The sequence below is a fragment of the Ipomoea nil genome, unplaced genomic scaffold (assembly GCF_001879475.1).
Source record: "Ipomoea nil cultivar Tokyo-kokei standard unplaced genomic scaffold, Asagao_1.1 scaffold2422, whole genome shotgun sequence".
Lineage (NCBI taxonomy): Eukaryota > Viridiplantae > Streptophyta > Magnoliopsida > Solanales > Convolvulaceae > Ipomoea > Ipomoea nil.
Genome location: NW_017618850.1, coordinates 1,534,836 through 1,606,924, shown reverse-complemented (window position 1 = coordinate 1,606,924; position 72,089 = coordinate 1,534,836). Strand labels below are relative to the sequence as shown.

General features: G+C 38.4%; 4 protein-coding genes across 5 annotated transcripts; 1 reads left to right on the top strand and 3 right to left on the bottom strand.

Annotated features, from left to right (window-relative positions):
* Window positions 1-1,484: 1,484 nt before the first annotated feature.
* Window positions 1,485-1,934, top strand: LOC109152487. The gene has a single exon (XM_019300186.1). It carries the CDS (start codon window positions 1,485-1,487, stop codon window positions 1,932-1,934), a length of 450 nt encoding a protein of 149 aa, XP_019155731.1.
* Window positions 1,935-29,485: 27,551 nt separating this feature from the next.
* LOC109152486 lies at window positions 29,486-31,635 on the bottom strand. The gene is made up of 2 exons (XM_019300185.1): window positions 31,044-31,635; window positions 29,486-29,958 (listed from the first exon to the last, which is right to left on the bottom strand). Exons 1-2 carry the CDS (start codon window positions 31,633-31,635, stop codon window positions 29,486-29,488), a joined length of 1,065 nt encoding a protein of 354 aa, XP_019155730.1.
* A 3,876-nt stretch (window positions 31,636-35,511) lies between these two features.
* On the bottom strand, window positions 35,512-42,903 carry LOC109152508 (calmodulin-binding transcription activator 4). 2 transcript variants are annotated; one of them, XM_019300201.1, is made up of 13 exons: window positions 42,528-42,903; window positions 41,404-41,529; window positions 41,159-41,274; window positions 40,872-40,960; window positions 40,528-40,573; window positions 39,369-39,795; window positions 38,992-39,119; window positions 38,631-38,709; window positions 38,322-38,545; window positions 37,385-38,070; window positions 36,367-36,946; window positions 35,948-36,238; window positions 35,512-35,858 (listed from the first exon to the last, which is right to left on the bottom strand). In XM_019300201.1, exons 1-13 carry the CDS (start codon window positions 42,538-42,540, stop codon window positions 35,766-35,768), a joined length of 2,898 nt encoding a protein of 965 aa, XP_019155746.1. In that variant the 5' UTR covers window positions 42,541-42,903; the 3' UTR covers window positions 35,512-35,765. The 2 variants fall into 2 exon arrangements, with proteins under 2 accessions (XP_019155746.1, XP_019155745.1); XM_019300200.1 differs by having other exon boundaries at window positions 39,369-39,801; window positions 42,528-42,902.
* Window positions 42,904-51,619: 8,716 nt separating this feature from the next.
* LOC109152507 (histidine kinase 3) lies at window positions 51,620-58,648 on the bottom strand. Its single transcript, XM_019300199.1, has 11 exons — window positions 57,403-58,648; window positions 56,721-56,990; window positions 56,398-56,567; window positions 55,835-56,047; window positions 55,184-55,370; window positions 55,040-55,091; window positions 54,737-54,966; window positions 54,492-54,590; window positions 53,152-54,302; window positions 52,195-52,551; window positions 51,620-52,117 (listed from the first exon to the last, which is right to left on the bottom strand). The coding sequence occupies exons 1-10, from the start codon at window positions 57,880-57,882 to the stop codon at window positions 52,308-52,310; spliced, it is 3,096 nt and encodes a 1,031-aa protein (XP_019155744.1). The 5' UTR covers window positions 57,883-58,648; the 3' UTR covers window positions 51,620-52,117; window positions 52,195-52,307.
* Between the last annotated feature and the right edge of the window lie 13,441 nt (window positions 58,649-72,089).

The window sequence follows — 72,089 nt, the reverse complement described above, 5'->3', positions numbered from 1 at the left end:
GGAGCAGAAATTTTGGAGCTGGGAATCAATAGCATTTAGTTTAGCATTTAATCCACGATTTGTAACACCTGAAACAGCCACCATTATTGAGATTTAACTCAAAAATTCAAAAGGTGGAATTAATACAAGATTAATCCTGTAACAGTCCAGAACCAACAAATGGTCCGCGCTGTTTCAGCTCAGTTACATTCGGGATGCACGAAAATTCGTGCACAGCGCACGAGAGATCAAATCTTGATCTCAGGTGATCTCTCGTGGTGTGGCCATATAGTGTTGGCATATGGCCCGTGCGAGAGAGCCTCTATGCTATACAATTCTACAAGCTCTAAAAAAGCTCTTGTATAAAAGGGGGGTGAAATCCTCTTTCCAAATCAATGTGGGACAAAGCTCACTTTTCCCTTACATTTTTCCAACTCAATGGGTCTACTTTGAGAATCAATATCTCATTCACCCATTATCCGTTTTGAGCGTGCAATATATCAATCTCTTCGTCTCACTACGAAGAACCCGAATCCACTTTGACCCGACCCAAATCGGAAGTGGACCCCACTGATAATTGTACCACAAAATAGCCACTTAATATGTCATTTTATGCCATTTTAATGCTATTTTTCCAACAAAAGTGAGGGGGCTCCTTGTGCACAGTAAGCAAATGTCTAGCCTCTGTGTTTAACTGAGTATGAATCTTTATCTAATAGTAGCAATAATTTGTAGGATCACTCTTTATCTAATAGTAGCAATAATTTGTAGGATCACTAAACTTAAAAAAAAGTGCAATTACCCCACTCAACGGTTTAAATGCCTCCAATTTCACTTGTTAGCCGGTTTTCAACCCATCCTCCCGGTTACTTGCTGACTAGGCTGAAGACATGGCATTAATAATTGTTTTCATTTATTTTCCTTATTTTTTGTTGCATCCAGCATGTAAGAACAATAATCTTCATCAACTCCGACGACTTCTCTTAGTTCTCTTCGTCTTCTACTGCATGAAGATACATGCCAACACGATGAATTCCTCATCCCCATGCTACTCACTTTCGCCGCCGGAGTCATGCCAACGATGAATCCCTCATCCTCAAGCTCGCTCAACCTGGCGTCGTCAGTCAGTATGAGGAAGTCCATGCGCCAGAACGTGGACGACAAAAGTGCGTTCATATCTCAGGGAACGCAAAATCAATATTTTGAAATCGAAAAGCACTTCTTTTGCTGTTGTTCTGCTATTTTTCTGGACTTGATAGCTCTGGTAAAGCACTTCTTTTGCAACTGGACCATAACTCTGGTCTAATGATGAACAATGAAAATGGAAAGTGAAAGCGAGAAAGAGAGGAACAGAAATGGTTAACAATGTGAGGCGATGGATATCGACCTAAATGCATGCGGTGGTCGGAGGAGATCCACCATTTTCTCTACATCTTTCTCTCCATTCTCTCTGCATCTTTCTCCATTGATATCTTCTTCATCTCCTTCAATTATATCTTGCAAAAATGGACCCAACGACGAAAGGATTCATGGTGAAAATCTATGAAGTATCCCCATGGCCAAACCTCACCAAGTACCCATCAGCGGCGGTGGCAGCAGCGGGCTCCGTCTCTGACCTTCCACCGTCGCCGGGAGGCGGTCGGATTAAATGGGCGATGGCGAATGGAGTCCAAAAAAACGCTCTAAAAAACGTCTCTTCTTGCCAACTTCTTCCCACCGGAACTCTCCTCACCTTCGAAATGGTCCTCCCGAGCGTGTACGACAAGGGCGAATGCTCCGGCGTGAGTGCCGCCCTGATTTTGGTCCTCCTCGCCCTCTACAGCCTCTCATGCTTCTTCTTCCACTTCACCGACAGCTTTCGCGGCCCCGACGGGAAAGTGTTCTACGGCTTTGTCACCCTTGGTGGGCTCGCCATGTTCAAGAGCGACCCCGGCGTGGAGATCCCCAAGGACTAGCAGTACAAGGTTAACAAGCTGTTCTTACACGTTGGATGCAACAAAAAATAAGGAAAATAAATGAAAACAATTATTAATGCCATGTCATCAGCCCAGTCAGCAAGTAACCGGAAGGATGGGTTGAAAACCGGCTAACAAGTGAAATTGGAGGCATTTGAACCGTTGAGTGGGGTAATTGCACTTTTTTTTTTAAGTTCAGTGGTTTGATTACACTATTGCGTTACGTTCAGTGGCCAATTTGGCCCTTGTTCCTAATATATATATATATATATATATATATATATATATATATATATATATATATATATATATATATATATATATATATAATTAAAAGTAAAATCCTCCAATCCAAATCTCCCCCAATTTAGGGACATTTCTGTAATATCATCCATTATTTATATATGGATATTATATACAATTAATAATATTTAATATATATATGGGAAAAAGAATATTATTATACTAGGAAATTTGGAATTTATGCATAGTGCATATATAAATTACATGGAATTTATAAAACTAATCAAATATTAATGTTGACAAGCACCTTGTGCTCAGATGGCATGTAGTGACCTCTTTCATGTGAGAGGTCATAGGGTCAGTAGCATATAAAAGTAAAATCCTCCTATAGCCTTTTCCCGCCTAAATTCATTTTATTGGTCACATTAATAATGAATCTTATTTGGTAAGTAAATATTTAATGGAAATTAAGTAAATTATATTAATTGGTAATATTGTATAGTTATGGTAGAATAATAATATATTATGTATGCTATTGTATTTATATATACACATGCCACACGAATATGCTGAAGTAAATTGGATTTGAATAGAAGCAATATCAATGTTCAATATTTTAGGTTCATCCCATCGCCTAATAACATAAATAACAATGGAGATTTAACGTAAATTGGAAGCTTTTACCTTTCTTGAGATCTCTTACCATTTTATAATTTCAATATTAAGCCATTTTGATCTCATTCTTTGTGTATAAATACACCTTATATGACCATACACAACCATCAACTTCACAACTCCAACTAAGATTAATTATTTTATTGGCTTTTGCTAATCATTATGTGATCTTCCACAGTTGAGGCGGATACGTGATTTGCACGGGTGAGGTTCTCATTATCTTAGTTTTTTTTTTTTTTTTTTTTTTTTTTTTTTTTCGGTTTTGTTTTTTTGTTTTTTTTTTCTTTTGTTTTGTTTTTTTGTTTGTTTTTTTTTTTTTTCCGATATTTAAATAAGAAAAGTGATTTGTAATAAAAAATGTTGATATATTCTTCTTTTTTTTTTTGTTTATTTTTTTGTGAAGAAGCAATATAGTTTGTTGCTCATCAAGTGGTAAAGTTTGGAAATGGACAAATTTTGTGTATATGTAAAGAGATATACATGGAAGCATGATAAGAATACAGTAAAACCAAAATTAAATTCAAAGCATTTTTTAGTTGTCAATATATCAAAGCGTTGAGTTTTGTTTCGATTCAATCTCTTCGTCTTTAAAGTGTGCATTTTATGTAATAAGATTTGTCTCTCCCTTCAAGAGGTTTTTCTTGCCATTTAATCATTTTTTTATGGGACAAAACAATTATGAAGTACTATAACTTAGTTTGAATAAATTATTATTTTGATTTTATTCTTTAGCTGACTTCCCTTGATTAAAATGACTTTTCTTCGTCTTTAAAGTGTGCATTTTATGTAATAAGATTTGTCTCTCCCTTCAAGAGGTTTTTCTTGCCATTTAATCATTTTTTTATGGGACAAAACAATTATGAAGTACTATAACTTAGTTTGAATAAAGTATTATTTTGATTTTATTCTTTAGCTGACTTCCCTTGATTAAAATGACTTTTCTAATGTGAAATAATGTTATTGGCTTACCATGTTTGCTTCGATATGCTAAGTCATTTAAAATATAATAAAATTTATAATTGTAATACTTTCATAATAATATTGAATAAATATTAACCATATGTTTAGATTTAATAATATATTATATTAAAAGAATTATATATTAATCTAATATAGTGATGGTTAATACGGGTAAATCATATTTAAGCATAATCAAATATGAAAAAATATTCATTATTAACCGTATATAACTTAGGGAATAAATAAATTTATTGAAACTTAATTATTTATAACTTCAACTTTAATCTAAATATATGACTTTAAATATATAGTTTTAATATCCGAAATTAATAAGTTTTTTTTTTTTTTTTTTTTTTTTTTTTTTTTTTTTTTAATGTGGATGTGGATCTATATATTTTTAATAATTTCAGTGTAATAATATTATACCTTAATTATAAAAATTCTACCTAACAACTTTCGTATTACATGGCATGCAATAATTACCATAAATAATAGTTAATAACTGACAATTTGTATTAGGCAATAAAAATTAATAGTTAATTATTAAGTCAATTATAAAATATTTTGTACTGTGAACAAATTCTTTTTAATTATTTTGATTTAATAATATTATATCTTATTTATAAAAATTAAAAGTAATACTTTTAGTATTATAGATGTGACTAATAATTAACTTAATTATTAAGGCAGCTAATATGTATTTAACTTTAAAATCTTTAAATGTATGAATTATAGTAGCATGGAATTAATTAGTGGGACAATTATATTAGGCAGTCTAATTAATACGGAGTAATTGACTTTTTAAATTACGTTTCCTTTTTAATAATGAATATTTTTCTAAAGTATATATATACACAAATTATGCTTATATCAAATATAGAATTAGAAGTGTGTGTGTGGGGGGGGGGGGGGGGGGGTGTCAGGTTCCTGTGAGAACAGGTCTTTCCGTGTGGTCAGTGCGGCATACACCATTAGGTATGCATAATGCATCATACAGTGTTCGAGAATACACCATTATGTGTGGTATATTTTTTTTTTGTGTAGTGCATTTTTTGGCATTTCATTCTGGTGTATTCTCGAACACTGTATTGTGCATTTATGCAAACCAAATGGTGTATGCCGCACGGGAAGACATGTTCTCATAGGAACCAATATATATATAGGGTTGCATTCACATGCAAACCCCCTTAAAATACAAACGTGCGGATTAAATCTAGCCACACGTAAGAAATGGATCAATGGATTAGATTAACGATGACTAATGAAGCGTGGATTGATATTTAAAGCAGCCAAGGGCAATATTGGGATGCAGTCATAGCGTAAATATGGAATAAAATTAGTTTTTATAATATGCAATAATTAAGAAGTTTAAAACAAGTAGGATTTAAACACATCACTTGCACTGTAAATTTTTTAACGAAGGGATACTTGTTCCTGCCGTGCAACCATGGAAGCGAGCGCAGACCCCATTCACGACGCAAACCAACAAAATTACGACCCCATGGATGCTGCAAACTTAGGTAATTACACCGTATATCTCACCCTTATTATTGTATGTCATTTGAGTGTTAACAAACACTGTGCCGTGAGGGTATTTTTTAAATTTTTATGGGGTCAAAAGTATGGCAAATTTGAATGGGGTCGTGCTCACTGCGGAACTATTGGTGAAACTTCTATATACAAATTTGCAATATTAGCAAATATGGAGAATATATGTTGTGGGGGGGGGGGGGGGGTGGGGAGGGGGGGGGGGGTGGTTTTGCTTGTGACTGTGCACACGTTTATTGTCTCACATGCACACACTTGAGACTAGGTGCAGACTTTGCAATATTAGTTGAGGAAGTGCTCATTTACACATTCATTACTCTTAGTGAAAGCAATTGTAACAGTGCTGCCAGTGCCAAATTATGCCAAAAATATTAACGCAATAACACTGTTGATGTATAGGTGGGGTGGAGCAGAGAAGTAACGGATTGCGACATGGTCGTATTATCAGATGGAATGAAACAGTGGTTACCAACTTGCAAAAAGGAGACCAGCCCCAAAGTAGATAACGACATTTTAATACACACGGAGTAATTAATAGCATAAATTCGTTACTAATAAATAGACAATCAATTGTGCACAAATAGATGTTTTGGGACGGCATGAGACAACAACATTTTAATGCACACGGAATACGAATACTAACTTCATTTGAAGTTGAACTACATAGTCGTTGATCTCATGAAATTTATCAACGGTTGATATTTGTTTTGGCACCCCTGCATACTGTTTCTCTATACTATGCACATATGTACTTAGCTACTAATCCTATAGGACAGTAGTGAACAAGCCAGTCCTGAGAAACTTACAAACATATTATCCATGGGGGAAATTTTCGTAGCGGCGCATGCTCACAGTTAATGCAAATGTGCACAACTGTTGTTTTTTACTAAGTGTATTCGCTAACAACGACCTAGTCACATCTGTGAAATTTATGTGGTAATTAACCGTGCATGAAATTTATTTTGTTTTCCATACACACGGTTTAACCCCAACGTGCGCACATTGATTCATTCATTTACTACGCCTATCCACTTAAAGTGAACTAGCCACTACAGTGAACCTTTTTTAGGTAATGACCATGGTTGCAATTTCTTTAGTTAACCACGCACACAATTTAACGCAAGTATGCGTACGTGCTTTGATTCATTAACGCCACAAGCTTATGGTGAGCGAGTCATTTGGGTAAAATTTATTGAGTTATTAGCCGTGGTTTAAATTTATTTAGTTGTGCATGCACACATATTAACTCCAACATGCACACATGCGTTTATTTTACTTAACGTCCTAGGGAGTAGTGGTCTAAGCAGTGTTAAAAAATGTACATATGTGATCATGGTCACAGTTTGGGCCAAAGTGCACACATCTATCCATTTACTAACACAAGAGGAATTTATTTAGTAGTGCAGGACTGTGCACTCGGTATTATAATAGAATGCATTCGGCAAAACACACAGGTGACTAACCCCAAAGTAGACAACGACATTTTAATACACACGAAGTAATTAGTAGCATAAATTCGTTACTAATAAATAGACAACCAATTGTGGGCAAATAGATGTCTTGGAACCACATGAGGGTACACACATGCAGCCCTACTAAGCAAAAAATTTAGAACACGACCAACTAAAAAGTGACTTCATCACCCATCAACAGTAACAATGGTAGTTGCATTAAAAAAAATAATAAAAAAAAAATCCAAAAAGGAAGTCATAACACAGCAAAAATAGCGAACTAATATTCATTAAACGAAGCACACGAAACCCACTACGGAACCTCTGGGATCGATGACACGAACTGATACGCCCGAGTGATTACCACACTTACGAATAAAGAATCACCATTATCCCTACAAGAAAAAAAAATAAAGAATCACCATTAGCTAGAGAGAAAACCAAAATAAACAAAGCAAACAAGATGAAATCAAGCTCAACTCAGGATAAACCCACGTCAAAATTTACTGCAAAATGCAAGCAAAAATTCATCATATCACAAGAAAACAAAAAAAAAAAACAAAAAAAAAAAACAACAAACCAAAGATAAATTTCTGAGAATATCCACCAGCAAGCAGCCAATAGTCAGTAGCATTTCTAAACATCCAAAGACACATAAATGAAACGAATGTATCTAACTTTCATTAAGAAGATAGAGATATAATAGCTGTGATGCGCGAGAGCTTAGAGAACTCAACAGATAAAGAAGCAGAATAGCAGATAGTTAACACAATAATTAACGAAACAAGGAGATCAAAAAAAGGAAAAAAAAAACCCTAAATCAACAAAATTCCCCCCAAACCCGCCGTCGATCAAATGCAGCACCGTCCCAGGCCACCCCTCCCTCGCCACACACACGAACGCACAAAAATATCCCCCCAACAGACAACGACGATCAAACAGAGAAAGGAGGATACAAACAACAAAAATAATCGAAAACGACAAAAGGCACAAAATAATACCTCGATCAACCCTCCGATTTGATTGTCCCCGTCGCTTGGCTCCACCTCGGCCCCCACCGACGACCATCGTCCACCGCTGATGAAGAATCTGAATCTAACGGCGTGGGAGGCAAGTCTTCGAAAACCGTACGGCGAAGAGAGAGGGAGAGATCGTGTTACATAAACTTCCTAATGCTGATTGAGTCCCCAATAATTTAATGCAATTAAAACATTAGTTAAAACCCAAAACTACCCTCCCTAACATAAAAACAGCGCTTGGACAATTAAAATATGCAAAACTAATTAAATAAATCCTATCCATCCAATTACAAGATCTAACGATCATAATCAACCCGCACGTTTGTATTTTAAGGCCTGTTTGTATTAGAATATAATCCAATATATATATATATATATATATATATATATATATATATATATATATATATATATATATATATATATATATATATATATTTGACAGAAAATAAGAAAGAATAATTGGCTGAATATGAATATGATATTACTAATTGACTAAAAATATAAAAGAATCACTAATTGGGTGATATTCTACGATTATATATTTTCACCGAGTCACCCATCCTAATGGACTGAAGATGTTAACTATAGACGAGGATTGACAAGATTGTGTTGCTAATACCAATGTCGTATACAATGAGGTTTCAATAATGTGTAAATACAATTGGTGATATTATGTTTTTTTAAATGACAAAATTGTTATATATCTAGACAAATCCATACAAATGAATTAGAATAGCAATTCATTCCTATAATTGAGTTGCTAAAGAATGAGCATGTTTGCCTATTTTATAAAAATACTAAACAATGATAAATAAAATCTTCAAAGTTACAACACTGCATGCGTACATCTACACATTAGCTATTAATTTGAGCAATTATTTGCTCAAATTCAAACAATGATAACATCAAAACATATAAACGATCCAAACCATATTTTCAATTGCACTATATAATATTTGATATTCTAATTTAAATAATTATATATCAATCCAAATATTCTTAATATATTACAACAAATCTATGGGCGCAAATACTAGTTTGTATAATAATAATAATATAGTAAGTATTCTGATTTTATTTACTGGTTATTGGCAATTTATATCCAGGGGCAGACCTACAATGGGGGCAGCTGTCCCCACTCACCCCACCCCCACCCCCCCGCCCCATATATAGCCCTTGTATGTATATATATACATTTTTTATATAAATATTAATAAACAGATAAAGGTTAACAATAGGTGAGCTGGGCGAGATGGCAAGGCGTGTGCTTAATGCTATGATGAAGTGTCTGGGGTTCGAATCCCATGCTATTCAACAGAATAGTTTTTATTTTTAATCCATTCTGTTTGGATTTTTTGGATTTTTTAAGTCTTGTTTAAATATATATAACTTTTTTAAGTCTTTTTTAAATATATATAACTTCTTTTATATTAATAATGAAAGAAAGTATATGAACAGATACTACAACGTAATAGGGCCAGTAACATTCAAAAATAATGAAATGTGTAATTTATAATGTGTTTTCTATTTGAATTATTTTATCAAATTAATGTGTTTTATTTTTCGCCTACATTCAATAATATTTAATTATTTATGACTATATTAAGTGTTTCATTGTTTTTAAACTATAATGTTTCGCCCCCACTGGACAAAATTTTTGGGTCCGCCACTGTTTATATCCTACACCACGGTGCGCGTTGCATTGTGCGCCCAGATGCAAAACGACGTCGTTTCAATATTTTTTTTTTTTTTTAAATTTTCCGCCCCAGTGTTTGACAGTTAATTTTTCTTTAAATAAAACTCATGTTCAAAAATGTACATAATATTATACTAGAATACACATAATTGTATACATGAATGTACATAATTATATAACAAAATATACATACTCTTTTTTAAAAGACAATACGCATAATCTAACAAAATACATAATAAACATAAACTTTTAACATAATACACATCAACTCTTAACATAATATACAAAAATTTCCTGATTCGGATGTACATAATTATATAAAAAGAATGTACATAATTGTATAAAAAATGTACATAATTGTATGAACAAATATATATAATTATATGAACAAATATACATAATCACAACAACTTCCTACCGCGCCTCCCAAAACGACGTCGTTTTGGGAGGCGCGCGGCGCACAGTGCTACGCGCGCCGTGGTGTAGGGTATACGATTGCTGGTTATTAATGAGTTAAAATTAACATTTGTTGAATTGTTGGGCCCGAATAATTAAGATTAAATATAATGAGCTAGCAATGTAATTAAGGTTGGAATGCATCTCTTTTTGCGGCCATGCGTCCGGACGATCAATTACAACTGCGTATTGATTGAAGGCTTCGTCAATTGCATTTCCCGAGTCTAACGAGGAGAACAATAGTTATGCTGTGCAACCGAATGCACCATGCGCATGGTGCATACGATGCAAAATGATATTATTTTGACTAAAAATGCGCGTTCCACTTTAAAAAAAAAAATTAGGTTCAATTCTCGGTAATAGCATTATTGTGGATATATAGTTATGAATTTCTGGATATATAGTTATGAATTTATGGATATTTAGTTCATTCATTGTAGATATTTAGTTCATTCATTGTAGATATTTACTTCATTCATTCACTGCGGATATATAGTTATGAATTTCTGGATATATAGTTATGAATTTCTGAATATTTAGTTCATTCATTGTGGATATTTAGTTCATTCATTGTAAATATTTACTTCATTCATTCATTGTGGATATTTAGTTCATTCATTGTGGATTTTTACTTCATTCATTCACTGTGGATATATAGTCATGAATTTGTGGATATATAGTTATGAATTTATGGATATATAGTTATGAATGTATGAGTATATAAAAATGCTATTGCCGGGAATCGAACCAGATTTCTTCTTTAAGTGGGACGCGCGTTTTTTAACCAAAACGACGTCGTTTTGCATCGAATGCACCATGCGCATGGTGCATTCAGTTGCACAGCATAATTTGCGCGAGGATAAGGTATTCAGGTGCAGCGATGCAAAATATCTGTTATGAAAATTGGCGATTCTGAGCATACTTTGGCAAGAATTGTTGATTGGTTATGTTGATTTCAAATTGATTGTGAGTTGAGCGCTATAAATACAACTGTGGCAATCGAGGAAAAAGATAAATCTCTTCACCAATGTCGCCCCGGACCAATTCCGGTGGCGGTGAACAGAGGTTCTCGGTGGCTTCAGCGAATTCCGATCGGTACGACTAGGTGGGTGGCGGCGAGCTCTGGGCATCGGGCAGCAATTCTGGGTTACAGTTGGCGAATGCGTATTAATTCTACCAAACTTGTGTGCATCCAACCTAGAAGATTTGCAACAAAACTTTTTCCTCACTTCAACTAAAAGTAGTTGACTAGAGGGTTAATCACAAGCAAAATGTAAAGGCAAAACAAAAGAAAACAACGCAACTTACAATCACAAAAATTTCCTAATTCAACAATCACCTAGCAATATCCGTTTGACGTGAATGGGTTTTTCGGATTCCACCGCGGGTCAAAAGATTTGGGATGACTCCCGAGTTTTATTGTTCTTCACGGATGAAAAATTGGAAACACTAGATGGAAATAAAATTAAGGAAAGAGGCTCATGTGCATCGGGTAATAGTCACGCACCATGAAATGAGATGTAGTATGGGGAAAAAGAATGCTAAACATACACAAATGTTGAAAATCAATTGAAATGAAATAGAATTGAATTGCTTGTCTCTCTCATGATGCATGTAGGTTCTTTGGCATTAGTTTAGAGTGTTGCAATGAATAGAACCTCCGGAGGTTTGCTATGTCCTTTCGCCTCTCAACTACTAGGACTTGTTCTTTGGCACTAGAACACCTTAATTGCCTACACTACCTTCCAAGCCTAGGCCTCTCGGTTCATTAAGCTAGGAAATGCCAAGGATTGGAGCTTCAAGTGATCTTGCAATATCTTGCCTAGATCACTTGCTTAGCACAACTCTAGGAATTGGCCGGACTCCATAGAGTGCATACAAATCACCCAAAGGCAACAAGATTCATATACATTGCAATCATCCTACCCAAATTGAAAATTAAGTATCACATAAGCATCATGATCAAGACTTTATAATTCAAATCCTAGAAGGAACTCTAGCCACTCATAGCTACACAATTCAACATTGCAATCATGAATCAAACAATCAAATGAAGTATAAAGATCAAATGAAGTATAAAAGCAATAAAAGAGTACCAAATTGAATTGCAAATGTTGAAAGCTTCTACAATGATCCTTGAATGGAAGGTTGTCAATCTTCGTCTTCAAGAGTCTTCACAATGAGAGAGACTAGAGAGAACTAAGAACCCTAGAAAGAGAATCTAAGCTATCTAAAATGTAGTAAACTGAAAATGATGTAAAAGCTATTAGGACTCTACTAGTAGTATTAGACTAGATCTATATTATATTAGTAGTATTAGACTAGATCTCTATTTCATGTCTTTATATACTTTGTATCCGCTGTTCTTGATTAATATACAGAAAATATATTCTCATCTGGTATCAGCTAGGTTTTCTCCCATGGAAAACGTTGGTGTTAATGACGGCTCTGTTCTTGGTTCCTCTGAACGGACCGTTACCGAGATTCCTTCGGTGCCTGCGAGTGGTAGCCTTTCGTCGGCTCACCACTTCGTTTCCTTAAAGTTGACCTCCCAAAACTATCTGTTCTGGCGGACTCAGATGCTTTCGTTTCTTGAAGGCCAAGGGCTTCTAGGGTTTGTTGATGGTTCCACGCCCTTTCCAACAGAGTCACCGACGCTGGCGTCAACCGCGGACAGCGCTCCGGCGATGGCTTCCGATCTCCCGACGTGGCAGCTCGCATGGCATCGGCAAGACAAAGTCATCCTCTCCATGCTCATCTCTTTCTTGTCCGAGGAGACCCTTCGTTTCGCCGTTGGCAAGGGTACTTCTCGGCAGCTTTGGCAGGTGATCGAACAAACCCTAGGATCGTCCACTCGCTCTCGAGCTCTCCGGCTGCTCGGCAAACTACAAGGGCTCCGCCAAGGTGACTCCTCCATATTTGATTACCTTGGTCGCGCTCAGATGTTGATTGATGAACTGGCTCTCGCCGGTCGTCACGTTGAGTTGGATGATCAGAATCTGCATGTGTTTCGTGGTTTGCGCCCAGAGTTCCGACCGTTGGTGGCAACCCTAGCCCGTGGTGCTCCCGTTCCCCTCCCGGAGGTTGTGGATTTTCTTGTTTCGCAGAAGTGGATCTGTTCGGATGACGGCGCGGCTCTTGGCGCACCGGCGGCTTTGGCCGTAAGCCGTGGGGGTCACGGCGGCCGCGGTGGCAGTCTGCAAAACCGAGGTGGTGGCGGCCGCTGCAGGGGGCGCGGTGGTCATGGCCGGGGGCGGTCCAACTCGGGCCCTCGGTGTCAGATTTGCAACAAGCAAGGGCATATAGCTACGACGTGTTGGCGTCGTTTCACTCCTGATCCAGTTCCTCAAGCGAATGTTGTCATTTCTGGTGTTGATGGTTCTATGGACGACTCTCATCAGTGGTTCCCTGACACTGGTGCCACAAATCATACTACCCCTGATCCCACCTTATTGACGTCCTCTACTACGTATGATGGTCCGGAGACACTTCGGGTCGGCAATGGTACAAGTTTGCCTATTGTTACTGTTGGTTCTATTTCGTTAGCCACTAATTCTATGTCGTTTCATATGTCTGATGTCTTGCATGTTCCTGGTTTATCTTCTCCGTTATTATCTGTTCAACGTTTTGCTAAAGAAAATAATGTCTTTTTTGAGTTTCACCCTTCGTGTTTCTTTGTGAAGGACATTCAAACCAGGAACACTTTATTTAAGGGGCATGCGTCCAGGGGTTTAAATGTCTGGCCTACCTCGCGTCCGGCTCCCGCTTCTTTTGTTACTGCACGGTCCTCTTTCGTTTGGCATATGCGGCTTGGGCATCCACACTCTCGGGTCCTGCGTCAAGTTTTAGCCTCTTCTAGTCTTAGTTCGTTTAATTCCAGTAATCTACCCAATATTTGTTCCTCATGTCAATTAGGCAAGTCATTTTGTTTTCCTTTATCGCGTGTTGAATGTACTAGTTCGCATCTTTTAGAATTAATATATTCGGATATTTGGGGCCCTGCGCAGATACTTTCTGCAAATGGCTTTAAATATTTTGTATTATTTGTGGATGATTACACTCGTTACATGTGGTATTATCCTATGCGAGCTAAGTCCGATTTATATGCGATATTTGATAAGTTTCGTTCACTTGTTGAACGTTCCTTCTCTCGCAAAATTCTGTCTTTTCAGTCTGATTTAGGGGGAGAATACAAAAAGTTTGGTTCGACTCTCGCGTCATTCGGTATTCGTCACAGGCAGTCCTGTGCGTATACTCATGAACAAAACGGCAGAGTAGAACGCAAGCATCACCATGTTGTCGAAACGGGACTGGCGCTAATGGCCCAATCCTCTGTTCCGTCTCGTTTCTGGGATTGTGCCTTCAAAACTGCTGTGTATCTTATCAATAAAAGGCCCACTCATGTCTTGTCTGATAAGTCTCCTCACTACCTCTTGCATCGGTCTCCGCCCTCTTACTCATACTTACGGGTTTTTGGGTGTCTGTGTTTTCCTAATCTGCGGCCCTATAATCGCAACAAACTGCAGTTTTGGTCGTCTCCTTGTGTCTTTCTAGGATATCCTCCGTCTTTTCGTGGCTATCGTTGTTTAGACACTAACACTAACAAGGTTTTCATCTGTCGCCATGTGCGATTCGATGAGACTGTCTTTCCTTTTGTTGCTTCTGTTGATTCATAGGTACCCGCACCACGCCAGGAGCCATGGGTGTTGCGCCGGTTGTGCCTCCTGGTGAGTCGAGTGCTGTCTCGGCCTTTGACCCTCCTGCCGTGCCCATAACCAGACCCGAGCCACACCGCCAGCAGCCTACTTCTGCCGAGCCGTCCGTGACCGAGTCCGAGCGGACAGTCACGGACCAGCCACCTGCTCGGCCGAGGGGTCGACCCCGTGGTCGATCTCGTCCCACACCCTCGCCCGTTCGGTCTCATACGATGAATACGCGGAGCTCGGGACCGCATGACCATGTTGCTCTATCTACTGACGTCACCACTGAGCCTACATGTTTTACTCAAGCAGTCAAATTTCCCGAATGGCAGGATGCAATGGATTTGTAATTTAATGCCTTGGTGCACAACAATACATGGCGGCTTGTTCCTTTTAAATCAGGTATGAATGTGGTTGGATGTAAGTGGGTGTTTAGAACCAAGAGGAAAGCTGATGGTTCGATTGAGCGTTACAAGGCTCGTTTGGTTGCCAAGGGATTCAATCGGGTTGCTTGTGAGGATTTCTTTGAGACTTTTAGTCTCGTGGTTAAACCGACTACAGTACGTCTTCTTTTATCCTTAGCTATTTCTCGTGGATGGACTATTCGACAGTTGGACATACACAATGCTTTCCTAAATGGCAATCTCGCTAAGACGGTTTATATGCACCAGCCCCATAGCTTTGGAGACAAAACGATGCCCGGGCACGTTTGTCTCCTTCAACGTTCTTTATATGGGCTTAAGCAAAGCTCCCCTTGCCTGGTTCCCTCCTTTGCATGATTTTCTGGTTTCTGTTGGTTTCTCACCTTCTAAGACGGATGCCTCTTTATTTATATATTCACATGGCAATACTCGTCTATATTTTCTGGTTTATATAGATGATATTTTGGTTATGGGTTCTGATTCGGCTCATGTGACTACTCTTATTGACAAGTTGGCTCTTGAGTTTAAAGTTTGTGATATGGGTGTGCCCTCGTTTTTTCTGGGTATTGAGACCGTTCCGTTGTCTGATGGCATGCTTCTATCTCAACAACGGTACATGAAGGATATTCTAAAACGAGCAGGTATGGTTGATTGCAAGCTCGTGGCCACTCCGGTTTCAACCACGAAGGTCGAGACTGATGCCGTGGTGCCATACGCTGATCCCACTCAGTATCGCAGCTTTGTAGGTGCTCTACAATATCTTACTATAACTCGTCCTGATTTTTCCTATGCAGTCAATCGTTTGTGTTAGCACATGCACTCTCCCTCTATTGCGGATTGGGCGGCTCTCAAGAGGGTGTTACGGTATGTAAATGGGACACTACATCTTGGTATTAAGATTGCTTCTTCTGCTTTTCTGGATATTCATGCATATTCTAATTCGGATTGGGCTGGCAATCCTGATGATCACAAATCTATTAGTGGTTTTGCTGTGTTTTTGGGGACCAATCTTGTCTCATGGGTTTGTCAAAAACAGCGTACTGTAGCTCGTTCATCAACTGAGGCTGAATACAGAGGACTGGCTGATGTCTCTGCAGAGGTCACTTGGCTCGTCTCTCTGATGAAGGAAATCGAGTTTGCGCCACCTTCTGTGCCCAAACTCTGGTGTGATAATCTGGGAGCTACTTATCTATGTGCTAATCCGGTGTTTCATGCTCGCACCAAGCACATTGAGATCGACTACCACTTTGTTCATGATAAAGTTGCAAAGAAGGAATTACAAGTCAATTTTATTTCTACCAAAGATCAAATCGACTACCACTTTGTTCATGATAAAGTTGCAAAGAAGGAATTACAAGTCAATTTTATTTCTACCAAAGATCATATAGCGTATATTTTTACTAAGTCTCTTTCGTCTGTGTGTTTTAATTTACTCCGTTGCAAGCTCAATATTTTGGCTAACCAACCTTGTGCTTGAGGGGGAGTATTAGGACTCTACTAGTAGTATTAGACTAGATCTCTCATCTCTATTATATTAGTAGTATTAGACTAGATCTCTATTTCATGTCTTTATATACTTTGTATCCGCTGTTCTTGATTAGTATACAGAAAATATATTCTCATCAAAGCTTCGCTGCATCTAATCTCCCAAAAACAGCGCGTTTCTTCCTCCCGCGTGTGTGAACCGGCTACTTAAGCCGTCCCATGCAGAACGGTGCGTGAACTGGTCGCGTGGAACTTTCCGTTCCACTTCCACGCGTGTTTCCACGTGGGTGGATCGATCCCAGCCCAGCTCCGATTTGCGATACAATGTAGTATCTGTTCATAACTACTTTCTCTCGAACTCACAACCTCCCATATGGGAGTCCAACCCGGGTGCCATTAGACCACAAGATCTTGGCTGCACATTTTAGCTTAAATAACCATAAATATATCATGCACAAAAGATAACAAACAAGCATAAAACACATGCACCCTTAGAGACCCTTAATTATAGGTGTCTTGGCACTTATTAGGTTCCCTCCTATTTTTCTTAATTTAATTTGCTTTGCTTTTGTGAGCGTGTCTGAGATTAGCAATATAATATCTTAACTCCAATCCATTTTGTGAGTATGCACTGTATTACAATGTTTAAAGCTTAAGTGTGTTGCTAATTGCAAGGATTAATTGCAATACTTAGCTGGTGATACTGATTGTTTCTTTCGTATAATGAACTGCTAAATGTTTTATTCTAGGAATATGATGAAGTTACCATGAAGTTTTCACACTGATCTGTGTTTAATTTTGTCAATTGATTACGTTTTATCCTATATTTTGTGTTGTGATTAATTGTGTTGAATCTGGCCAATTCTAACGTTAATTAGTCATTTAAGAGAATTAACTGAGTACACACCATGCCTGTTAATTCTAAGCTCGGTAGGATAAAAGGATAAATAATCTGACTGTCTTGTTCGTTTATTTATTTGGTTTACAACCCGGGTATTCCGTAATTCTTTTAAGACCTAATGGGTTTTAACTGTATGAATAAGTATCTTAAGTACACGGAATGGTTAAAACACGTGGTTTACTTTGGACGCCATACGAAATTGTCCATCAAATTTTCCAAAGTTGGTTGAACAACCCAAAAAACTTTCTCCCAAATTAAATCTATTTCATAAAAACTAGTCAAAATATTTTTCAAATATTTTATTCTTAAATTGACTAGTGACTTGTACAAATAAATTACTTATTTAAAATCCTTATATGGAATGAGTTAATACAAAGATTTTATTTATATAATTATGTTTTCAAAAACTTAATTAGGGAAAAATATTCTTTTATCAAAAAGTCAACCCAAAAGTCAATCTGAGAGGAACCTGTGAACATGATAGCCAAGTTTTTGACTCAAACTTGATTTCAAATAAACCTGTCTTATTTCTATATTTATTATGTTATATTATAGTCCAAAATTAACCCAACTTTTGACCCAAAATTATAACCCAAAGTTCAAAACACCAAATTTCCCAAAATACCTCTTAGTTGCGCGAGAATAAGCTGAAAAATATGACCAAGGGCTTTGTGCCCTAGGTATAAATATGCACTATCCCATTGATGTCTTCAATCCCTCCTCATTCCACACTTGTCTTCTTCATTTCCTCTCATAAGAACATCAAACTCTAGAAGGCAATATCATTGTAAGAGGTTTTCTCCTTCCCATCCATTTTCTACACTTTCATCATCTCCTTTTCTCTCTTTATCTAAGGTAGTGTAGTGATATATGTGTTCTTGTATATGTGTATGATGTGTTGTATGTATTTCTTGTTTTGCTTGGCTATGGGGGTTTAGGAAGTGGAGAAGGAAGACATCCTTGAGGCTTAGAGGAGGGGTTCAAGCTTTGGAGAGCATCAAGTTTGAGGTATAACCCATGGATATCCAAAATGAGTTATTTTGTCCTCAAATGTGTAATATATGTCAATTTGGTGTTGTTGATGGTGAATAGCTTTGATAATGATTTATGTCTTATGTTTGATGTGTGGAATATGTTGTATAATGTTGTATTGTTGATGTTTTGCTTGGTTGTATGTTAGGAGGTGTTGTATAGGTTGAAAGTGGGAAAAAATGCCCAAGTGTGGAACAGAACAAGGGAGATGAGGCTACTGCCTCGAAGGCGTGCGGGCCTTTGTCGCGGGTCCTGGGAGACTCGACGGCTGGCCCGCGTGTCCAGTGGCAGGGTTGGGTGGCAAGACCTTTGCGGCCTGCCAATTCAACCCAGGCTGCGCGGTTGGCGTAGCGGGTCTCTTGAGACCCGCTGCCCAGCCCGCGGCCTTGGGCCCTGTTGAATTATCACGGGTTCGCCATTTGTGTTTTGCGGGTCTTCATGTCTCGTAGGACTCGGGGACTTGTTCTAAAATGTTATGTGTTACATGTACAAAAATCATTTTTTTCCCAAATCAAAGCATGATTTATCTATTTACTTGATGTATGAACCAACCTTGGAACAATTATAAGTGTTGAGCATGATCCATGGTTTGTCTGTTATGACTTAGCTTTAAGTGAGTTCATAAGTATAACACGAGTATATAGGATTTGTTGATGTACATGGGCAATATCATGAAATGATTTGCATCTACTAGAGTTGATATCTCTCATTTTCATGAAGATGGCAAGTAGCTATATGAATCACATATTTATGAGTCTTTGCATATGAAGCTACACCAGTTTTAAAACTTATATCCCGACTATCTATGTGACACCCCGTAATCCAAATTCAATTAAGGGATTAATTAAGTAATTAATCCTAATCCAATTGATAATTAAATTCCTTAAATTCCTGAAAATTCAATAGTCGGGGACTAGTAATTGACTAGTCAACCCAATGTCAAATGTTGTACCTAAAGCTTTATGAGTGGTTCCCTTGTTCCCTTACACCTCTTCATTTTAGTAAGGCCAATAAAGACATTTCACCCTATGTTAGAGTTGCAAGCTAACCTAGAGGACACTCCTCATTCTTTCCCCTTACACTTCCTAAATTTGAGCTCCTCCTTCTTTCTAAAAGTTAGATAGCTTTTCCTCCAAGCCAAGTTGAAGCTTTGCCAAATCCTCAAAGTTTGTCTTCAAGATTCCACATTTCCTACCTTTGAGCATCTAGAAGGGTAAGATCTATGTTTATCTTATGTTTTTAGTGTTTTTTAAGGCGTCTTTGATCTTTTGGTGTGTTCTTGAAGTGGGTGTGGAAGGTGAACCCTATTAGGAGCTTGGTGAAGTGTTAAGTGAAGGTTTTGTCTACAAGAGGTAACTCATGCTCTACAAAATCTATTTCGTCTACCTATATGATGATTTATTGGATTCTACATGTGATTTTGCTATGAAATGTGATTGTTTATGCATTGTCTTGTGAAAATGCATATCTAGAGCTTGTGTTTAGGGTTCTTGTATGCCATTGTTTGGCTATTCATTTGATTCAAGTCATTTTGATGTATTTGGTGAGTTTTGGCATGTTTTGGACTTGAATTTGAGCTTGGTGTTGAGACTCCCCGAAGGGATTATTTGTTGTGCAGGTATGTACCCGCGGGCGGAACGACGGGTAGAGCTCCACCCGCCGCCCCACCCACGGGGTACACACTCGTGGGACAAAGGGTTCCCGCGGGTGGAACCACGGGTGGTGGTCCACCCGTGGACCCACCCGCGGGGAACGTTATGTGGTTGTTGGGGGATTTATTCCCCGTGATTCTTTTGACTCGATATTTGATCTTTTGACTTCCCGATGTTCTTTTGTGGAACTATTTGAGCGTCTTCTTGATGTTTCGTATGTCTCGAACTATATGGTAATATTCCATGTAGGTTTTGGTGTCTTGAATCGTGCTAAGTGTTCAACATTGTGATTCGTTGAACCGTGATGAGTCTTGTGTGTTCTTCGGAATTATGTTTGGTTTACCCGTTTGATAAGCATGCTAGTTCGGTGTTTAAATGCTAGCGTGTGTGTTGTTTGTCCTTTTCTATTTTTTGATGATGACTTGTGCTAATCATCGTTGTTGTTGGACTATGATCCATTTCCTTGATTGAGTATGGTTTCATATCTTCGTTGTGATCCGTTGATTGATTCCTGGTGTGGTGTGGTGTGTGTGTGGCTGTACATGGATTGCACGATTAATGGTATGGGACATTAGTCACCAAGGTACGGCAGTGGTCCTCGTGGTGGCCATGACGCGATTATGGAGTTTGTGACCTGTGTGTAAGGTTCACGTATTTCTTGGGTGGCATGTGTTGCCGTGTGTGATCGGTACCCTCATGTACTATGAAATCGATGGTATTGTTGGAGATTGTCGGAGAGGGGACGACGGTCCTCGGGGGAATAAGGTTGGACTTGGTGTACAAGGGTCCTGGAGGTAATGGTTGGAACTAGCTATAAGGTTGGGGGTAGCCATAAGGTTGGAACCGGGCATAAGGAAGGCATATCAATTCGTGATGGGTGATGTCATGAAGGCTTGTGTAGCCGTTGTTGTGTGTTTCTCTATTTGTGACGTGTTTGTCACAAAGGCAATGTCTTACCAATGGTTGAGTCCTTATTTCTCTTGTGTTATGCATGTCGGGTGTTAATCTACTGTGTGATGGTAGATTATGCCTTGAGCCGTTCTTGTGAGTCGTTATTGCTTCTTGACGTATTGGGATGTGTTCCCTTATCTTTATTGAGAGTGCATAGAGTCTTGTGTTGATCTCTATCTTGGTTTTAAAGTGATATATACTATATTCCGTTTCGCTAAAGACTTTTGTATATATAAACTATCTACATATGATATTTCACATGTATTGGTGTACCAGTATCAGGCGTCGTCCCAATATATATATATATATATATATATATATATATATATATATATATATATATATATATATATATATATATATATATATATATATATATATATATATATATATATATTAATATCTGTGTTTCTTTCAGGTGCCGATTAGATGAGGGCGCGGTATAGAAGCTGTTAGAATAAATCTCCTTTTCTTTATGATGTTTCGGGTCTGCGTGCCTTTGATTAGACTTAGATTTTATGTTGTTGACTTGGTTTCTGAGGTTGTTGGATTATGATGCAGATGTTTATGCATGTGCGCTCACTGTTGAGTGAGCGTGGCATAGCACTCTATGTTTTCCATATATTCCATATCTAGTCTTCCGTTGTGTATGCTTTTATGGTTAGAATTATCTGCATGTTTAAGTTTAAATTGATATGGAAATCGGGGGTGTTACAATTGGTATCAGAGCTTAGGTTTGAGCCTAGGATGGTAGAGTCTAGACTTCTAAGTGGCTAAGTGTGGTTTGAGACCCTAAGTGACCTTAAGAATCTAAGTGTTTAGGCTTAGGACTTATAGGACGCGCGGTGAGGTTGTGAGTCGTTTTATCGTTTTCTGTTGTGTTGTCTGTGCTTTGTGTTCCTTTTAGCTTTGGTTCTCTTTAGTTAAGGCACCAGGTAAGGGTGCGGGCCCTAAGTCCTTCCCGTTATCGCGCTGTTGCTGTAGAAGTCAAGGATGGCACCATCGAGACGTCGTGCAAGGTTTTCAGAAGCAGCCACCAACGAACAGCTAGTTTAAAGCCTTCATCAACTAACACAGGTCACCCAGACGCTAAGCAACGCCCTTCTCAATAACAACCACCCTCCTCAGAATGAGAATCGGGACATAGTACGCCAAGTCGCAAGTCTCCGTCCCCCGATCTTCACCGGTGTAGAAGATCTCGCAGTGCTGGACGAGTGGATCCGGATGTTCGACAATATCTTCAAAGCTGTGGTTTGCCCGAAGGATCGCCAAGTAGAGTTAGCTACGTTCTATATTCGGCAAGGAGCAGACTCGTGGTGGATGCTTGAAAGGCCAGCTTGTTGGCAAGATCCGGAGTTTAGTTGGGAAAACCTTAAGGTTAAGTTACGGGAGCGGTTCCACCCTGCTCATGTCAAGGAGGCCTACCTTTGTGCAACCGACCCCTACGGAGTACAGCAAGTTCAGGAAGGAATCCGGGAGATCCGTAAGAGGAAACTTGATGGAAGTGTTACACCTGTGGTTAAGAGTTTGATGGTTGCTAGTGCTGAATCAACAAGAAGTTTTCTAAGTGATGGCTCTAAGGGAAGTAAGGCTCCCCAGCCAATCTGGAAGATCAAGGCTAAGGGAAGGTGCTCCGTTTGCAAGAAGTGTGGAAGTGCACACCCCGGTGTGGACTGTCATGGAAAGCAGATAGAGTGTTTTGCTTGTGGTAAGAAAGGTCACCAGTCCTTTGAGTGCAGGGCTAAGAAGAGGACACAAAACCAGTTGGTAGTGTGGGACCCAGGTCGGGAAGAAAGTCTCGAAGTGGAAGCAACAATGGACTAAGTGGAAGTAGCATCCAGGACCTGTGTACGAAGTCGGGACCTCGACAAGGCAAGATCCGCAGTCGTGAGACAGATGCAAGTGGGAACCGTTGAAGTAAGCTCTTGTACCCTTTTTGCTGCACCTCCCTTGTCTTTGTGCCTTCCCTTGCGTGTTAGCTTCAGGTGTTATCTTGTTCGAGAGTCACCCTTGACTAGGGATGTCAATCGGGCCAGCCCACTCGGTTTTGGGCTAGCCCTGTCGGGTTGTCGGGCTAATCGGTTTATTAATATTTTATTCTCGGGTTCGGTTTGGCCCTAACCCTAAACTTCAGGTTGTCAGGCTAATCGGGCGGGTTGAACCATCTGAACTAAAATTAGAAACTGAAAGTGAGTAGTCATATTTAGAGTAGGGATGACAACGGGGCGGAGCAGTGCGGATGCGGGAAGTATACTCCTCGTCTCCGTCCTCAACGGGAAATTGAAAATAGTCCCTATCTACGTTCCCGCGGAGAATTTAACGGGCTCGAAGAATCCCGTCCTCATCAATTTTTAGTCAATATATTAGATTAATGTTGTCTTAAATTTTAAAAAACTAAAAACTTAAGTTTTAATTTAAATTTATATATATATATATATATATATATATATATATATATATATATATATATATATATATATATATATATATATATATTTATTTATTTATTTATTTATTTATTTTTAATTATAATAATTATTCCATGTATGTTAAGTTTCACATCACTTCTATAATAAAGAATAATTTTCAATAGTTCGGGTTGTCGAGCTAGCCCTTTTAATTTCGGGCTAGCCCTATCGGGCAACCGGGCTAATCGGTTTCGGTCTCGTCGGGTTAATGTGTTTTATCGGGTTAGCCCGTTCGGGCCATAGCCCTGTCGGTTTCGGTTTTATCGGATTGGCCCATCGGGTTCGGGCTAAATTGACATCCCTACCCTTGACCCTCTGTAATCTTTTCTTGTCCCTAGACAAATCCAATCACCCCTTTTTGCCAAGTGATCCTTTTCTTCCAAACCTTGTTCTTGTTTCTTTCCAAATCATCTTGTGCAAGTTGGCGGTCTCATCAGCTTATGAATGAATCTGGCAAGGTCTAAGAGTTAAGCCGCGTTTGAGTTGTGGTAGAGAACCTTCAGTTCGACAAGCGTAGTTATCAGCGTCAAGCCGAATCTTCGCTGGAAGTCGTGAACCCTTTGTTTCTCTTGAAGCCGATCTCCTTCTCTTGCCCTCGCTAAAACCCTTGCCCCCTTGCCCCTTTTTGAGAAATCCTTCCTATCTTTTCAAATCCAGTTCTTGTTCCCTTCTTGATTCGACTCTGTTCAAGGTTGCAACCTCATCTTTTCTAAGTTGTGACTTTGAAAATCTTGATTCTCTTCATAATCAACGCTATTCTTGAGTTTTGAATCGGATACCCTCCGTGAGGAAATTCTTTCAACTCCCTAAAACCTCGTTTTGATTCCTTACTCCCTAAGTTATAACCTCGTTTACAATTCTCTTCTTCTTAATCAACATGGTCATCGAATTGTTGAACCTAAACTCTCACCTTGATCTTTCCCTTTGAATCGAACCTTGTTCTTGTATTCCCCGCTTCTAACGATTCTGTGCAAGGGGCAGCCTTATTTCCTAAGTTGCAACTTTGATGACTTTGATCCTACTCCCAAGTAACGTGGTCCTTGAGTTTCTGAACCCAAACCTTTCGCTCTAATCCTTTACGTTGAACCGCATATCTTCTTGTGAGCCTTCTACCCCTGAGTTACCTTTCTCCTTTGTTACCGTTCCTGTTTCGAACCTTTTCATCCGGACCGGAAGTTTTGAAGTTTCAAAGCGTTGCTTTGTAGAGAGTTGGAAGTGCTGTGCTAATGCAAGTGTTAAGTCGATAGCCTTCATCGAGTTCACCCTAGAGCTGGAGAGAAGGACATCCAACTCGTGTTTTGGATCTAGCAGTTGAAGCCTTTGTCGGAAGTGACGGATCAAGTTCACGCAGATGCCGAGCTCAAGTTAAGTAGTGGGGGTACCTTGTTTCCTTTGGTTGAAGAAGTCGGCAAAGATCAGTTGAAGATGCAACCCTGGTTCTGTGATCCCGAGTGATCTAGTTTAGGGTTCTTGTGGTGTCAGTTTCTGTTTGTGGCTTGTTCCTTAGGTGAGCCGTATCATTTTGAGTAGATCTTTGGCTAGTTTTGAGCAGGAGTTAGGCTCGGTGTGAAGTTAGCTTTCATTTCTGGTAAATCTTTTATCTATCGCCTTATCTTTCTTTCTTGTCTTACCTTTGTGAACCCTCAACCTATCTCTAAGTTTTGTCTCTCGTTTTGTTAACCGACGGTTTTGGTGTTGAACTTCGTTGTGACCAAGCCTATCAATCTTACTACCTTACTTTAAACCCTTGTTTTTTCTAACTTTGGTTGGTGACGAACACCTTTGTTGCTTAAAACCTCGTTTGCAACCCATCTCTTAAGCTTTGTCATCCGTTTCGCAAGCCGACCGTTTGGTATGCTCATTATCTCCGTTGATTATCTCTTTCCAACTCTTGAATGTCATAACTTCATGCTTATATTTGATACCTTTTTGAATCCTTCGAGTTTGGACCAAATAAGGATGATCTTGACACTCTTGTTACATTGTTGTTTCGTTTCACCGTTTGTTCTAATTCGTCGTACCCAAGCTTCGGGGACGAAGCTTCTTTGAAGGGGGAGAGGATGTGACACCCCGTAATCCAAATTCAATTAAGGGATTAATTAAGTAATTAATCCTAATCCAATTGATAATTTAATTCCTTAAATTCCTGAAAATTCAATAGTCGGGGACAAGTAATTGACTAGTCAACCCAAAGTCAAATGTTGTACCTAAAGCTTTATGAGTGGTTCTCTTGTTCCCTTACACCTCTTCATTTTAGTAAGGCCAATAAAGACATTTCACCCTATGTTAGAGTTGCAAGCTAACCTAGAGGACACTCCTCATTCTTTCCCCTTACACTTCCTAAATTTGAGCTCCTCCTTCTCTCTAAAAGTTAGATAGTTTTTCCTCCAAGCCAAGTTGAAGCTTTGCCAAATCCTAAAATTTTGTCTTCAAGATTCCACCTTTCCTACCTTTGAGCATCTAGAAGGGTAAGATCTATGCTTATCTTGTGTTTTTAGTGTTTTTTAAGGTGTCTTTCCTTAAAGGTAGAATCTTTATGATCTTTTGGTGTGTTCTTGAAGTGGGTGTGGAAGGTGAACCCTATTAGGAGCTTGGTGAAGTGTTAAGTGAAGGTTTTTGTCTACAAGAGGTAACTCATGCTCTACAAAATCTATTTTGTCAACCTATATGATGATTTATTGGATTCTACATGTGATTTTGCTATAAAATGTGATTGTTTATGCATTGTCTTGTGAAAATGCATATCTAGAGCTTGTGTTTAGGGTTCTTGTATGCCATTGCTTGGCTATTCCTTTGATTCAAGTCATTTTGTTGTATTTGGTGAGTTTTGGCATGTTTTGGACTTGAATTTGAGCTTGGTGTTGAAACTCCCCGAAGGGATTATTTGTTGTGCAGGTATGTACCCGCGGGCGGAACGACGGGTAGAGCTCCACCCGCCGCCCCACCCGCGGGGTACACACTCATGGGACAAAGGGTTCCTGCGGGTGGAACCACGGGTGGTGGTCCACTCGTGGCCCCACCCGCGGGGAACGTTATGTGGTTGTTGGGGGATTTGTTCCCCGTGATTCTTTTGACTCGGTATTTGGTCTTTTGACTTCCTGATTTTCTTTTGTGGAACTATTTGAGCGTCTTCTTAATGTTTCGTATGTCTCGAACTATATGGTAGGATTCCATGTAGGTTTTGGTGCCTTGAATCGTGCTAAGTGTTCAACATTGTGATTCGTTGAACCGTGATGAGTCTTGTGTGTTCTTCGGAACTATGTTTGGTTTACCCCTTTGATTAGTATGCTAGTTCGGTATTTAAATGCTAGCGTGTGTGTTGTTTGTCCTTTTCTATTTGTTGATGATGACTTGTGTTAATCATCGTTGTTGTTAGACTGTGATCCATTTCCTTGATTGAGTATAGTTTCATATCTTCGTTGTGATCCGTTGATTGATTCCTGTTGTGGTGTGGTGTGTGTGGCTGTACCTGGATTGCACGATTAATGGTATGTGACATTAGGTACCAAGGTACGGCAGTGGTCATCGTGGTGGCCATGACGCGATTATGGAGTTTGTGACCTGTGTGTAATGTTCACGTATTTCTTGAGTGGCATGTGTTGCTGTGTGTGATCGGTACCCTCGTGTACTATGAAATCGGTGGTATTGTTGGAGATTGTTGGAGAGGGGACGACGGTCCTCGGGAGAATAAGGTTGGACTTGGTGTACAGGGGTCCTGGAGGTAATGGTTGGAACTAGCTATAAGGTTGGGGGTAGCCATAAGGTTGGAACCGGGCATAAGGAAGGCATATCAATTCGTGATGGGTGATGTCTCAAAGGCTTTTGTAGCCGTTGTTGTGTGTTTCTCTATTTGTGACGTGTGTGTCACAAAGGCAATGTGTTACCAATGGTTGAGTCCTTATTTCTCTTGTGTTATGCATGTCGGGTGTTAATCTACTGTGTGATGGTAGATTATGCCTTGAGCCGTTCTTGTGAGTCGTTATTGCTTCTTGACGTATTGGGATGTGTTCCCTTATCTTTATTGAGAGTGCATAGAGTCTTGTGTTGATCTCTATCTTGGTTTTAAAGTGATATATACTATATTCCGTTTCGCAAAAGACTTTTGTATATATAAACTATCTACATATGATATTTCACATGTATTGGTGGGTTACCAGCATCATTCGCTGACCGGGCGTCGTCCTAATATATATATATACATATATATATATATATATATATATATATATATATATATATATATATATATATATATATATATATATATATATACATATATATATATATATACATATATATATATATATATATACATATATATATATATATATATATGTATATATATATATATATGTATATATATATATATATATATATGTATATATATATATATATGTATATATATATATATATATATAAATATATATATATATATATATACATACATATATATATATTATATATATATATATATATATATATATATATATATATATATATATGTGTGTGTGTGTGTGTGTGTGTGTGTGTGTGTGTGTGTGTTTCTTTCAGGTTCCGATTAGATGAGGGCGCGGTCTAGAAGCTGTTAGAATAGATCCCCTTTTCTTTATGATATTTCGGGCCTGCGTGCCTTTGATTAGACTTAGATGTTATGTTGTTGACTTGGTTTCTGAGGTTGTTGGATTATGATGCAGATGTTTACGCCTGTGCGCTCACTGTTAAGTGAGCGTGGCATAGCACTCTACGTTTTCCATATATTCCATATCTAGTCTTCCGCTGTGTATACTTTTATGGTTAGAATTATCTGCATGTTTAAGTTTAAATTGATATGGAAATCGGGGGTGTTACAATCTATCCCTCATTCTCTATTTCCTTAAGCTTAACCTACTATTTATACTTAGTATAATTTTACATGAAACCCCTTTTCATTTAAATGTTATTATGCCACTTGTGTGCTATATTTTAATATACTACTATGAGAGAAAACCTTTACATCTTGGAGGTAGCGTTTCAACTTCGATTATTTTAAAAGAATGATGGAATATTGTGATGAGATGAGATCCGGAAGGAGAATTCCCGGAGGTATGTTTTAAAGTGGCTTGGTAGAAAAATCCTGGGTTCACTTTGGGGTTTGAGCTATTACTCGATGGGCTTGGAAACCCAGTTAGGGGGTGTGCACACTAAAGGTAGCGATTCCGCCTTCCATGTTACTTATGAGATATGCAGGCGAGAGTTGTTAGGCTAGTAAAGAGTTACTGAGCCCGGATAGGTTCATTCACACATGGTGAAGTTCCTACCTCCCCACCGTAATGATATGATGAGGTTGATGACATGATGAGATCGATGGTATGGTTATGATTCAGGGGAAGTATGAAGGCCCTCCATTGCTATTATATATATATATATATATATATATATATATATATATATATATATATATATATATATATATGTGTGTGTGTGTGTGTGTGTGTGTGTGTGTGTGTGTGTGTGTGTGTGTGTACATACGTACGTTTATATGTATGAGATACCGTGTTCTCTTGAGAGAGCACATAATGATAATTTCATGCCTCTTCATTTCCAATGATATGCATACTATGATATTTCATTTTTTTTTTTTTTTTATTTGATTGTTCACATGATTACATGTCACTTTATCTATTTTTGAATTATTAAGTCAACTAGAATCATGTCTTGTACTCTTGTTAATAAGAAATAAGTATATATGTTTTGAGTATGAATTGTCTAAGTACTTGAATATGGAATTCTCTTACATGTGAGCTACATACTTATAAGCTAAGTACTGTTGTTGTATAAGTATATCTATATACTCGTGAACCTATTTGACTTACATCTATGATCTTTTTGAAACAAAGCAGAAACATTCCATTAAAGACTTAACAAATCGAAAATACAAGCGGGTGGGACGCTAGACCACACCTCTGGGCCAGATATAGAACCGGCCGCCCGAGCTAACTCATGAGCCACACGATTCGCTGATCTCTTGACATGAGAGACATTAACTGTCCCAATGTCCTTAGCAATTGATTGACATTGCTTTACAATCAGACCAACATATGAAAAATCAACAGTAACAGAATTAAAAGCAGTGCATAAATTTAAACAATCGGACTCGAGAAAAATATTATTAAGACTTTGCTCCTTCAGCCATGTCAGAGCTGCCATGACCGCAAGGGCCTCAGCCACAAACGGGTCTCGTTCGCTGCCTAATCGCCCGTTCTTTGCTGCAACAAACCTGCCTTCATGATCGCGGACAACAGCGCCAAAGCCAGCTCCATCCCCAAAAATGGCCGCATCAACATTGCATTTGAAAGGAACAAATTGCAGTTTTGGTCCTGTGACTATTAGGGTGTTGATAATTTGAGTACGTGACTTTCAAAACTCTCAATTTAGTCCTTTAACTATGAAATTGTTAACAGATTTGGTCATGCCAGCTAAATTGTCAGCCAATTTTGGCCGGAAAATTGTAATTGGGTTCAAATTTTTTTTTTGACAAGGTAAAACGGTCATTGCAAGGGAAAATAAAAGGGCTACACCATCGCCATCTTAGCCGGCAACTTAGGTATACAATATAATTAATCACTTCGATATATTGAAGTTAAAATACATGCCTGCCTACTTTAATTAAGCTTGCTTGATTTGATTTTGCGAATTGAAAATGATATAAGTGGTGCAGGTAGATTGTCGAGGTTTGCGGAGGAGATAGCCCGGGAAGAAAAGGCGCAAGTTTTCACCAACTTCACCGATATTCGGATCCAAAGTTTCGAGAAATCCCTCGCCGTCTCCTCCGTCGGCGGCTTCTTTTGTGCTCAACAGGTTACGTTAACTTTTATTTTAAACTTCCATACATAACATCAAATTAATGATAATATTAATAAATGTTTTTTGCATGGGCCGGGAATTGAATTCGGATTCCAGGTGGTGTCGTGCAGGGTGGAAAGAGGGAGACGGACGATTCTCAGAATGCTACGACCAGAGACTCCGGAGGAATTTTCTCCCTTTTTATTTTCCCTTGCAATAATGATCGTTTTACCCTCACCAAAAAAAATCGAACCCAATTATATTTTTTCGGCCAAAATTAACCGACAATTTGGCCGGCACGACCAAATTTGTTAATAATTGTATAGTTAAAGGACTAAATTGAGAGATTTGAAAGTCATGTACTCAAATTATCAAGACCCTAATAGTCACAGGACCAAAGTGCAATTTGTTCCATTTGAAAGTGTTCATTGGTGGTGGTACCCATTGAACCTTCGATAACGGCCTTGCCGCTATATTACCCGGATTGGTGTAGACCGCGCGCCAGGCAATTTGAAGATTGACCATGCGTCTTCGTGTCACCAACACTGACGTGGCTTTGTCATGCCAAACCACATCATTGTGAGCTTGCCAAACCGCTAGAAGACTGCCGCCAACTTCACTGCACCCTCCCTCGTTGAGCTGCCTATCACATAATCCATGAAGTTGAGAAAATCCTTGCCTTGTAGAACATCGTCCAGTTCCCAGACCCCCTTCGTAAAGGCGCAGTCACAAAACAGGTGGTTTGTCGTCTCAGTCACATAACCGCACATAGGACATCCCCCTCCAATCCAAATTCTCTTCAAACGCAAGTTGTCCCGTACCGGCAGCACGCCACGAACGCATCTCCAAAGTAAATTCTTCACCTTAGGCGGAATTGGTAGCGCCCAAAGAGCTTTCCACGCCTGAAAATTACTATCAACTTTAGTGTGTAACGCCTCGCCTGCTAGTAAATGGTAGCCGTGTTGGACAGTGTAACGACCGCGGATGTCGCCTATCCATCTCCAGCAGTCGTTAAAACGGTTGTTCACCGGGGTTGCAATAATTCTAGGGACATCGTCCGCATGGAAAATGTCACGTACAATGTCTTCGTCCCATCGGTCGTGTCCATCGAGTAAACAGTGAACTGTTGCATTGCGTAGTTCCTCTATACAGGGCGTAATTAAAGGCGTGTTGGAAGAATCCGCGAGCCAATGCCAGCCCCAAATCTTGGTGTCCATCCCATTACCGAGACGACGCGCTATGCCCTGTTGTAAGACTTTCCTCCCGACCAATATACTACGCCACATGAAACTGGGATTTCCCCCTATGTGTGCCTCCATAAAGTCCGTGCTAGGTAGTACTTCGCCTTCATCATACGGCTAACCAAGGATTCGGGTTGAGTCAACAATCGCCACCCTTGTTTCGCCAGTAACGCAATGTTAAAGACATGCAATTTCTTGAAGCCCAGGTCCACCTTCGATTTCGGTTTGCACATCTTGTCCCAACTTAACCAATGAATTCCCCGGCTTCCAGTGCCTCCGCCACCCAACCAGAAACAATTGAACATCTTCTCCAGTGTGTCACAAACATGCAACGGAAGCAAGTAGACCGACACGGTAAAAATTGGGAGTGATTGTGCAATACTCTTCAGCAGGACCTCTTTTCCTGCTCGGGATAAGAACCTATGCTGCCACGACCCAATCCGCGCCCGGATGTTGTCCTCAATATACTTGAAGACTGCTGTTTTGTTTCGCCCAAGTACAGATTGTAGGCCCAAATAACGGCCTAGGTTCGCAGTTTCGTGGACGCCAAAGAGCTCAGAGACCAATCCCCGCGCTTGAGCTGTTGTATTAGAGCTAATGATCGCGCTGGATTTATCAAAATTTATAAGTTGCCCCGAAGCCATGCAGTAGATCAAGGCAATCCTTAAACTTTGAGGCTTCATGTTAGTTGGCCCTGAAAAAAAAGTAAGCTATCATCAGCAAAAAACAGGTGAGTGATGGCTGGAGCTCCACGGGCCACCCTCACACCATGAATATCCCCCCGATCACTGCCTGTTGCAGAAGGATAGAGAGGCCCTCGGCGCATATGATGAAAAGATAAGGCGACAAGGGGTCCCCTTGCCGAATCCCTCGGGTAGGACACACCTGTCCCACGACCATTCCATTCACCAGAATAGAATAATTGACCGAAGTGACACATAGCATTAATAAGTCCACCCAACCCCTCTCAAAGCCTAACGCCCTCAGCATCCCCTCCAAAAAGGACCACTCCATCCTGTCATACGCCTTAGCCATATCAAGCTTTAGCGCAGCCCACCTTACAACTCCCCCCGTTTTCCTATGCAAGAAATGCCCGATCTCACCGGCTACTAAAATATTATCCGTTAGTAGCCGGTCGGGAACAAAGGCACTTTGGGATTGAGATACTATGTGTTCCAGGTTCCCTTTCAATCTATTAGCCAACATCTTGGCCAACACTTTATAAGTAACGTTACAAAGGGCTATCGGACGTAGGTCAGACACCTTCGTCGGGGTAGATTTCTTGGGGATTAGCACGATGTTAGAATTGTTCAATCCCACATGGAAATTCTTGGTTTCCACACACTTTATCAGAAACACAGCCAGATCATGTCCTACCACCGGCCAGAAATGTTGAAAAAAAATCGGTGACATACCGTCTGGTCTAGCAGCTTTTTCAGGGGCCATATCAAAAAATGCAGCTTTCACCTCCGCGATCGTGAACGGTTGCATCAGAGAAGTGTTCATCTCATTTGTCACCCGTTCCCGAACACAGTGAAAGAGGTCAGCACTACTTGTACTGGAACAAAAAATATAATTGAAATACCTCAGGACTTCTGCATTCATTGCCTCGCCTTCTTGCCAAACGTCATGCGGGTCTTTTAATCGCACTAAGAGGTTTCGTTTACGCCGCGCCGTAGCGGACTTGTGGAAGTACTTCGTATTCGCATCCCCATGTTTAAGCCAAAGCTGTTTAGATCTTTGTTTCCAAAAAATTTCTTCTGAAAGCAGTAGACCCTCCAGTTCATTCTCAACAGCCATAAATTGTGTTACACCTTGGGAGGTGCGATCCTCTTTTAATCTATCCAGTATGCGTTGAAGCTGCTGAATGCGGATGCCTAACCTGCGGTGGTGTTCCCCGCCCCATTTGCTTAGGCGTTCGCCACAGTCAGCAATACGGGCCTGGAAGTCCATGCCCAGTGATAAACACCACGCATCACCCACGACCTTAGCACAACCCTCCTCCAAAAGCCAAGCCGATTCAAATTTGAAAGAACGATGAGCCGCTCAAACAGGTCTTGCATCCATTTTGACCGCAATGGCACAATGGTCGGATGACATAGTAAATAGATTATGAACTACTACCTCCTCATGTAGATTCATCCATTCTGTTGTGGCTACGGCTCTATCTAGACATTCATCTACCCACGCTTCAGTTCCCCGTCCCTTCTCCCACGTAAATCTGCCGCCCGTCATACCCAGGTCAGTAAGTTGACAGTCACTTAAAGCATCATTGAATCCCTCAATGAGCGATGTCGGGTGGGGATGTGTGCATCTCTTCTCCGAGTAACATGATATGTCGTTGAAATCGCCGACAACCACCCAAGGAAGGGATGATCTATCTTTGAGCTGCTGTAGGAGATCCCACGTGATGTGTCGCATCGCCCTATCCGGTTCACCGTAGAAACCGGGTGAATCTCCACGCCGACCAACCGAGAAGAGTAATTTCCATGTCGATATGATTGTCAGAGTAATTGTCGATATTATTACGTCTCAGTAACAACACCGATCGCGGAACTAATCGGGAAAAGGCAGAACCAATCAGGTAGACCAGAGGGGTGAATTCATTATGCAATCGACTGACTACGTACCCCTACCCGCTGCCTTGCAAGAAAAGGAGCCAGTCGGTACTCAAGTTTTACACTTAGAGGATTTTCTACTTTTCTAAGTCGTCACTCGGCTAGATCTTAGAAAAGTGATGGACTGGTGATAGATACCCCTTAGTCGGGCATTCAGCCAGATACACTGTAGGCAGTCAAGAGAGGCGCCAAAGACACTTAGCAATGCGAAGAAGAAGGCCCCATGTTGGTTTGGAGATCACGCAGCACTCGGACGGTTCACCAGTCGGCTCGATTGGGTGATCAGACTAGGCAGTCGGTGTGTCCCCGACCGAACGCGCGCTTCAGAGGCGGTTAAAGGCAGATTCAGCGAAGTTTCTTTCCTTGTACGCCAAGTAACTTTCTTTTCTCACATTAGGAAGATATTCCATAGAAGCTTTCTTAAGTTTATTTTAGTTAATTCTCCTTTCTTGCCTTCTTCAAGGTCATATTCCTTGTATAAATACCCTCCTGAGGTCACATTGTAAGAGGTTCCGAATTCAATACAAGCATCAGTATTCTGTCATTTATCTCTCTTAATTTTTACTTAGTATTTTACGGTAGTATTGGCCCGCCGACCGGCTGTCCATAAGCTGTAAAATCAACAAATACTTTAGCATTACTATAATTAAACTATTGTGTATGGAAAATGAAACTACAAAATAGAGCTCATGCAATAATGTATATTGTTAAATGAAACTGTAGTAAAATTAAAATGATACTTTAGTATTGCTATAATGAAACTAGTGTGTGAAAAATAAAACTAAAAACAAACCAATATTGTCAAATGAAACTGAAGTAGAATTAAAATGATACTTACTTCATGCACCATGGTCCACAGTAAAATTTGCTACTCCCTGCCCCTAGAAGAGTAATTTCAAAAGGCAACTAGGAGTTCTTGCTGGGCTTACCCCTCATGACCTAAAAAAATAAAGGACAGCTAGAATATGCATCCATTTATTTTTAAGAGCGGCAAACTAATAGACATAACATTTACTTAATAATTCCTTCAAAAGATTTGTAGTCATTCTAAAATGGGTCAACCATTAACACAATCTATATAAAGAATAAGCACAAGGGGTAAAATTTAATTAAGTTGGCAAAATTAGAACTAAAATTTAGTACAACATTTTCAAAGTGACTTCAACATGCTCCTAGAATAGAAATTTAGCAAACCATTATTAAGAATTGTTTATAAGTAGCATATAACTAGGGATTGGAGTAAGATTGGCTTTCTTATTTATACTGACTAAATCAAGAAAACCCTTAAACCAGCAACCTATTTAATTATCACTTACAACCATTTACATAAACTACAAGCAACATAGCATACCCTTGACTATTCATCATCATTTAACATTTGAATCCAAACCATATACACACAACAGTAAGGCAGATCAATGATGTTATACAGCACGAGAGAGCACGTACTGCTATACAAACAAAGGTCAGTACGAGTAGAACTTTCAGCTATGCAAACTGATATATGTTATCATTTTCCATGCTCGAGATGCTAGGATCATGAGAAGATGTTGCCTCAGTTTCCACACCTTGAAGCTTGGCCTGCCAAATAGAGTAGAAAGAAATTGGTATTGGACATGCAGCGCTGGAATATATCTTAATTAAGATAAGAAAATGGATGCTTTGCATACCTTAGCCTGTCGATATTTTTCAAGAATACGATGATATTGTTGGCGTGCAGTTGGAGATTCAACCATTGACAGAACCCTTGAGACAGCCTCGTCAATTGTTGCATCCACTTTCTGCTTGCGAAACACTTTCAGAATGTCTTCATCCTCGGTTTCATCAATGGAATCCGTCTCATGGCGAAATCCACGAAGGCCAACTCCCCTTCTACGCCACCTAAGTACTACCTTCTCTAAAACTCCCACAGCCCAGCATACCTTGTATTGCTTTCTAACCTGGTAGCCTCGTACATGAGCCTGCCAGTGCAAGTTCAATAAGATCAGTATTTCTACTTTAATCTAATTGCTTCTGAAGTTCTAGCAACTTGAATGAATTGCGTAGAACTTTGAGAGGGAGTAGAGAAATGGTGGAAGAGACTGAGCACCTGTATCTTCACTACTTTCTGGCGGAATGTTAGGAAATCCTTCCGCCCTTTCCATCCTCGGTATTTCTTCTGAATGGCTAAAGCGGCTGAGTTGTAATCGCGTGTTGAACGGAACGCTAACTTAGACGCAGCTGAAAGACCCTGAATGTCATTTGAGAGAGTATAGTATTCATCCCCAGCACCAAAAGCAACAACTTCTTTCTGTTGTCTCTTCCTGAAAGAATGTGCCCGAAATGCAGATTGTATACGTGCAGCCGCTTGAGCAGCATTCCTGACTGCAGCTAAGGTGTGCTTCAGTGAAAGCTCATCCTCATTTGTTGTGGCACCTGTTGTAGAGACACTAACAATGGTTTTTTCTGCTTCCACATCAGCAGATCCTTTTGAGAGCTCGCTTTCTTCCAATGTGAGGGATGAGAGGTGACTAGTTAGTGCCACTTCTGAAAGATAACCTGCAAGTCCCTTGTGTCCACAATTGGCAGCAATAGCTGCAGGAGTTTTACCAATAGGGTCTTGTTTTGTGGGATCAGTAACTGCTCCAGCTGATGCACCAGATGCTATTAATGCAGCAACCATTTTTTCCCTGTTATAGGAAAGGAATTTGAAAATATAATAAATAAACAATAAACAAGTTATTAGTAAAAGATTGCCACTAGAAAAAGAGCCACCACCATCATGACACAAATGCAGTGAGTCCCAGAGGGGGGTGGGTACAGATAGAAAGAGATTAATTGCATGCTCAGTTCACATTCTGACAGAACAAGAAATAATGGTAGAAGAGAACCAAAAGGGGGAAAAAAAAGGTCAGGTAATCGCATGGGGATGAACATTTAAGACCTCCCAGTTCAAAAATCAACTTAATGAAGCCTATTTTACCACATAAATCATCGCATAGGAATGGATTTGATATGTAGAAATTCAACCAAACACTTTCAAATATTAAATTTAGATGAACCTTAACAAGCATTCAATCATGCAGAACCTATTGATAGTCAAATACAAGGATCCGTGCAGTCATTACCTCCCAAAGCGTGCAGCCCAATGTAAGGCAGTCCAACCAGCGATGTCACGGAAATTAACACTTACTCCAGCATTTAAAATTGGGTGCAATGCCCACTCAAATCCCAACCCAGCAACCATATGTATTAAACCTTGTTCTTTCCTGGACAACATACAGTCAGACGAGTTAGTTTTACCTTGAGATTTGGAAAAAATCCACTGCTGCAACTTGTCTTTCAGGAGTTCTTGGAGAAACCAATCAATTGTAAGATTTGGTGTTGAACTGCCCACTAAAAGAGCCTCAATAACTTGACTCCATGAGTCTTCACTTGCTTTGACTTTTTCCAAATAATCATTTCCCAATCCAGAACTATCAATTTTACCATTTGATCCATCAGAAAGAAGCATCTGTCCAAATCTAATGAGCAGCAGTAATTCTTCAGGACTCTTATTAGTGCATTGTGTTTCAGGAACTGTACTATTAATGTTGCTAGTGGACTCAACTCGGAACTCAAACTCCCTAACCTCACTGCATGATTCCCGGTTACCCGTGGTAATGCAGATGTTGACTTTACCAGGCAAGTGAGGAGGAGCCTGGCAACGGACGACACCTTCTTGAATGATCTGAACAGGAACTTCTACATCACCAAACATACACATCCATTCACTTTCTGATGGATCACAAAGAAAAGATCCAATGATGACCACCTGCATTAAAGAACTTGAAACTGTTAACTTCAAGAACTGATTGCAGCTATACTTCTGACAAATCTCAGCAAAGATGGAGTAACAATAATAAAGAGTATTACACATGAGAACATTAAAATAACAACTATAACAATACACAGTCAGGATTCCAACATAACTCGTACCTGAAAAATAGGGGAAAAAACATGGATAAAATAAACTTATATGTAGCAGGTAACCATAAAGATCCAAGTATCAAATAAAGGATTAACCTTTGTAGCCGCTGTAGCATATCCCCAGTCGGGAGATATTTCCTTAATTGTAAATTTCTGCTTTTGAGCAATAGTTAAGCCCATGTCAGCTTCAAGAGAAATTCCAATCTGACCTTGGTTAAATAATGTTGTATATTGGATAGGATCAGTTCTGTACGTGTTTGCTGCAGGAGAATATAGAGGGTATTTGAAATCTTCAACTTGTTGAGGAATTGTAATAGAATCTGCAATGCCAAACAATATTGTCTTGCTTTGGAAACTCATAAGCTGAAATGTGCAGATAATAATCGAAGCTAAGGAAGATCTTACGGTTTTGCGCCTCCTTTCCATCAAAATTAAACCACATGTTTTCTGGTGTTTCCACTGGTTCTCTTGCAAGCAGCATGTTCTGTCAAATATATTGATTTTTTATGGTGAAAGATAGAAGTAAGAACTAGTGAAAAGAAAATAACAGAGAGAATTAGGTGAAAAGAATCAGAGTTAATCAGTTAGAAAAAAGCCAGGAGTGTACTTCCATGAATGGACCAGTGAAAGTGCACCTACAGTCCTACACTTAACTATTCACTACAGCCTTATTATAGGGAACATAGACCAGGTAATCATGCCGGAATATACAAGACAGACACTATACAGGGAAAAGAATAGACTTGATTTATCACATTCCATTCACCTTATCATCCTTGTAAACATATTTTCCGTACAACTTGCTGTCCAAATAGTTCCCATTGCCTTCTAGTGCCTCATTCCATGGATCTACTTCAAATCCTGGGATTTGATGATTTTGCTCACTTAAGTAACCTGCAAATGCATGGTGATTAACACCTGATTTTCAGTACATTTCTTGATTCCGTGTATAAACAGGGCTTTGTTCCTTAAAAAATAATATTAAATTAAATTAAAATGAGAAAAAGAAGACAAATATAGCATATTCAAAAATATTACAACAACAGGAAACAAGAGATTTAAGGCTCCAAAGACGGTAATTTCACTCCCACAAGTATAAGCATGCATATTTTAACATTACAAGGCATTAACAAAATGAGAAACCTGAATGCTGCTGCAACAGAAGACTGTTTGAATCCTCTGGCATCCTAGTAAATGTGCTATGATCATCTAAAATATTTTGAACACCATCTGAGTTATCTATGTCATTGTAGAGTGGATCAATTTCTTTAAAGCTGTCATCATTCAAACTCAACTGCTCCTCAAGCTTTCGCAAAGCTAGGCTCATTTCACGGGCTGATGAACTGCTAACTTCATCTACTCCCTCTCTGATGCTTGACTGGCTTATCCCATTGCTGGTAGTGGCTGCATGGGAACTAATCTCCACAGACCCAGGACTAGAGTATGGTTCATATGATTCATTTACAATGACAGAAGAACCTGCATATTGAGTAGAGTATGGGCTGGGACTCTGACTTGACGTAGAAGACACCGGAGAAAACTGTGACATAAATCCAGCAGTCTGTCTTCCCTGTGTCTTGCAAACAAAAATAGATGGCATAAACATTGACACTTGAGCATATGAAGTACAAACCTCCATAGAAAGGACAAATTAACTATATACAAGATTGTATTAGCGGTTTGTAAAGAGATGTTTGGTAAAATTAGTTGTTTGATGTTAGCAGTTAATGTGTAAAAAGACTTATAAGGGCATTGGTACAATAAAGACAAAAACAACAACAACAATATAATAATAATAATAAGATTAAAAAAAATAAAAACAATACAAAGGGGAGCCTGTGTATTTTTATTCCCACATCAATGCGAAATCAAAGAGGGGCGTTGAGGCTCCTATATAGACTATAGTCAGTGTTTTAATCAGTTTAATTTTTTTTTTTTCTTATTAAGGGCGTTTTGGGGAAAGAGTCCTCTTTCCCCAAAATGCCAAACCCCAAATGTTGCTAAAAGCAGTGTTTGGGGTTTCAACAGTTTGGAGCAAAAATGCTGCTCCCAAACCGCAGATCTGCCATTAACAAAACAAGGCCACTATCCCGAAAAAAGAATTTAGTGTTAAAGAATGCACATATTTTTAGCAGTTGGTAACCTTCGTTTTCTTTGTCCTTTTTTTAAAACAGCATATGTTAAGTATAGAAAATATCCACACTGCATATGTTTGGCTTGAGAAAGAAAAGAACGTTTAATTGATGAAAATGAGCTTTTTTCCAGTATTTCTTAGTCTGAAATCAGGCAAAATATAGCTTACCTCATTTATATCTCTGTAGTGAACCAGAACAATATGCTCATATGCCCTGTTGAAACAGTAAATTAGAAATTCAATCAGGAAACTGTGAGAGGAAGGCAACAGCATATATAGTTATATACCCATACTCTCTTTATTTGGACAAATGAAGTAAAAATTTTAGAAACAAAAAGATGAATGCTTTAAACAACCCATTTCTTTTTTGTCCTTCAAATTCACTATAATCCTAACAAAATAAGTGTTACATTAGCTTTTGCGAACTTCAGTACAACTACTAAACCCTTTTCAAAATCACCCACAAGAAAAGCATCAGTAGACAGACAAAAGTCAAAAGGAATGGAACTCACGGATCCAACATCCAATAGCTGCGCCTCTGAAAATTAGGATTCTGCTCTCCATGTGCATAATAACAATTGAGAGCTTCAGCACTTCCAACCTAATCACAGAGAAACCATCAATAAAGCTCCTGCAGCAACCAGAATTAAATGGACAAGACTCGATAAAAATTTGAAACAATGCGTTGTTTCACTAGTGCCAAGATGTGATGATGAAGAACGTTTAGATCCCAAAACTACTTATACAAAATAAGATTATCTAGAAATGTGAGAGAAGTCAAGAGCCCCAATAATGTCACCTTAAGCCTTTCATGTGCTTCCCCCACAGTTCTCCCATCTCTCTTTCTTCTCCAACTATGACCATCTTTACGGAAAAATCTTAGGACTCTCTTGTTGAAAAGAAACAAAGATCCACCTGTTAATAAAAAGTAATGGATGAGATGTGAAGCAAAGGGAAGTGGAACCGATATCAACAACACAAGGTATGGGCATAAGGATAAAGGCTAAATTTGCATGAATTGAAAAAAGAAGGTTAGAGAAGTACTTCCTGGCTTTTGAGGGGGTTCATGGGCAATCTGGTGGTTCTCATGATTCTGCAATATGAAGAGCACTTCAGCAGGTTTCAACCATCGACCTTGAGCTTCTCGAATCAAGTCACTGAAATTATATCCTGAAATATGAAGTAAAGTGGCTGTTGCAGAATCTTTTTCCCACATTTTTTGTACAAGTAGTTGCAGAAGACTATGCTGGGGTAAACACAGTTGTTAAAGAACATACAATCACAAAGAGACTAATACGTTTCCTAGGAAAGAGTAAGATTGACCAGAAAACTTGAAAAGCTGAAAGATGTTTAGTTGTATCATATTGAGAATTTTGTATATTTGGCTTTATACAAAGATCACAGTATGGTTCTTGTTCTGTCAACCACCGATCTATCTGCATTGAGATTATAGAAAGCTAAGATCTCTCCTTTACTATAAGAGTTAGGAGAAACAACAAAAACTTTAGTTCTGCGCCTCTGCCTGCTCAGTCTTTTATTACCATTGTGAAATCTAATGACTAAAGCTTCATGTGCAGTCACAAGAGGTGCTAAAGCTTGGTTCATCCTATATCCACTTCAACTACAACCTCCCCTGGCAGTCTGTAACTAAACCCCTCTTGGAATGAACTTTAATACTCATAGTATGCTAACAGTCTAACACTAAAACCCAATCTGCAATTACCTGAACAATTCTATTTCCTTCCATCAAATTGAAATACATGAGCATTTATTGCCCTTTGGTGATACTGTGTCTCAAATCTTATGACTATTTCAACGTTTGATCAATTTCTAGGGCCTGTGCCAGATCTATAACAAAAGATTTGGTCAAGTGACTTAAATGAAATGAGTGTGCTTCTGCTGGAACAAAAGTTCCTCCAACCATAGCATCTGCTAAATTTCTGCTAAAGAACTAAATATAAATCTCCTTCATCACAAAATAAATAAATAAATAAAATCCAACAACAGGCCGAATTATCATCAAAATACTCCGCTAAAGTTGGGGAATAAAAGTTTACACTAAGCAAAAACGAAAATTTTAACCACTCTGAGTTAGCGAATTGCAGCTATAGATTAAAGCTGCATAACGATTCATATAAAACAACTGAAGTGGAGTTATTATCACATACCCGCTTCCGTCATGATTCTACTAAACAAAAATATCAATCATGCTGAAAAACCATAGCGAATTGCAGCGAGGTCCTCTGTTTGTCATTCATTCAAATTGAGCCCGGATCCCATACTTCCTAAGCAGTGAAATCACGAAAGAGAGCAGTGATTAAGTACGGCAGCTCCAAAGACGTCGGCGGGCGCCGGAAATTTGAATTTACAAACGGCGAAGTTGGGGAACGACTTCTAGAGAGAGAAAGTCAATCCAGTAAATCTGTATGTCTGCGAAGAGGGAGAGTGAGAAAGAGAACGCCAGAGTTGTTGTGGTAACGAGCTATAATCGAAGGCGACGGTGTTGGACTGGGAAATGATTGTGTGTTATAATGGTGTAGTTTAAGATTGACTGAACCTGGAACTGTCGAGCGGTCACTGGTTTAAGGAATAACTAGATATTAGCACGAATTTGATTTGATTTTTTTTTTTTCTTGAGTGAGAAGGGAAAACTGTAATCACTATCAACAGATGTAACAAGTGCAAACTCTCAAAATGTCAAAATGTCCTTTAATTATTGTCTTTTTTTAAAATTGATCTCATGATTTTTAATTGAACTTAAATTAATCCTCTAATTATTACTCCTTCTGTCCTATTTTATCAGTCATACTTACTATTTATTGGTCAAATCAACTCTTTTTTATTGGTTCATTTTCTTTAGTATTTTTTTACTTATTTTTAAATTTGATTTGTTGTGTTTAATAGTACTTTTTGTGTAGTTTCTAAATATATAAATATTGTATAATAATACTAAACTTAATATTATGAAAAATTAGATTAAAATTAACTCCAGTCAAGCCTTATTAACCGAACCAGACACATAAAATGGGACAAAGGGTGTAGATTTTAAGTCAAATCGATCTTCCGTTAGCTAGGCGTGAACTTGACGTCAAATTAGAGGGCAAAACAAGAAATTCAGTTCATATACTCTATTATATAAAGATTTCGACTCCATTGTTGAATGTATTGAAGCTATTGCGTAAAACCTAGGGTTTCCTCACCTCACACTGAGCTCAAAATGTGGAATCATCAAGAAAAAGGCTAAAATAGTTCTTCTTCATCTTCAAATTTCCCAAGGCAAAGATTTCACTATAGAGATGTTGTCCCGGTTCATTTTTGTCAATGGAGCATTCAAACATCATGGAGTAATAGAAATCCCAATAGAAGATTATAGGTTTGTGGAGCAATGTTAATCAAAATATTTCTCATCTTATTTTTTTATTTTTATAAGTAGCTTTAAGGGCTTATGTTTATAGGGTATTGTTGGATGTTGATTTCAAGAATGGTTTGATACCTCAATGTGTTTTAGATCAATGAAGATAATTCATGGATTATTAAAGCGAATTAATCGAAATGAGTACAAAATTGATAGGTTAAATGCAATTGTCAGAAGTCGCGAGGTGACTCTCCTAAGGACCTGCAAATGTGGCAATAGAGGATGGTTTAGGTTTAGGTTCATTTGTTTTGTGGTAATTGTACTAACAATGTTTGTGTTTTACTTTAAAGGTATGTTTGGAAACCCGGAAAATGATTTTTGGAAATCATTTTTTGGGTTTCCAATGTGTGGAATAGCAAGAAAAATTAAAGTCAACGGAAAATCACTTCAGTCAAATGGAAAATTAGGCTTATTTTCAGGAAATGACTTCCACCCAAAATTGGCGAAAGTCATTTTCCACGAGCGCAACCAGACTCAATCGTTATGTTGTGCATCCGTATGCACCATTCTTGGTACATACGGATGCAAACGACGTAGTTTTGGAGTGATGGTGCCGTTAGTGGCACCGTTACTCTCCACCAATCAATTTTTTTTTTTTTTTTGTAAAAATTACAAAAGGTGCGATTCGTCATTTCGTCTCCAACACACTTCCCTCCACTACAGAGTTCGTCCATTTCCTCTCCAGCACGCTTCCCTCCCCCGCTATAGAGCTCAAAACCTCACCATTTTCACCGCCATTTTCATCGTCATTCCATCGGGTCTACTCACATTGTTCATCGCGGTTGTCGCCGTCTTAATCCATCGTTGTCACATACCGATTTTTACTCTGCAACCGATTTCTACTTCTTCTTTCAAGAGGTATTATGCATTTTACATTGTTACACTATGGATTTATAGAAAACAAACATGAAGATTCAATATACATTTTTGTGATTTCAGACTAGGGTTTTGAACTATGAATGTGTAGTTATATAATTATGAATGTATAGGTTTATCATTATGAATGTATTGTTTATAGCTTTTGAATATATGCCAATACCAGTTTTATCTTTGATGACTTTAGATTTGTAATTATGCAATTATGGATGTGTAGTTATTAAGTTATTGTTTTGTACTTATGCAATTCTGGATGTGTAGTTATGACTTTATAGTTTTGTAGTTATATAATTCTGGATGTATAGTTATGAGTTTATGGATGTGTAGTTATGCGATTCTGGATGTATAGTTATGGGTTTATGGATGTGTAGTTATGCGATTTTGGATGTATAATCATGAGTTTATAGATGTGTAGTTATGCAATTCTGGATGTATATTTGTGAGTTTATGAATTTTTAGTTATGCAATTCTGAATGTTGTATAGTTATGAGTTTATGGATGTGTAGTTATGTAATTCTGGATGTATATTTATGGCTTTATGGATTTATAGTTATGCAATTCTGGATGTAGTACTCTGTGTGTTAGCCATGTTATTATTATTATTATTATTATATTGTTATTCTTATTGTATTAGAATAAGTCTATAGTCTACTAGTATGACTAGCCTATTGTATAGGAGTAGTTTACGTTAGACATATCTGCTTTAGTATTCTATTGTAATCTCTTTTTAACTGAATCAACTATTATCGTTCTCATCTGGTATCAGCCATCCAGGTTCGATTCTCTCTCCAAAATTCCCCCCACCCTCACCGAAAAACACCAACCATCGTACGCTGCCATGTCGAGCGACTCGTCTGAGAGGACTGTGACTGCCGCCGGTGGTGCGTCTCCGGCCTCCGGCTCCAATCCCTTGTCCGGGGCACACCACTTCGTATCAATAAAATTGACAATGCGCAATTTCTTCTTCTGGAGGACTCAACTAGTACCGTTCCTTCGTCGCCAGGACTTGCTCGAGTTTGTGGATGGCGAAATACCATGCCCGCCGCCGGTCATCAACGCCCCGCCGGTTTCCGGTCAGTCCGCCACTGCATCCGCCACCCCATCTCCGATCCCGAATCCTGAATATAAGGCGTGGGCAAACAAGATCAGGCGATCTTGTCTTTGCTTATCTCATCCCTCTCGGATGAGGTAATGCATTTAGCTGTAGGACGTGCGACGTCTCGGGAAGTGTGGGAATCCATCACGACGGCGTTGAGCAGTTCCACTCGAGCGCGCTGTTTAAGTCTCCTCGGCCAATTCCATTCCCTACGCCAAGGAAACAGTACCGCTGCCGAGTATCTCGGCCGAGCGCAAATATTAGTGGAAAATATTGCGTTGGCCGGACGGCCAATTTCGTTAGATGAACAGAATCTGTTCGTCTTCAGAGGATTGCGTCCAGAGTACCGGGCCATGGCGTCATCTCTCACGGCCGCGGGTACCTCAGTAACTATCTCTCAAATCTCGGATTATTTGCAGGCTCAGGAATTTATTCATGCAGAAGATTTCCCGGCGATTTCCGATCCCAATTTTGCGGCTGCGCCGGCGGCACACTATGCCGGCCGTGGTCGGACTGGAGGAGGCGGACGGCAAGGCTCGAACGGCCAGGGTCGTAATCGAGGCCGAGGAGGACGAGGCCATGGTCGCGGCCGGAACGGCGTCCCCCGCTGCCAGATCTGCCGCGCCGATGGCCATACTGCCGTCACCTGCTTCCAGCGCTATGCCGGGCAGAATCAGGCGCAGGCCCACGTCGCCCTTTCTGGAGACGACGTCGCATCCAGAGCCACTGTCGAGTGGTTCCCCGACACCGGAGCCTCGGTCCATGCCACACCGGACCATACTCTGATGTCCCAGTTAGACGAATACAACGGCGGTGACGTTCTGCGCGTGGGAAATGGTGCAGGTTTGACTATTTCTCGTGTTGGTCATGCGTCTGTACCATCTATGTCAAAGGCATTAAAATTATCTAATGTCCTGTTTGTTCCTGAGTTGTCCGTTCCTTTACTTTCGGTTCAACGGTTTACTAATGAAAATAACTGTTTTTTTTTTTAATTTCACAAGAATTGCTTTTTTGTGAAGGACTCCATAACTCGGGCAATACTGCTTAAAGGGTCCACCGAGGGTGGCCTATATAAACTCCCGGTGTCACAATCCCATTTCGCCTACCTCACCTCTCGTACAACATCCGCTGTGTGGCACCGAAGACTCGGTCATCCGCATTCAAACGTCCAAAGTCGTGTGTTACAAAATTGTCCAGTTGCAACAAATAAAGTCACATCATTGGAATCGTGCAAGTCATGTCATATGGGCAAATCTTCGAGATTTCCTTTAGATAGGGTTCCTTTAAGTAGTCAAAATGTGTTCGATTTATTATATACCGACATTTGGGGGCCTTCCCATGTAATTTCCGCTAGTGGCTATAGGTATTTTGTACTCTTTGTTGATGATTACTCCCGTTTCACTTGGTTTTATCCCTTACGGGTGAAATCGGATATATATAAAACTTTTGAGTCGTTTCGTGTCATGGTAGAACGCCAATTTTCGCGTTCTATCAAGTCCATTCAATCAGATTTAGGTGGGGAGTATTGTAAACTACATAACACCTTTGTTAATCTTGGTATAAACCACCGACAATCATGCGCATATACACATGAACAAAACAGGCGAGTAGAACATAAAAATCGTCACATAGTCGAAACCGGCTTGGCCCTACTGGCCGAAGGTTCAGTCCCATTGCAATATTGGGACTACGCTTTTGAAACGGCGACTTGCTTAATAAACTATCTGTCCTCATCTGTTTTAAAGTTTCAGAGTCCATACAGTCTTCTACATAAAGTGTCACCACCATACACATTTCTTCGAGTTTTTGGGTGTCGCTGCTACCCTTATCTCCGGCCATACAATCGGCACAAGATAGAGTACCGGTCGACACCCTGCGTATTCTTAGGTTACCCGTTGTCCTTTAGGGGGTACAGATGTTTTGATTTAACGTCGGGAAAAGTCTATATCTGTCGCCATGTGCGCTTTGATGAACATGTTTTCCCTTTTGCAGACTTGGAGAAACAGGTTGAGAACTCAGCATCACCTCCGGCACTCCCGTGGGCGACCAGTCCCGTCTTAACTCAGACTCTGTCTCACCCCATGGCGGTGTCTCCTGAGGTTGTACCGGGCCCATCAGTCAGCCCAGTTCCCTTGGCCTGAGCAGCACCGCCGGCATTGGCTATTGAAGGGCCAATCAGGGCTTGTAGAGTCCGGGTTCGCAAAGTCCCGACTCGGACTCGGGAGCATGGAATGCGGCTTCGCCGTATGACTCGTGGTACGGACGAAGAGTTTCAGGCGTTGAGTGCAACCACTGATCCAACGTGCTATTCACAGGCCGTTGGCCACCCACAGTGGCGGGAAGCCATGGATCAGGAGTTCAATGCACTCCTACACAATAATACTTGGTCACTGGTACCCGCTAAATCGCACATGAATGTGATTGGGTGCAAATGGGTGTTCAGGACCAAGCGCACTGCTGACGGCTCGGTTGAACGCTATAAAGCCCGGCTTGTAGCCAAAGGCTTTAATCAGGTAGCTGGCGAGGACTTCTTTGACACTTTTAGTCCAGTTGTCAAGCCTACTACTGTCCGCATGTTATTTTCTCTTGTTGTCTCTCACCGGTGGACGTTACGTCAGTTGGATGTCCATAATGCCTTTCTCAATGGTCATCTAGCTGAAACCGTCTACATGAAACAGCCCCCAGGTTATGAAGACCCGACATATCCGGATCATGTGTGTCATCTTCAGCGCTCCCTGTATGGCCTGAAACAAGCTCCTCGTGCTTGGTTTAAAATGCTTCATGACTATTTGTTATCTGCAGTGTTTTTGCCGTCTAAAACAGATGTCTCATTATTCCATTACTCAACTGGCTCTTCACGGGTCTTCTTACTCGTCTATGTCGACGATATTATCATGATGGGTAATGATGCAACGCTGATTACTACTCTGCTTGGTCGCCTATCTGACACGTTTAAAATCCGGGATCTTGGTGTTCCGGGGTTCTTTCTTGGCATAGAGACTGTCCAGCTCGACACTGGCATGATGCTCTCTCAACGTCGTTACATGAATGACATACTTGCTCGCGCCGGAATGTCTGAGTGCAAGCCGCTTGCTACACCCGCTACAGTAACTCAGGCTGTTTCACCGACTCAAGAGCCGTTTGACAATCCGACTCAATATCGACGCATTGTAGGGGCACTTCAGTACTTAACCATTACTAGGCCTGATATGTCCTTTGCTGTGAATTGGTTATGTCAGTTCATGCATTCCCCCACTACTGATCATTGGGGTCTCGTGAAGCGAGTCCTCCAGTACATCAAAGGAACTCTCCCCTACGGCCTACGTCTGACTGTCTCTACCTCGACCACTATTCATGCCTTTTCAGATTCCGATTAGGCTAGTTGTCCAGTAGACAGAAAGAGTACTAGCGGATATGTTGTTTTCCTCGGGACTAACCTGGTCTCTTGGCTATCCAGGAAGCAGCGCACTGTTGCTCGCTCCTCCACTGAGGCCGAGTACAAGGCTTTGGCTGACATCTCTGTTGAGGTCACGTGGGTTGTGTCACTACTACGTGAGCTAGGGCTACATAGTGGAGAACCATCTACTCTGTGGTGTGATAATCTCGGGGCTACCTATCTTTGTGCTAATCCTGTTTTCCATGCCAGGACTAAACATGTGGAAATTGACTACCACTTTGTTCGAGACAATGTCGCATCCGGAGATATGACAGTGAACTTTGTTTCGACCAAGGACCAGCTAGCTGATATCTTCACCAAGTCGCTACCTGGCCCTCGGTTTGCAACTTTACGAGACAAGCTCAACGTGGTTATGCACCCTCCTTGAGCTTGAGGGGGAGTGTTAGCCATGTTATTATTATTATTATTATTATTATTATTATTATTATTATTATTATTATTATTATTATTATTATTATTATTATATTGTTATTCTTATTGTATTAGAATAAGTCAATAGTCTACTAGTATGACTAGCCTATTGTATAGGAGTAGTTTACGTTAGACATATCTGCTTTAGTATTCTATTGTAATCTCTTTTGAACTGAATCAACTATTATCGTTCTCATCCTGTGCACCTTATGTCTCCTAATATATATAACCAAAATGCATTCTAAGCTTTGTATCATAACTTTGTAACATTTTTATTTGCAGAAATGGAACCCTCACACCCACAAGATGAAACTACACTTGGAGAATTTGTCAAGGGAATAAGAAAAACAAAAACAAAGGCAGTACTAAACTCACAATCTGCTGAGCAATCCACTCCACAAATTCAGGAGCAGGGCAGAGGAGATCGTGGTATGGAGACCCGATCAAAAAGACTGCCTGACAGATTATAACAAGATGATGCAGAGCCATCGACAAGGCAACAACCAACTACTCTCAAGAGAAAGAGAGCACCACCAAAACAGAAAGAACATGTATCGAAGGCAGATTCAGACTACTTCAACACAAGGATGGGTCCTAAACTAATGTTTGGCCTTGTCAAGCGCCTATCACGAGCGCATAGAGAAGTTGTCATCGATATTGGATTTGGTGGCCTGCTACACATGCAATTCTCCAGCAATTATTCACAGTTGGTTCAATACCTTCTGAACAGATTTGATATTTTCAAGGGAGATTTTGTATTGGAGGGTGATGTCCTCCACATCGATGAAGAGGACGTGGAATACACATTGGGAATCCCACGAGGAAAGAAGGAAGTTGAAGAAGGAACAAAGTCTGAAGAAAATTCGACAGGTGCATATAATAAACTCCTTACTGCATAGAGGAAGAGGTGGAATATCCAAGCAGGGTCACCCATAACAACAAAAATGCCAGATGAAATAGTGAAAAGAGGTGACAATGGTGATGATTTCAAATGGGACTTTGTGGTCGTCACTGTTTCCTGCATGCTCCGAGGAAACACTACTAGGAATGCCAACTACAAAGTTTTGAAGTCCTTGGTCAACATCCGGGCAATTTCAAGACTCAATTGGTGCCAGTACACATACAAGTCTCTGATTGATTCAGTTGAGGCATACAAAGAAGACAATTCAAGATACTTTGCAGGACCAATGGCATTTATCCTGGTAAGTTCCTATTATACATAAAGTGTCTTTAATTTAATTGAATGAATTTTATGCAATTATGGATGTATTGTTATTAAGTTATGGATGTGTAGTTATGGAATTCTGGATTTATAGTTATTCAATTCTGGATTTATAGTTATAGAGTTCTGGATTTATAGTTTTGCAATTCTAGATTTATAGTTATGCAATTCTGGATGTGTAGTTATGCAATTATGGATGTGTAGTTCTGCCATTATGAATGTACAGTTATGCAATTATGGATGTGTATTTATGAAATTATGGATGTGTAGTTATGCAATTGTGGATGTGTAGTTATGCAATTATGGATGTGTAGTTCTGCCACATTATGGATGTACAGTTATGCAATTATGGATGTGTAGTTATGCAATTATGGATGTCTAGTTATTCAATTTTTTAACATGTTCTTCTGTAATTTTGTAGTTGTTCTACTTCGATAGGGTGGGGTTCAAAGGGATGGTGGTGAACCGAACATACCCTGCAATCAAAGCTTGGACAAAAGAGCTTGTACGTAAGAGGGTATCTGCTGAACTAAAGTCTGGGGGGTTTGGAAAGGGGAAAGTCATCCCTAGGATTCAAAAGCCTACCACTGCTGCAACCACATCATTACCCAGACATGCACCTCCTGGATTTATTTTTGTACTGAATATACATTATTTTACAGTATATAAAATATGGTCTATACAACTTGTATGGACCATGGTCCACACAATAATGATTGGAGTCAATACATGTAAACCACATTGAACAGATTAAAAGTTTTGGCTATGAAAATTGAGATGAAATATATCTTTTAAATAGAAGCTTGCACTATATATACTTGGATATGAAATGGTAAATAAATCTAGTCCTTTGAGCTGTACAATACTGTGAGACTGATCTATTTGATTTCTGTACTAATGGCATCAACCAACCCTGACCCTGTCTGTGCTAAACCAACATTTATGTTGACACTACACTACTACTACACCCTAAAATGCTTTATTCAAATCCAACATATACAATGCCCATATCTCTGTGTTTTAACTTCAATCATACAAACATGAGACTTCCCAACAAGGGGGAGGGGGTGGGGGGGGGGGGTGGGGGGTGTGAAGGATCAAAAACTCGTGCAAAGGGAGAAGAAGAAGATGAACCCTACAACTTTGCCTTTTACGATACAACATGGGCTGTCGGGCCATCAGATTCTTCCCTCGTGGTTGAGCTTTGAATTGCATCCATGCAAACAACTCTCGACTTGTATATACATTCCGTGTTGATTTAAGACATGCATTTTCTGGAATCTGGAGATACATGTATCAGTCCAAGTAATAAATCATCAAAACTAAAAACCAGAATATCAAGCGAAAAATATACTCACTGTCTGGGAAACTTGTGTCATTGTTTTAACTGCTCTGTAGTGTCTCGAAGAACAGGTATCTGAGCTCAAAGCCACTACTACAAGCACGAAACCAGAAGCATTTTCCACGCTTTCTAATTTGATTTGACATGAAAAAACCTTGAAACTTCGCGGTAAAGTTGTTCTGGTTCGAATGGTTTCGAGACGTATCCATCCATTCCACACTTGAGGCATTGTTCATTTGTAGCATGAATTACATCAGCAGTCATGGCCAGAATGGGCACATGCCAGTTCGAGGCATTTACCAGAAGTTCACCATGTTCGTTTTGACTATTAACTTGACATTCAAGTTCACGGATTCTTTTTGTAGCTTCAAACCTGTATGATCAAATAATGATTGTCAACTTAACACTTCTTTTATGAAAATGTATAACAGATTATGGATATATAAAAAGTTAACCATATGACTGTATGAGCATAAATTTGAAGTTAAAATAAAGAAATACAGCAATGTCAATACATAAATGGAAGCAGGTAGCAAAAATATTAAGGGGGTGTTTGGTAAATGGCTGTTATCTGATAGCTGTTAGCTGATTGGGTTAGTAGGTTTGACTAGTTGATAGTAATAGTATTAGCTGGTTGTTGAAAAGTGTTTGGTAAATTAGCTGTTAGGATAGCTGATTACATACAAAATGACTTTCTCAAAAAGCTGATCGAAAAAGAGCTGATCGAAAAAGCTACTTTGAGCAGTTTTTTGAATTTTAGCATTTTGGAGCAATAAGTTGTTACAAAAAGTTAATTAATCAAACACTTACATCAATTGTTTAACCAAGTCAAACAGCTAATAGTGGTCAAATAAGCCAAAATTGATTGATAGGCTAACCATTTTACCAAGCAGGGCCTAAGTTTGATCGTATATTGAAAATAGTGCAGGAACAATATATACATTAAGCATAAGAGTGATGAGGTGAGACTTACCCGTCCATTTTTGGCATCTGAATATCCATAAAACAGGCATCAAAGCGATGAGGAGGCCGCAGATGGGAGATTGCCTGTTCCCCACTATCTATGCAGACCACATCAGCACCATATTTACGCAGGGCAGCATTAGCTACTCTTAGGTTCACAGGGTTGTCATCCACAACAAGTATCTTTCTTTTGTGAAGGAGCTCAGAAAGAGGAACACCAGAAAGCCCTCCATTCCGGTAATTTCCTCGGTTGTTAACCCCCAAAGCACGCTGGAGAGAAGCAGCAAGCATACTAGCCCGCAATGGCTTCATAATCACAAATGGAGTAGAAACACCAAAAATTGAGGCGTTAGCTCGTGTAGCACTTGCACAATTAGCTAAAACAAATAGCTTAGGAGAACAACTGATATCAGAGTTTCTTAATTTTTCTACAAATTGGGTGGCCATCCCTGAATCCATATCCCATACTTCTTGTTCAACAAGTACAATATTTATATTTGTTTTCTCAGTGCTTATACGAGCGTACCCATGGTCCAAATCTGGAACTATCTTTACGTAAATACCAAGGCGTTGAATGTGATACTTTGAGACCTGGGCTCGTACAGGTCTGGGGTCCACAACTAAGGCTCTCATCCCTTTGAATTCAGAAAAAAGAGAGTTGGACTCATCATTAATGTGCTGACCCTTCAGCTCATTTGAACTAAAACAACCATTAGCAAAAACAGCTGTAAAAGTAAACGTGGACCCAGTCTTTGGCAAGCTTACAAAACCAATTTCGCCTTTCATGAGGTGCACCAAGCATTTGCTTATACTCAACCCAATACCAGTGCCCCCATGAATCCGTGCAATGGAGGGTCCAACTTGCATAAAGGGGGTGAATATACGAGATTGAGCTTCAAACGGAATCCCAACGCCTGTGTCTTCAACCGAGACAATTAAATTGATCTGGTCAGATGTCAACTTGAAAGAAGAGAATCCTTCTTGATTAAAAGCTTTGAATTTTTTCCAGCTCTGTCGTCTATCAGCTACCAGGAATCCACTCAAAGTGCTACTTGATTCATGCTCAATCGAGAACCCACTCAAAGCGTAACTTGATTCATGCTCAACAACCACCTCCTCGACAAGGTGGACAGTAACAAATATATGCCCCTTCTCAGTAAACTGCCAATAAACAAATCACAAGTGGTAAGAAAACTGAATGCAGGCTAGAGTGATCTTTGATGCAACAATGTACCCAGTTAAGGCACACAATTTTCTATCCTTCAGGTATTGGCTTTCTTTTCTCATATCACTAAAATTTCAGATGTAAAATACTCCTTTTGTTTTCGAATTTTAAGTTAAATGACTTACTTTGATTGAGTTTCCCATCAAGTTTGTGATGATTTGCCGAAATCTCCCTGGATCACCAATTAGCAACTTTGGTATCTTATCCGAGATATAAACTGCCAACTGCTCTCTCATATAGTTTTTTTTTGCAAAAAGAATAAATAAATGAACACAAATAAATAAATAACTAATAAAAAATAGAAATATAAGAAGATTTGATAGGAGTAGAGATGAAGGCTTGCATGAACAAATGATCAAATATAAAATACCTCAACTCCTTTCTCCTGTGATTTCCCAGAAAAAAGTGACAGGACATCGTCCAAAATTGCCCTCGGATCAAAAGACACTGCCTCAAGCTCGAGCTTTCCAGATTCAATTTTCGCTTGGTCCAAAACCTCATTTATGAGTGAAACTAGAGCTTTACCACTAGCCTGTGCAGTTCTAACATAATCTTGTTGGGTTACATCTAGCTCAGTGTCCATAAGCATATGAAGCATCCCTGGCACATAATTTTATTGTCACTTCTATCATGTTCAGCAATTTTGTTCATTAGTAGAAATTCTAAGACTCACCTAAAACACCATTCATCGGGGTCCTGATTTCATGGGAAACAGTAGCAAGAAACTACAATATAATGAAATAAATATTAGCACATTATCGAAAAGACTGCATATACATGCTAGACAGGACTTGGAAACACCACATATACGATATACCTCTGATTTCGCAACATCAGCTGCCTCAGCACGCTTTTTGAGCTCCATCATTTCATGATAGTCATCCTCAACCTTTGCTATTCGGTTTATTGTTGCATGAAATATATGCCCTACGAGCAACACAATTGTAATGATCCCAAAGGAGGTAATAATAGCAAGCCATGGCCATGGTGGCTTCTGTTTGAATCTGCATCCAGAATAAGAACTAGTCACCTGGTATGACATTCTTGAGTAGACCAGAGACATCATCTAGCAAGCTATAGAACGGCATAATTATAGTTTTATTCTGTGGATTATGGTCCACACAAGTTGTGTGACCATATTTTGTCTACTGTAAAATAATGTACATTCAGTACAAAAGTAATGTACATTGTATTCAGGGGATGTACATTATTTTTGTTCTGAGTATACATTATATTGTATAATGTACATTCAATACAAAAATAATGTACATTTAGTATATTAAAAATGTACTTTTTGTTATGGTCCACATAACATTGTGTGGACCATGGTCCACACAATAATTTGCCAATTCAGTCTGCTAAAATGGTTAGTTAAATCCATGACAATGAAGGGGACAACAATATTAATAAAGTAGTGAATTTAAGGCGAAAAGGTAAAGATGAGCACAAATTATTCAAGAGTTATCACCTGCAATGCATTTCATGCTTTCTGAATGGATCCCCAAAGTTTAGGGAACTAACATGCTCCAGGTCATCAATTGATACATTTGTACCATACATACTTATAGGATCGGAGAGATTAGTTGTATCATAAACATTAACAAGGATTGTTTGTTTACTTGCAAGCTGTTGAAGGAGCTTCTCTACAAGTGATTCAATATCAAAGATTCCTCCAAGGTACCTGTTTATATTGAAAACACCAAACAAGTTTTTTCATCAAACCTACTGGTTTCATCCCATCTGAAGATCAAATTTTAAATATGAAGTCACAGCTTAAATTTGATCCACTTGTAAAGGAAAGGAATCAACTATTATCGTTGGGGCAATTTGACCATGTATAGAATCATTTGTTTTAGATAATTGTAGCATGTGCTCCATCTCAACTAAAAGCCTAAGCTGATAGTTGGATTGCACATTAATGGTTATATGCTCCAACACAGATAAGCTCAACTTGATAACTCAAAACCAGAATTCTTGGGTGTCCATACTTTTTAAGCGTGCAATACAATCATGTGAAGTAAGATAGCATACCCATATGTTGCTTCAATTCTCTCATTAGGAGTTGCATTTGAGGGAAGATCCTTTTTATAGACAGCAAATGTCAGTATTACTCCAAGTCGGTTTGTTTTGAGTAGCTTGAAGGGTGCAGTGAGAACACCCTTTCCTGAGGCTCTTGCACGCAGTACATTTTCACGATCCTCCTGGTGGAGCAATCACTTATCAAATTGAATGCATACATTATAGTATAATCACATGAGTTAAGAAAGCTGCCGATAATATCATAAAACCGTATATTTCAGCATAATGGATAAGTTCAGATACTTATATCTCGGAAGTAATCCAAAAAGCCTTACCTTTCCAGAGAGCATATCAACGGAAATTACATGAGCAACTGTATCCTGAGCAAAGATAGCAGGTGCATATTCCTCCTGAATTGGGGATGGCTCCAGGTTATCTACATTATACTCATTTTCATGAAATTGGGGGTCCATTCTTTTAATTGTCCAATCTTGTTCCCTTTCAAATTGTTCTCGTTCAGGGTGGAGAACTCTTACAGCATATGCAACACCACTTGTAAGAGGCCTCTCAAAAGCAGTCCTTTCTGTATATCTCGCAAAAGTAGCCTGCAAAGCTTACTAAATTAGAATATTTGTTGAAGGTCAAGGTACTTGGAAGAGAATACAAAGTTGGTTCTAAAGCACTAAATGTCACTCAAAAAAGCCTAGACCCTAGATCAAACTAACAAAATTCTGAAGTCGTCTTTTTTTTTTTTTACCAAAATAGAGATGATAGTAAAATGCAAGGAGACTAGTGCAGCAATATCATCACGGTTAATGTGAAATGCATTTTTCCTTCTACTATGCATCAAATATAATTTCATGATAAAACTTTCATCGCTATGAACTAAAGTCCAAGTGCCCAAACCCATCTTTTTTCAGGAAAAAATGAGTTTCTCATTGAACAATGCAAAGTAAGAATTATCTGAATTTCAATTGAGTTTGAAAATTCACAAACACAATGGATGAGGTATATAACCTGATCAATAACAGAAGGATTTTTGCCATGGTGGAACGTCGAGATCAAAATGGACATGGCTTGGACATGGTTCATGCTGACATTAAACTGATCCTGTAGCATCCTAGCTCTCTCATCACACATGCTTGCAAGTGTCTCTTTCCTTTTCTCCATAGCTTGAGTACTCAAATACCAGAAGGCACAAAAAGCTAGAATTGTCCCAAAACCTACCCATATCACCAAAAGACCCCACCAGTTTTTCCTGACTTTCTTGGACCCAATATACTGAGAGTAACTATGATGGATCTTGGAGATGTTCTCAGAGATCTTCCCCCACAACTTGGTCAGTATCTCCTCTCCATCATCAAGCAAAGTCTTGGTGGTCATGACTCCACCATTACTCAACCAATTCATAGAAATCAGTGTTACAACCAAGCTGCATAGTGTCAACAGTAGGTTCCCCAACTTCAAACCAAATCCAATCACATGGAGCAAACTCATCCAAGAACCTAGGAAATTAAAACCCCTTTTCCTGAAAATCCTTAACAATTTCCAAGCACCAGATGGTCAAATCTATACAGCTTGTCCTGTTAAACTTACCACCATAAACTTTCAAACTCTGGAACAAGAGAATAAAAGCAAGGAAATGACCCACCAACCTCAAAAAAGAATAAAAATCACCCAGCAACTGTAAAATATGAAAGAAGCTTCCCAACCATCAAAAGCCCCTTCAGAACTTGACTCCTGAAAATCCCCAGAATTGTGGAAGAAGATAACAAGTCACCAATCACCAAAGAAGGAATCAAAGCACCTCCCAGATTCCACTTCCCTATTGCAAGAAAAAAAAAAAATTGTTTGGTTTTTATCTTCTTGGCCCCAATCAAATCTCAGATGAGGAACTGGTCCAAAACCACCAAACACAAAAGCAAAAAGTAAGTAAAAAATCAAGATTCTACTAATTTACAAGAAGGGGTGTGCTTAATTCATCAAATCACACACAAACAAGCCTATCAGCAAGTGGGTTCTATAGTGTTTGACTCGCATGTAATCCAAGCTGTTGAGTTGAGGAATAAAAGGAATGAAAATTAACAGAGGAAAGATGTGACAAGAAAATGTACTGAAAGCAATGAGAAAAGAATAGAAACAGCAGCTAAGGAAAAGATTGATATATGGACACTATACAAACAAGAATCTGTGAAAGCAAAGAGGGGAGGAATATGGTGGTAGAAATGTCTGCTAGCACAGGGCATTATCTCTCTATCCAAATCCAGTCTCCATCCACCCAAAAATACTTAAAAAGAAAAACATAAATAAAAGCAAAAAGAAAAAAAAAAAAAAGAAACTCTGTTAATCTCGAAGCCAGATAAATAAGAGTACAGGACCAAGTACAACAAATAATATTATTAATTATTTGACAGTAAAATTTTATTTTGATTATATTTAATTAAAAATATATATAATATAGTATGAAAAAAAAATATATAGTATGAAAAAAGTTATTTGTAAGTCAATTACCATGTAGTGTGATGATATCTTGTTACCATTTCAAATGGATGGTCCTAAATTCAAAACCAATTGTTATACCCTGCACCATGGCGCACAGTGCACTGTGCGCCCCGCGCCGTCCAAAACGACGTCGTTTTAGGAGGCACGGTAGGAAGTTGACATGATTATGTATATTTGTTTATACAATTATGTATATTTTTTATTATGTACATTTTTTATACAATTATGTACATATTTTTTATACAATTATGTACATCCGAATCAGGAAATTTTTGTGTATTATGTTAAAAGTTTATGTTTATTATGTATTATGTTAGATTATGTGTATTATCTTTTAAAAAAGAGTATGTGTATTTTGTTATATAATTATGTACATTCATGTATACAATTATGTGTATGTATAACATTATGTACATTTTTGAACATGAGATTTTTTAAGGAAAAATTAACTGCCAAACACTGAGTAACGAAATTTCAAAAAAAAAAAAAAAAAAATTATAACGACGTCGTTTTGCATGTGGGGGCACAATGCAACGCGCCGCCTTGGTGCAGGATATAAATTGCCGTTCGAAACTATAGAATAAATGGTGGGGCTTAGATTCTTTGGACCTGAAAATGTTTAAGAAATTATAGAATAAAACACATACTACATTATAAAGAATCATGAGTATTTCAAAAAAAAAAAATATTTATAGTATTATTGTTACGGTTTGTTTATATTTATATAATAATTAATGCCTTTTATTTTTCAACACTAGCAGCATCATGCGCGTTATGCAATGACTATAATTGATGCCCAATAGAGGTAGAAGTAAATTGTTATGGATTACAGAGACAGGAAATTGTAGGTTGTGCAATGACTGTAATTGATGCCCAATAGAGGTAGAAGTAAATTGTTATGGATTACAAAGACGGGAAAGTTTTGTGGTTTCATTTGCAAGGTTTAGTACAAATAAATTTATTTAAAGGTGATTTAAGGCGAAGTAGGGTTTGATATGTTTTTTCTTGCGCATCAACAATTTTTTTGGCGTGGGTGGGGTTGTGTTGACAATGTCCTTTTTCAGCTTTTGTAAAGGGTAAAAAAGTCATTTAATAGGTGGTGGAGTAAATATATAATTGGGTTGGCATAATGATTGTCAAAGGGTATTCTTGTTTAAATTAATTGATAATTCAAAAAGTGTAATTATTATAATATGTTATTAAAAGTATTTATTACATAAAAAATTACACTATTGCATAACATATAAAAAATTAAATAAAAAAATTAAATAAAAATGGAAAAGTTCAAATAAAAGAAAAAATATTTGATTTGCATAAGCCAACAAATTTGGGTTATTTAAAAAAAAAACATAAATATAAAATAATTTTGAGTTTGCTGGCCAAGCAAAAAACACCCGCTCAGTATGGGCATGTTACAACACACCATTTTTTTTGTTCTTCCCCAAAAAGCCATCTTGTAGGGAGAAAAACATGACAAACAATTTTACCTCCAATTGATATTTAATGACTTGCAAGAGGCCTAATCACTAAGAAGCGGGATAGATGTAACACGCGACGGGGCAAGATCGTGCAGGTAAGACCGACATAACTCTAAGGGACAAAACCTCAAACAGCCGCCCATGAGTTTTTCAATTTTTTTTGGATCATCAAAAGGTCTCATCGTTGAGAAGCATGATATATGGAGCCATTCCAACGTTTCATTTATATTCGACATTAGTTTTTTGGAATAACCAATGTCGTGTCATTATTAGTATTATTATTTTGAAAACTATTATTATTATTTTTAAAGTAACAACAACTGGTAAAAGTCTATTTTTTTTTGAATGCTACTGACTCTATTACATTGTAGTATCTGTTCAAACATACTTTCTCAACTTAATGAATTGAAACACACAAGAGTCAACAACAACTGGTAAAAGTCTAATTTGATTAACTTCACAAGTTTAAATTAAACATGTCAACATTTTAATTAATTGATAATTCAAAAAGTTTAATTATTATAATATGTTATTAAAAGTATTTATTACATACAAAATTACACTATTGCATAACATATAAAAGATTAAATAACAAAATTAAATAAAAAATGAAAACATTCAAATAAAAGAAAAAATATTTGATTTGCATAAAGCAACAGATTCTTGTTATTTATAAAAAAAAATATAAATATAAAACAATTTTAAGTTGGCTGTCGAAGAAAAAACACCAGCTCAGCATGGGCATGTTACAACACACCATGTTTTTTTTTTTGTTTTGTTTTGTTTTTGTTTTTGTTTTTTTTTTTTTTTTGTTCTTCCCAAAAAAACAATCTTGTAGGGAGAAAAATATGACAAATAATTTTACCTCCAATTGTTATTTAACGACCTGCAAGAGGACTCATCACTAAGAAGCAGGATAGATATAACACTCAACTGCGTAAGATCGTGCAGGTAAGTCGGATATAACTCTAACGGACAAAATCTCAAACAGCTTCCCATGAGTTTTTCATTTTTTTTTCAATCAGCTAAAGGTCTCATCGCTGAGAAGCGGAAAATATGGAGCCGTTCTTGCATTATTTCATTTATATATGACGTTAGTTTTTTGGAATAACTGATGTCGTATCATTATTATTATTATTTTTAATGTAACAACAATTGGTAAAAGTCTAACTGAATTAATTTTACAAGTTTAAATTAAACATGTCAACATTTTTTTTTGAATGTTACTAGCTCTATTACAATGTAGTATCTGTTCATATACTTTCTCAACCTACTGAAACACAAAGAGCCAATAACGCCTCCACTGAGGCTCGAAATCACAATCTTCCAAATGGAAGTCCAACCCGGATACCATTAGACCACATAGTCCTGGTAAACATGTCAACATTTAAATTAATTGATAATTCAAAAAGTTTAATTATTATAATATGTTATTAAAAGTATTTCTTACATAAAAAAATTACAATATTGCATAAGATATAAAGATTAAATAACAAAATTATATTAAAAGAAATGGAAAAAATCAAATAAAAGAAGAAAAATATTTGATTTGCATAAGCCAACAAATTCGTGTTATTTAAAAAAAACATAAATATAAAACAATTTTGAGTTTGTTGTCGAAGCAAAAAACACCCGCTCAGTATGAGCATGTTACAAAACACATCGGGTCGGGGTGTGGGGGGCCTTTAGGGTTGGGGTTCAGCCTTTTGGAAGAATGTTACAACACACATTTTCCTTTGTTCTTCCCAAAAAAGCCACCTTGTAGGGAGAAAAATATGGCAAACAATCCTACCTCCAATTGTTATTTAACGACCTGCAAGAGGCATCATCACTAAGAAGCGGGATAGATGTAACACTTTAACGGCCTGCAAGAGGCATCATCACTAAGAAGCGGGATAGATGTAACACTCGATCGGGCAAGATCGTGCAGGTAAGGCGGATGTAACTCTAATGGAAAAAACCTCAAGTACAATTAAACTTAAGTATAAACCAATATCTAACAAAAATTTCCAGAGATAACGTTATGTCCTCCAGTAGCTTGGCCTCCAAATAAAACCACCCCAATCTTCAAGCTCTAACCCATTGCAACATCACCTAAGTCATCCGGCACCAATGCTGCTGATGGTTGTCCAAATACGCAAGGAAACAGCTTTGCTATCTCCTCTATAATATGTTGAAAAAAGTACTTGTATTCTTTAATACATTTGAGATACAACAAAAGTACAAAATAGATCAGGGAACAAAAATTGGATCATTTGATATCTTCAGGCGTGTAATCACTTTCCTATAAGCTTTAAATCTCCCTATATAAAAGCAACAAGGTTCAAGATTTAATCTTATGGGATACAAGAAGATGAATGAAATTCGATCTCAAGTTGTTTTGTTTGAGAATTTTCTGTAGAATTGTAAGACTATGAAATATCTTGGTTTCCTACAAACTAATTGCATGTAAAAATTTCTCTCTTTCAGATGTCTCTCCAAGTATTTATAAATGTAAAATCTAACTGTTAGGAGAGGTTACATGGAAGTTACCGATAGTTTAAAACTCAACTTTCATAAGATATATCTTAAATTATATATTTATCATGGAAAAATTAATTACACAAATCATGTTGATCATGAATATACTTACATTATAAACCTTTATAAGGTGAACCACATGCAAAATTACTTAGCAATATATATATATATATATATATATATATTAATTTTGCTAAGCATAAATTTGCATGGATGTTTGGGGCTTTGGAATTAACAGCTCACGTGTTGTTTATGAATTAAAGTGAAGAAATCAATTTGGCAAATAACTAGCCGAAACCAATTCGCCAATAATTAGCCGAAACCAATTCGGCAAACATAACTCTCATCACATAAGTCGTAAAATTCCAATCGGAAGCTAAATTGAAGAACAGTGAATTACGATACTTCCGGGAGACATGTTTTAAAAATTTTTGAAAGTTTATCGTCCGCAATTCTCCATTTCGAACTTTTTCTGACTTTCCGAAATAACATCTCTCCATAATTTGTATTCCCAACTAATTCTCTACCAAACTAAAATACTATTTATAACTACAGAACTCCAAATATTATTTAAGCTTTCATGGTAGTCCATCTGAACCATTATTTTCCATTACTATATAAATTTCCAACACAATAAACAAGCCAAGTCTATTAAACTTTAACGGTTCAAACCTCTAGTTCGGTAAAGGAAAATAACAAAACATAACCAAAGGTTTGTCCTTTCAGCAACCAAAATTGCTTGGATAGATTGTTTTGTGTACAATCTACATCCTCTTAAAATCCCAAACACAACAACTTTTATGTGCAAAAGCCCTTAACTCTATCAATTAACACTATAAAAGTTAGAAATGATAAACTTGCAATTAATATGCACTCACTCTTGTATATGCAATCATTGTATGTTTTGAACAGAAACACAAGAATTGTTATTTTCATCTTCTTCTATCACATAATAATTCATTTCAGATTCGCAAGCAGCTTGTGTATATATGATCAGACATTATTCTTCTAATAAAAAAATACACATGCACTCAACATACTACGGTAGAAAACTAAAAGTCTCGTTATTGTCCATGTGTGCATATACAGAGGTGAAATTTTGCACCAAATTGCTATCAGAGCACAAACCTGAATATTAACTTTTGGCACATTCAATGCCTCTTTGCTCTTCACCTCATGAAATGTGTTTGAACATGAAAATTAAATTAAGCATCAGGAAAGTTTTACGCCAAGTACAACATTATCTAAAATATAAAAAATGTTTAGGGAGTATGACTTGAGGGAGTAAAATGGGGATTACCAATACAAGGCATGAGCAATCTCTGAAGACTTTGTACAAAGAATAGATATAAAATGATAAACAAATTGCAAGAAATACAAATGAAAGGGGTGAAGTCTATAGAGTACAATATAGCAGCCTCAGAAGAAACAATGCACAATAGTAAAAAGTCATTCCAAGCCACCTAACCCAATTTTTTTTTTTTTGACTTTTAGTCTTGCCGAAATCTACTTTATATGAGAAAAGATTTGATGCACCGGAGTTGTATATGTGCTATACAACGTCGGTGAACCAAAACGCGTCACCTCATTAAATTGTAAAGTCAACTTTTACTGAACCCTTTTATTAAAATTATAATAATCTTAATATAGTATAATGATAATTATTTTCTTTTATTAAAAATAATTACCATAATCAATTAAATACTCATGAATTTGCTTGTAAGGACTTAAGCTCAGTCATTATTTTTAACTTGATTAGGATAAAATTCATGAGTATTTGGTTAGTGTAGTGTTTCATAATCCCCTTAACCATACAGCCTAGTAAGGACTTAAGCTCAGTCACTATTTTTAACTTAAAAGCCAGTAATCAAGTTTTTTTCTCAAATAACATTAGTGTTGGAAAAAATTAAAGATGAAATCAATCTTATGCGTTGGTCCAGATCATACTTTGTCCAAAATATAACATTTTATGTAGCTGTCTTTTTTCACTGAAAATGAGTGAATCTCATTTATTGAGAATGAGGCGTGTAGCTTCTCTTTTGGACATTAGTAGCTAAGGAGTGAAACCTATATTACTATATATAGCATACTTCCTTTGTTCATTAAAAACACACCTAACTTCAAGTCACTTATTCTATTCTCCTTCTCTCTCCCTTAGTCTGAGCAATAGTGAGCTAGTGCAAGCTATCCGTAGTAGGTCTGTGTAGCCCGTCGAAAGCGTGCCGGGTTCTAACTGCACCGTTACTGGGCAAATAACGCTTTTAAGGTAGTGTTATTATAACACGGCACAGATTTCCATTCAACCATACACCCATAGTGTACGTGCTTCTTAAAATGCTTCCAGATCGCGCGTTAACGTTGCGATTATTTCCCAACAGTTAAAAGCGTTATTGTGCAACAGTCAACCTTTAGCGTTATGGCACCTTCTGTCATACCTGATCTATCAAAAATCACCGCGCTTGGTGGAAAAAATTACAGTAGGTGGGCTCAAAGAATGCATATCCTCTTTGAACAATTAAGGTTGGTTTACGTGCTATATTCAGTTGCACCTGAACCTACTCCAATAGTGTTCTCTCCTTTTGGTGCTACAAAAGCTAACCATGAACCTTATTACACTCCGGGTGAAGAATCAAGAGAAAGCAGTCCTGAAATAGATTACATTCCGGGTCAAAAACCGGGTGTAACTCTGATGCAGTTTAGAAATGACAATGCGGCAGCCAGAGGATACCTTCTGTCACAAATGAATGACGATTTGTTCGACATCTATGTCAAACAAGACTTGACAAAAGTCATTTGGGAATCACTGTCAAAAAAGTACGGTGCCAATGAAACTGAAAATCAAAGTGTCAGAACCATCTACAACAAAAGGAGTAGAAAAGTAAAGAAGTTCAAAGGAAGGTGTTTTGCGTGCGGAAAGCAAGGACACCAAGCATACTAGTGCTACCATCACAAGGGAAAAACTAGCAAAAGTCAATCTGGCAGAGCAAGATGAGTATTGAGTCTCTTTAAATAAGTAGTTATTTTGAGTAACTATATTTGCTCTAGTTCTAAGGGTTCGCATGAAGTATGATTATCTTAGTACTGAATTCCAGTTGAGTTGTCTAGATTTTGATTACTTAGTAGTATTTATTTCTTTAGTATGTTGAATACTAATGACATTGATTGAAATAATTTGTGCATAGATATTGCTCAAACCTTTTACTAAAATTATTTGTATAAAAATAAGAGCATATATCATAGGCTTCAATTGTAATTTAATGAGAACATAGAAAAGTCATCATTCTTGAACACTCTGTCTAGGAAGATGGTTTTTAAGTAAACTTCGGTTTCACCACTCGACTTGGGAGTACTTAAGAAGTAGGGCGTTGATCATGCAGGCTAGTTAGAGCGCCACTTGATCTTCACCTGAAATGAGGTCGACTTTCATATGTTGTTAAACAATCAAAGCCTTGCAATAGAAATTGTTGAAGTACTGCAATAGTAATTTTGATCTGCATCCTATGAATGCTTTATATGAGTTTTAATGTCCTCAAGTGAAAGAAAGGTTGTGCAAGTGGCAACTCTGAAGTCTCATTGTTGAGAGATATTTCCTAATAAATATGAGCTCAAACATATTCTTTGTGTATGAGATTAATTTTTTATAAGAATATGATGTGAAATTTGTGATTATGTTGTTCAACTTGATGTAGCATGTGGACAACATTATTTCTATGGCTTACTAACAATGAGCGTTTGTATATAATATATGTACATTATTTAAATTCTTGGTTGAGTCATCTGGAAAGACCTATAATTCGTACATGTTTAAAGGGCAATTAAGATGGGTTGAGATAACCAAGTTTGTTGAAATATATTTAACTATTGAGTATGTATCAGGCAAATCGCGAAGCTACTATAGTGATCCACAAAGCAAATCGGCAAAACTCAGTCTACAAAGGAGCCAAGTTGGGCACCAAAGATCAATTTGGGTAAGAGATCAAATATTTTTTGAGAAAAATATTTGTAAGTGTTGCATTGTGGGGGAAATTAACTCTTTATATATATTTCATTCCTAAAAGTCTCTCTGTGATACCAACAATAATGGTAGAAGAGAATGTTTCATGTTAAGCATGAAAATCTCAAAGGATTATTTACGAGTAAACGAAGTACTAGTCAAAGTGTATGTAAGTTTGATTAAGAGATTCAACTTACTTGAGGGCTAACTATGAGGATTAGTCGTTGACTCATTGGAAGGACTTAAAAGTCCAAGTGGTAACGAATTCGTGGTTGGTCCCACTTTTGTGGTCAAACGAAGCCATGAAAAGAGTTACAAAATAGTACACTAGTTGGTTATTCCTACAATGTGTGTACTTGTGAGGTTGAGCTACAGCTCTTAATGAATTCATAACTCTTTGAGAATGGTGGTTTTGTTGAGACAAACCTAACGAATTCACCGCATAATGACATGAGTACAAAAGTGTTCTTGGTGACTTATACTCAATTGGGGTGGTCTATTTTGAGGTAGACCTAAAGAGATCCCTGACTTGAGTGGAAAAGGGCTAACCGCCTCTTATGAAAGATAATGAGGTTATCCCAAGAAGCTGAGTGGCTAAGAAACATGTTGATAACCGTGCAGTTGTGGGGGTGTCCAACACCTTCACTACATTGTGATACACAAACTGTCGTTTGCATTGCAAATAACAGTGCCTATGATAGAATGAAAAGACGTACAACTGATTTATGTCTTTAACTACTCTAAAAGCCTTTAATTATTCCTACAATGTGTGTACTTGTGAGGCTGAGCTACAGCTCTTAATGAATTCATAACTCTTTGAGAAGGGTGGTTTTGTTGAGACAAACCTAATGAATTCACCGCATAATGACATGAGTACAAAAGTGTTCTTGGTGACTTATACTCAATTGGGGTGGTCTATTTTGAGGTAGACCTAAAGAGATCCCTGACTTGAGTGGAAAAGGGCTAACCGCCTCTTATGAAAGATAATGAGGTTATCCCAAGAAGCTGAGTGGCTAAGAAACATGTTGATAACCGTGCAGTTGTGGGGGTGTCCAACACCTTCACTACATTGTGATACACAAACTGTCGTTTGCATTGCAAATAACAGTGCCTATGATAGAATGAAAAGACGTACAACTGATTTATGTCTTTAACTACTCTATAAGCCTTTAATTATTCCTACAATGTGTGTACTTGTGAGGCTGAGCTACAGCTCTTAATGAATTCATAACTCTTTGAGAAGGGTGGTTTTGTTGAGACAAACCTAATGAATTCACCGCATAATGACATGAGTACAAAAGTGTTCTTGGTGACTTATACTCAATTGGGGTGGTCTATTTTGAGGTAGACCTAAAGAGATCCCTGACTTGAGGGGAAAAGGGCTAACCGCCTCTTATGAAAGATAATGAGGTTATCCCAAGAAGCTGAGTGGCTAAGAAACATGTTGATAACCGTGCAGTTGTGGGGGTGTCCAACACCTTCACTACATTGTGATACACAAACTGTCGTTTGCATTGCAAATAACAGTGCCTATGATAGAATGAAAAGACGTACAACTGATTTATGTCTTTAACTACTCTATAAGCCTTTAATTATTCCTACAATGTGTGTACTTGTGAGGCTGAGCTACAGCTCTTAATGAATTCATAACTCTTTGAGAAGGGTGGTTTTGTTGAGACAAACCTAATGAATTCACCGCATAATGACATGAGTACAAAAGTGTTCTTGGTGACTTATACTCAATTGGGGTGGTCTATTTTGAGGTAGACCTAAAGAGATCCCTGACTTGAGTGGAAAAGGGCTAACCGCCTCTTATGAAAGATAATGAGGTTATCCCAAGAAGCTGAGTGGCTAAGAAACATGTTGATAACCGTGCAGTTGTGGGGGTGTCCAACACCTTCACTACATTGTGATACACAAACTGTCGTTTGCATTGCAAATAACAGTGCCTATGATAGAATGAAAAGACGTACAACTGATTTATGTCTTTAACTACTCTATAAGCCTTTAATTATTCCTACAATGTGTGTACTTGTGAGGTTGAGCTACAGCTCTTAATGAATTCATAACTCTTTGAGAAGGGTGGTTTTGTTGAGACAAACCTAATGAATTCACCGCATAATGACATGAGTACAAAAGTGTTCTTGGTGACTTATACTCAATTGGGGTGGTCTATTTTGAGGTAGACCTAAAGAGATCCCTGACTTGAGTGGAAAAGGGCTAACCGCCTCTTATGAAAGATAATGAGGTTATCCCAAGAAGCTGAGTGGTTAAGAAACATGTTGATAACCGTGCAGTTGTGGGGGTGTCCAACACCTTCACTACATTGTGATACACAAACTGTCGTTTGCATTGCAAATAACAGTGCCTATGATAGAATGAAAAGACGTACAACTGATTTATGTCTTTAACTACTCTATAAGCCTTTAATTATTCCTACAATGTGTGTACTTGTGAGGCTGAGCTACAGCTCTTAATGAATTCATAACTCTTTGAGAAGGGTGGTTTTGTTGAGACAAACCTAATGAATTCACCGCATAATGACATGAGTACAAAAGTGTTCTTGGTGACTTATACTCAATTGGGGTGGTCTATTTTGAGGTAGACCTAAAGAGATCCCTGACTTGAGTGGAAAAGGGCTAACCGCCTCTTATGAAAGATAATGAGGTTATCCCAAGAAGCTGAGTGGCTAAGAAACATGTTGATAACCGTGCAGTTGTGGGGGTGTCCAACACCTTCACTACATTGTGATACACAAACTGTCGTTTGCATTGCAAATAACAGTGCCTATGATAGAATGAAAAGACGTACAACTGATTTATGTCTTTAACTACTCTATAAGCCTTTAATTATTCCTACAATGTGTGTACTTGTGAGGTTGAGCTACAGCTCTTAATGAATTCATAACTCTTTGAGAAGGGTGGTTTTGTTGAGACAAACCTAATGAATTCACCGCATAATGACATGAGTACAAAAGTGTTCTTGGTGACTTATACTCAATTGGGGTGGTCTATTTTGAGGTAGACCTAAAGAGATCCCTGACTTGAGTGGAAAAGGGCTAACCGCCTCTTATGAAAGATAATGAGGTTATCCCAAGAAGCTGAGTGGTTAAGAAACATGTTGATAACCGTGCAGTTGTGGGGGTGTCCAACACCTTCACTACATTGTGATACACAAACTGTCGTTTGCATTGCAAATAACAGTGCCTATGATAGAATGAAAAGACGTACAACTGATTTATGTCTTTAACTACTCTATAAGCCTTTAATTATTCCTACAATGTGTGTACTTGTGAGGCTGAGCTACAGCTCTTAATGAATTCATAACTCTTTGAGAAGGGTGGTTTTGTTGAGACAAACCTAATGAATTCACCGCATAATGACATGAGTACAAAAGTGTTCTTGGTGACTTATACTCAATTGGGGTGGTCTATTTTGAGGTAGACCTAAAGAGATCCCTGACTTGAGTGGAAAAGGGCTAACCGCCTCTTATGAAAGATAATGAGGTTATCCCAAGAAGCTGAGTGGCTAAGAAACATGTTGATAACCGTGCAGTTGTGGGGGTGTCCAACACCTTCACTACATTGTGATACACAAACTGTCGTTTGCATTGCAAATAACAGTGCCTATGATAGAATGAAAAGACGTACAACTGATTTATGTCTTTAACTACTCTATAAGCCTTTAATTATTCCTACAATGTGTGTACTTGTGAGGTTGAGCTACAGCTCTTAATGAATTCATAACTCTTTGAGAAGGGTGGTTTTGTTGAGACAAACCTAATGAATTCACCGCATAATGACATGAGTACAAAAGTGTTCTTGGTGACTTATACTCAATTGGGGTGGTCTATTTTGAGGTAGACCTAAAGAGATCCCTGACTTGAGTGGAAAAGGGCTAACCGCCTCTTATGAAAGATAATGAGGTTATCCCAAGAAGCTGAGTGGTTAAGAAACATGTTGATAACCGTGCAGTTGTGGGGGTGTCCAACACCTTCACTACATTGTGATACACAAACTGTCGTTTGCATTGCAAATAACAGTGCCTATGATAGAATGAAAAGACGTACAACTGATTTATGTCTTTAACTACTCTATAAGCCTTTAATTATTCCTACAATGTGTGTACTTGTGAGGCTGAGCTACAGCTCTTAATGAATTCATAACTCTTTGAGAAGGGTGGTTTTGTTGAGACAAACCTAATGAATTCACCGCATAATGACATGAGTACAAAAGTGTTCTTGGTGACTTATACTCAATTGGGGTGGTCTATTTTGAGGTAGACCTAAAGAGATCCCTGACTTGAGTGGAAAAGGGCTAACCGCCTCTTATGAAAGATAATGAGGTTATCCCAAGAAGCTGAGTGGCTAAGAAACATGTTGATAACCGTGCAGTTGTGGGGGTGTCCAACACCTTCACTACATTGTGATACACAAACTGTCGTTTGCATTGCAAATAACAGTGCCTATGATAGAATGAAAAGACGTACAACTGATTTATGTCTTTAACTACTCTATAAGCCTTTAATTATTCCTACAATGTGTGTACTTGTGAGGTTGAGCTACAGCTCTTAATGAATTCATAACTCTTTGAGAAGGGTGGTTTTGTTGAGACAAACCTAATGAATTCACCGCATAATGACATGAGTACAAAAGTGTTCTTGGTGACTTATACTCAATTGGGGTGGTCTATTTTGAGGTAGACCTAAAGAGATCCCTGACTTGAGTGGAAAAGGGCTAACCGCCTCTTATGAAAGATAATGAGGTTATCCCAAGAAGCTGAGTGGCTAAGAAACATGTTGATAACCGTGCAGTTGTGGGGGTGTCCAACACCTTCACTACATTGTGATACACAAACTGTCGTTTGCATTGCAAATAACAGTGCCTATGATAGGATGAATAGATGTACAACTGATTTATGTCTTTAACTACTCTATAAGCCTTTAATGGTGGTGTATATTAAGAAATACTTGATAGAGTTAAAAGTCTACATTGAGATAGACTTGACAAGACATAAAATCTGTAATGCGGTAAGACTTGATAGAGTTAAAAGCCTATATTGAGATAGACTTGACAAGACATAAAAATCTGTAATGCGGTAAGACTTGTCAGAGTTAAAAGTCTATGTTGTGATAGACTTTGACAGGGTAGAAGTCTATATTTGAGACAGACATAACATTCTTTAATACTAAGGGTGTTCATAAGAAGTCAAA

Coding starts and splice junctions, on each gene's coding strand:
- LOC109152487 (XM_019300186.1), top strand. CDS start 1,485: ATGGACCCAACGACGAAAGGATTCATGGTGAAAATCTATGAAGTATCC.
- LOC109152486 (XM_019300185.1), bottom strand. CDS start 31,635: ATGGACACCAAGATTTGGGGCTGGCATTGGCTCGCGGATTCTTCCAAC. Junction 29,959..31,043: donor AGGCAGCTCAACGAGGGAGG/GTGCAGTGAAGT, acceptor ACACCCTAATAG/TCACAGGACCAAAACTGCAA.
- LOC109152508 (XM_019300200.1), bottom strand. Junction 38,710..38,991: donor ATGTTTACAAGGATGATAAG/GTGAATGGAATG, acceptor TATATTTGACAG/AACATGCTGCTTGCAAGAGA. Junction 38,546..38,630: donor TGGAAAGGAGGCGCAAAACC/GTAAGATCTTCC, acceptor TTGGCATTGCAG/ATTCTATTACAATTCCTCAA.
- LOC109152507 (XM_019300199.1), bottom strand. CDS start 57,882: ATGAGTTTGCTCCATGTGATTGGATTTGGTTTGAAGTTGGGGAACCTA. Junction 55,371..55,834: donor AAGCATGAAATGCATTGCAG/GTGATAACTCTT, acceptor TTCTGGATGCAG/ATTCAAACAGAAGCCACCAT. Junction 54,303..54,491: donor TGATGGGAAACTCAATCAAA/GTAAGTCATTTA, acceptor GTTTATTGGCAG/TTTACTGAGAAGGGGCATAT.